This window comes from Pleurodeles waltl, chromosome 11, assembly GCF_031143425.1.
Source record: "Pleurodeles waltl isolate 20211129_DDA chromosome 11, aPleWal1.hap1.20221129, whole genome shotgun sequence".
In the NCBI taxonomy this organism is placed as follows: domain Eukaryota; kingdom Metazoa; phylum Chordata; class Amphibia; order Caudata; family Salamandridae; genus Pleurodeles; species Pleurodeles waltl.
In genome coordinates this window covers 879,078,799-879,150,887 of record NC_090450.1, presented here as the reverse complement: position 1 = coordinate 879,150,887, position 72,089 = coordinate 879,078,799, and the positions used below count along the sequence as shown (strand labels likewise).

General features: G+C 43.5%; 1 protein-coding gene across 1 annotated transcript; it reads right to left on the bottom strand.

Moving 5' to 3' along the window:
* Window positions 1-13,259: 13,259 nt before the first annotated feature.
* Window positions 13,260-65,589, bottom strand: FOXN4 (forkhead box N4). Its single transcript, XM_069214754.1, has 10 exons — window positions 64,379-65,589; window positions 63,506-63,594; window positions 36,652-36,815; window positions 36,009-36,115; window positions 35,776-35,886; window positions 27,162-27,289; window positions 22,310-22,406; window positions 21,313-21,520; window positions 16,654-17,037; window positions 13,260-15,071 (listed from the first exon to the last, which is right to left on the bottom strand). The coding sequence occupies exons 2-10, from the start codon at window positions 63,589-63,591 to the stop codon at window positions 14,821-14,823; spliced, it is 1,536 nt and encodes a 511-aa protein (XP_069070855.1). The 5' UTR covers window positions 63,592-63,594; window positions 64,379-65,589; the 3' UTR covers window positions 13,260-14,820.
* Window positions 65,590-72,089: the final 6,500 nt, after the last annotated feature.

The window sequence follows — 72,089 nt, the reverse complement described above, 5'->3', positions numbered from 1 at the left end:
GGGTGTCTTTGAGGTGCCATGATGTGGTGTGAGTGATATGTGTGTGGTGATGTGTTGGAATGTATACTGTGAGTGATACTGCGTGGATGGTGTATGGGTGATGGTGTTGTGTGCCTCTGAGTGAGTGTGTGCTCTTTGCTTGTCTCTCTGTGCTTGGTCTTTTTTATTTTGATTGTAAGGGTTTGTGGGTATTGTGGGTGGGTGTTTTATAGTGTTGTGGGTGTGGTGTGTGTATTTGTATCAGGTGTGTGTATTTTGAATTGTCCAATGTGGTTGTGTTTTGTAAGTGTGTGTGTATTTTGAGCGCGACGGTGTGTACCGCCAATGGTTTACCGCGGTTGAAAGACTGCCGCATTGATTCATGGATCGTGATACTGTGGGCGTATTCCTGTTGGTGTGACGGTGTGGGTTTTGCTATCGCCAGTTTATCACTGACCTTTGGTGTGGCGGACTTGTGTGGGTGTCTGTACTGTGGCGGTATTCTTAGTGTGGGTCATAATACCCATGGCAGATTACCGCCGCAGTCACGGTATGTTGCCGCCCGTCAGCACAGCAGTAGGCGCCATTTACCGCCAGGGTTGTAATGAGGGCCTTTGTCTCCTGGTTCGTAGGATGTCCACCAGAAAGGCAGATTTTAAACCATGCATGTAGTTTTAAATTTCACTCACAAATTCATCACATCAAGGAAAGAAACCAGCTCTGCTGTAATCAGGCATCGTAGCACACCTAAGATGCACTTGCATCTTAAGTGGGAACCCAAAGATGAAGCATGCCACCAACTAGGTTGGTGGGTGAGGGTTCTTTTTAACCGGTTCTGTGCTCTGGACGAGGTGACCTCGTCCAGGGCTACAGTTCCCGTGTGCCTTGGACGAGGTCACCTCGTCCAAGGCACACGGGAACTTGGGGGAGCGCTAGCGCACCCCCCCCCCCTGTGCACCACCCTTCCCCCCAAGGCGGGGATGGAAGGGGAAGATCCCCACCCCCCCTGTGACGTCAGCGCGCGAGCGCGCCCTGATTAGTCACAGGGGCCTCCCCCATCGCGCTGGAAGCTCTGCTTCCAGCGCGATTGAAAGAGAAATGTAAAGCATTTCTCTTTCAATCACTGGGGGAGGCCCGGAGGGGCTTCAAAGGGAAGGAAATGTGTTTCCTTCCCTTTGAAGTCTCTCCCAGGGTTTCAAAAGCCGGATTGCTTGCCATCTGGCTTTTGTAACCCCACTAGACACCAGGGATTTTTTTTTTTCTTTTAGAAAGTGACATAAGGGAGCGACCCCTTGGGCAAGGGTCGCTCCCGAGGGGGGGCATTTTTCAGGAAGGCCTTTTCTGCCCCCCCAGGGGGGGCAGAAACCTCTAGGCGCCAGGGCAAAAAAGAATTGTGGTTTTTTTTTCTTTGTTTTTTTTTTTAGAGATGGGGAGCGACCCATCAGGCAAGGGTCGCTCCCCTGGGGGGCAAATTGTATTTAGACCATTTCTGCCCCCCTTGGGGGCAGATTGGTCGATTATAGGTCAATCTGCCCCAAGGGGGCAGAAACCACTAGGCACCGGGGATTTGTTTTTTGGTGCCAATGTCACGCAGGGGGAGCGACCCTGTAGGCATGGGTCGCTCCCGGGGGGGGGAGGGGAGTTGGGGGGGCAAATATATTTTAGGCCATTTCTGCCCCCCCTGGGGGCAGAAACCTCTAGGCGCCAGGGCAAATTTTTTTTTTGTGTTTTTTTGTTTTTTTAGAGATTGGGAGCGACCCATCAGGCAAGGGTAGCTCCCCTGGGGGGCAAATTGTATTTGGACCATTTCTGCCCCCCTTGGGGCAGATTGGTCGATTTTATTTATTTATTTTAGGGCATTTCTGACCCCCCCCTGGGGCCGGCTGAGCTAGAGGCCAAAATCCCCAGGTAGGCACTTTGCAAAAAACACCTCTGTTTTCTGTGACAAAATATGTTGTGTCCACGTTGTGTTTTAGGCCATTTCTTTTCGTGGGCGCTAGGCCTACCCACAGAAGTGAGGTACCATTTTTCTCGAGAGACTTAGGGGAACGTTGGGTGGAAGGAAATTTGTGGCTCCTCTCAGATTCCAGAACTTTCTGTCACCGAAATGAGAGGAAAAAGTGTTTTTTTGGCCAAATGTTGATGTTTGAAAAGGATTCTGGGTAACATAACCTGGTCAGAGCCCCGCAAGTCACCCCATCTTGGATTCCCCTGGGTTTCTAGTTTTCAAAAATGCGCTGGTTTGCTAGGTTTCCCCAGGTGCTGGCTGAGCTACAGGCCAAAATCCACAGGTAGGCACTGTTTTCTATGAAAAAATTTGATGTGTCCACGTTGTGTTTTGGGTCATTTCCTTTCGTGGGCGCTAGTCTGACCCACACAAGTGAGGTATCATTTTTATCGGGAGACTTGGGGGAACGCTGGGTGGAAGAAAATTTGTGGCTCCTCTCAGATTCCAGAACTTTCTGCCACAGAAATGTGAGGAACATGTGTTTTTTTAGCCAAATTTAGAGGTTTGCAAATGATTCTGGGTAACAGAACCTGGTCCGAGCCCCACAAGTCACCCCATCTTGGATTCCCCTAGGTCTCTAGTTTTCAGAAATGCACAGGTTTGGTAGGTTTCCCTAGGTGCCGGCTGAGCTAGAGGCCAAAATCTACAGGTAGGCACTTTGCAAAAAACACCTCTGTTTTCTTTAAAAAAATTGGATGTGTCCACGTTGTGCTTTGGGGCATTTCCTGTCGCGGGCGCTAGGCCTACCCACACAAGTGAGGTATCATTTTTATCGGGAGACTTGGGGGAACGCTGGGTGGAAGGAAATTTGTGGCTCCTCTCAGATTCCAGAACTTTCTACCACAGAAATTTGAGGAACATGTGTTTTTTTAGCCAAATTTTGAGGTTTGCAAAGGATTCTGGGTAACAGAACCTGTTCCGAGCCCCACAAGTCACCCCATCTTGGATTCCCCTTGGTCTCTAGTTTTCAGAAATGCACAGGTTTGGTAGGTTTCCCTAGGTGCCGGCTGAGCTAGAGGCCAAAATCTACAGGTAGGCATTTTGCAAAAAACACCTCTGTTTTCTTTCAAAAAATTGGATGTGTCCATGTTGCGCTTTGGGGCATTTCCTGTCGCGGGCGCTAGGCTTACCCACACAAGTGAGGTATCATTTTTATCGGGAGACTTGGTGGAACGCTGGGTGGAAGGAAATTTGTGGCTCCTCTCAGATTCCAGAACTTTCTGCCACAGAAATGTGAGGAACATGTGTTTTTTTAGCCAAATTTTGAGGTTTGCAAAGGTTTCTGGGTTACAGAACCTGTTCCGAGCCCCACAAGTCATCCCATCTTGGATTCCCATAGGTCTCTAGTTTTCAAAAATGCACAGGTTTGGTAGGTTTCCCTAGGTGCCGGCTGAGCTAGAGGCCAAAATCTACAGGTAGGCACTTTGCAAAAAACACCTCTGTTTTCTTTAAAAAAATTGGATGTGTCCACGTTGCGCTTTGGGGCATTTCCTGTTGTGGGCGCTAGGCCTACCCACACAAGTGAGGTATCATTTTTATCGGGAGACTTGGGGGAACGCTGGGTGGAAGGGAATTTGTGGCTCCTCTCAGATTCCAGAACTTTCTGCCACAGAAATGTGAGGAACATGTGTTTTTTTAGCCAAATTTTGAGGTTTGCAAAGGATTCTGGGTAACAGAACCTGGTCAGAGCCCCACAAGTCACCCCATCTTGGATTCCCCTAGGTCTCTAGTTTTAAAAAATGCACAGGTTTGGTAGGTTTCCCTAGGTGCCGGCTGAGCTAGAGGCCAAAACCTACAGGTAGGCACTTTGCAAAAAACACCTCTGTTTTCTTTAAAATAAATGGGATGTGTCCACGTTGCGTTTTGGGGCGTTTCCTGTCGCGGGCGCTAGGCCTACCCACACAAGTGAGGTATCATTTTTATCGGGAGACTTGGGGGAACATAGATTAGCAAAACAAGTGTTATTGCCCCTTGTCTTTCCCTACATTTTTTCCTTCCAAATATAGGAGAGTGTGTAAAAAAGACATCTATTTGAGAAATAACCTGTAATTCACATGCTAGTATGGTCACCCCGGAATTCAGAGATGTGCAAATAACCACTGCTTCTCAACACCTTATCTTGTGCCCTTTTTGAAAATACAAAGGTTTTCTTGATAGCTATTTTTTACTCTTTATATTTCAGCAAATGAATTGCTGTATACCCGGTATAGAATGAAAACGCACTGCAGGGTGCTGCTCATTTATTGGCTCTGGGTACCTAGGGTTCTTGATGAACCTACAAGCCCTATATATCCCCGCAACCAGAGGAGTCCAGCAGACGTAACGGTATATTGCTTTCGATAATCTGACATTACAGGGAAAAGTTACAGAGTAAAACGTAGAGTGAATTGATGTTTTTTTTTCACCTCAATTTCAATATTTTTCTTTTTCAGTTGTTATTTTCTGTAGGAAACCCTTGTAGGATCTACACAAATGACCCCTTGCTGAATTCAGAATTTTGTCTACTTTTCAGAAATGTTTAGGTTTCTGGAATCCAGCATTGGTTTCATGCCCATTTCTGTCACTGACTGGAAGGAGGCTGGAAGCACAAAAAATTGCAAAATTGGGGTATGTCCCAGTAAAATGCCAAAATTGTGTTGAAAAATTGGGTTTTCTGATTCAAGTCTGCCTGTTCCTGAAAGCTGGGAAGCTGCTGAGTTTATCACCGCAAACCCTTTGTTGATGCCATTTTCAGGGGAAAAACCACAAGCCTTCTTCTGCAGCCACTTTTTCCCATTTTTTTGAAAAAAACGAAATTGTCACTGTATTTTGGCTAATTTCTTGGCCTCCTTCAGGGGAACCCACAAAGTCTGGGTACCTCTAGAATCCCTAGGATGTTGGAAAAAAAGGACGCAAATTTGGCTTGGTTAGCTTATGTGGACAAAAAGTTATGAGGGCCTAAGCGCGAACTGCCCCAAATAGGCAAAAAAAAGGCCTGGCACAGGAGGGGGAAAAGGCCTGGCAGCGAAGGGGTTAAAAAAAATGTAATGGTTTCTTGTTGTAGAAGATCTAGTGGGTCTTCCCTGAGATGGCAGCTAACTGACATAAGTGACATTTGAATGGCATGATAGCAAGTCTGTTCTTTTTGTTGAATGTAGGAAGTAAGGGAAGCGGAACGGGCTTTCCTTTTTCTTCTAACTCTCTCTTTTGTTCAGAGTATCAAACAGAAGAACCTGAGGACACCTGGAATGAGGATCTGGAAGAGCCCAGTTGCCTGCACACTTCCCCAGAAACTGACCTGGTCTCTCTTCTTACAGTGGCTATAGTTTGCTATGGTGTTGCGGAGAGCGGCTGAGGTCCTGGACCTTACACTACTCTCAGTGGCAAAGACAGAGGTACTTCAGCCAGGAGTTGCCTCACAGAACCATTACTCCCATTTAACGAAGCCTTTACAGAGATCCTTCTCAGGGCATGGTCCAAAGCCTGCACAGGGGTTCCTGTGTATAGAACAATTGCCCACCACCATCGCCCAGCTTCAGGGGACCTGTTTCCTCATACAGTAGCCCACCACGAGAGGTTGGTGGTCCAAGCCTCCACGTCCAAAATGAACCCTGTTGCATTCCCTACCACCCCACTGGATAGGGAATCCAAAAGGCTGGATAACTTCGGGAAGAAGATGTTTTCTTCTGGCAGCCTCAGATTTGGATTGGTGAACACCGCATTCCTTTTGGGCTGATACTCCCATACGATCTGGAGCTCTGTTGCGCAGGTGCTGATCATGGTCTTGAAAGAGGCCCGAGCCATTCTGTCTAAGTCAATTGCAGATGGGAGAGATACAGCCACGTTCGCCATAAGAGGTGGGCTGAATACGACTGGCTCGCTCAGCAGTATAATTTCCTCTTCAGTGGTCTTTAGGTGCCACAACTGGCTGAGAACCACTGGCTTTTCTGGAGATGCCTAAGCTTCATTCATGTACAATCCCCTGATGGCTCCTGTCTGTTCTATTCAGTGAGAAGGCGTAACCAGCACTGGAGCGCTTCAAGGACAGCAGGGCTATGGCCAGGTCTTTAGGCCGTTCTGTGGCCCCGCGCCAACACCAGTCCACTTTCTGCCCTTTCTGTGGCGAGGAAGGGGCTTCCAACTGTGTCTTTACAGTCCCAGACACCAAGGCCAGCAAGGTTTGAATCCTTTTGTGTCTGAGGATGTAGTTCCCACAGACCATTTGGCCCATGCAGCCAGAATTTGAGCCAGTCCACCACCCCTGCGGCAACCAAAGCATCCAACCCCCTTTAGTTGGCCCTCCAACTATCATAGGCATCCAGTAAGGGGCAGGATATGCTAATCCCTTGTTGAAGGGTGGGTCAGAAATAAGACTTAGGTCATGGTTGAATTTTGGTGTTTATTGCAAGTACATACGTGTTCACTGCAACAATAACAGTGCTTCTCTTGTTTTTTTTCTTCCTTAGGGAGTGTCCTGTGTGTGTGGCTCAACTATGGCCAGGGAGTGATGGCTTTCTCTTGTTCTCTTTCCTTCTCTAAGAATTCTTGCAGATCTCCCTCCATCATCCTCGGGGAAAGAAGAGACACTGCTGTAAGTTTTTATCTTTTATAGCATGCACCACCACTGATACACCAATGTGTGGTCACTCATCTGGGGAACAGAGTGTTAGGATTATGCCCATAGGAGGGGTGGATAAGCTCTCAAACACTGGGGAATCGTATAGTATGGAACACTTCCCTCACCCCGATCTGCGTGGCATAGAGAAGAAAGAAAGAAGTGGTCTCATACGCAAACCAGAGAAAATAATAAAAACACAGAAGAAAATAAAAAAAACTCACGCCAGAACAGAAATAAGAAAAACTGAAAGTATGCCACAAAACAAACCCTCCTCGCAATATTCACTGCCGGCCTCTGTTCACTCACCGCGAGGACCACAACTCTCCCTGAGTTGTGGTTGGTCAGCGCATAGTCAGGGGGCGATGGACACCACCATTCTTCAGTCGGGGTCTTGTCCTCCTCCTCCTCTCTTTGATCGGTGTCTTCCCCGTTGGCTTCCTCCATCGGGTTGTGATGCGTCTGGTTTGAAGCCATAGGGGTTTCACAGCCCGTATTCGACACACCTCTCTTGTTGTTCTTGCTTCTCGATATTTCCGCTTTTTTCTTTGTTCCTTTTTCCCTTCACGTTCTCTATGATCCTTCCTCTCCCCAAGCTCTATTTTCTCCTACCCTTTTACTTCTGTGTTCTGCCCTCTTTTCGGTTCTTCTCTTGGGTGCATCCAATGGAATTCGTTGGTTGAGGAGTCAGTTCCTGCAAGCAAAAGTCCTTTGTCACTGTTGTTGTTTTCGTATTCCTGCCCTCCTGACATGTTTTTCTTCACTTCTTGTTACAGGAGCTGTGTGGATTGAGTGGAGGGGAAGCGATCCATCTCCGGACCTAGTGACATGAGAGGTAAGGAGGGGTTTGGGGCAGGAGCACCTTCACACCCCTGCATCACTGGAAGTCAATACCATCAGACCATCGGAATTTGCAGCTTGTCCTAAGGGACTACTCCCTCCCCTTTGTTACTACCCCTCCCCTGATGCCATCCACTTACGACATGCTGATGGACAACCTCTCCTTGCTCTGTCAGGAAGTGTTACTCTGTTGTCCGAGGGGGCTATACAGAATGTGCCCACATCAGAAGTAGGTTTTGGTTGCTATTCCTGCTACTTTCTGATGCCCGAGAGGGACGTATGCCATTGTCCTATTGTAAACCTGAGCGTTCTCATTCCCTTCCTGAAAAAGGGAGAAGTTCAGGATGCTCATGCTCGCACAAGTCCTGTCTGCCCTAGATCCAAGAGACTGGATGATAGCATTGGACTTGCAGGACGCCTATTTCCACAGACGTTACCTCTGGTTCATGGGTAGCCAAGAGCACTTGCAGTTTGCCATATTCCCTTTGGCCTTATCAGAGCCCCTCAGGTATTCACAAAAGTGACGGCTGTGTTTGCAGCTCACCTGCGCATGTCAGGGATTGCAGTATTTCCGTATCTCGACGATTGGCTGTTGAAAGCGGTCTCACCCCAGACAGTTATCTCCCACCTCCAGGCACATGCTGGAGTTCACTATCAACATGCTAAGTCACACCTGACTCACTCGCAGGTGCTTCCTTTCCTCTGAGCTGTTCTGGACACAATGCAGTTTTGTACTTATCCTCCCAAGCAGCGAGTCCAGGATATTCAGGCAATTATACCAATGTTTCAACCTGTATAACAGGTGATAATGACTCTGAGTTCGTTGGGCGTCATGGCCTCAATCCTGCTTGTAACTCATGCCTGCTGACATATATGTTCTCTACCCAAAGAACCAGTGGACACAGCATCAGGGGAATCTCTCAGGTATGATCCAGATCTCAGAGGGAACTAGAAAGGATCTGCAGTGGTGGCTAATGAACCGTGATTAGTTCAGTGGCAAACCCCTCTCCTCTCCCCAACCAGAGGGCCACCTGCTGGTAACTCCTGCACCGGTAGTTGGTTTCTCTTGGGCCTGGGGGCTGCGGGTGCAGTGATTCTTCCAGGCATCCGGTTTTTGTTACCGGTCAGGGGGAGCATCTGGATTCTCTCTGCAGGCATCGCTGTGAGGGTTCAGGGAGGTCGTCTCAGGGTGTCTACGTAATTGGAGTCACCTGGGGGTCCCCTCTGCAGTGTTGGTTCTTCTGGACACAAGCTGGGGGCGTCGGGTGCAGAGTGTTGGGGACTCACACTTCCGGAATGAGGCTGGAGTCCCTTTAAAGTTGGTTGTTTCTTTGTTTCTTGGACAGAGCCGCTGTCCACAGGAGTTTCTTGGTAGTTTAGGTGCAGGGCAGTCCTCTGAGTCGGCAGAGGTCACTGGTTCCGCTGGATGCGTTGCTGTGCAGGTTCTTTGAGACAGGTCAGTAAGCCTGGGGCCAAGTCAGTTGTCATCTCTGTGGGGCTTTCAGGTCAGCAGTCATTCTTCTTGTTGCAGGTCATCAGAAATCTGGTTTCCTGGGTTCAGGGTCGCCCCTAAATACTCAATTTAGGGGGGTGTTTAGGTCTGGGGGGGCATTAGCCAATGGCTACTATCCTTGAGGGTGGCTGCACTCTCTTTGTGCCTCCTCCCTGTGGGGAGGGGGGCACATCCCTAATCCTATTGGGGGGAATCCTCCAAAGCAAGATGGAGGATTTCCTAAGGCAGGGGTCACCTCAGCTCAGGACACCTTAGGGGCTGTCCTGGCTGAAGTGTGATTCCTCCTTGTTTTTCTCATTATCTCCTCCAGGCTTTCCGCCAAAAGTGGGGCTGTGTCCGGTGAGCAGGCATCTTCACTAGCTGGAGTGCCCTGGGCGCTGTAACATCAGACTTGTGCCTTTGAGGCTCATCGCCAGGTGTTACAGTTCCTGCAGGAGGAGGTGTGAAGCACCTCCACCCATTACAGGCTTTGTTTCTGGCCACAGAGAGCACAAAGGCACTCACCCCATGTGGCCAGAAACCCGTTTGGATGTGGCGGGCTGGCAGAAACTGGTCAGCCTAGCACTAGTAGTTGGACTAGTCTCTAAGATGCCCTCTGTGTGCATTTCTCAATAAATACCACACTGCATCAGTGTGGATTTATTGTGCTGAGAAGTTTGATACCAAACGTCCCAGTATTCAGTGCAGCCATTATGGAACTGTGGAGTTTGTGTTTGACAAACTCCCAGACCATATACTCTTTATGGCTACCCTGCACTTACAATGTCTAAGAATTGGCTTAGACACTGTAGGGGCATAGTGCTCATGCAGCTGTGCCCTCACCTGTGGCATAGTGCACCCTGCCTTAGGGCTGTAAAGCTTGCTAGATGGGTGACTTACCTATGCCACAGGCTGTGGGTTGTGGGCATGGCACTCTGAGGGGAGTGCCATGTCGACTTAGTATTTTTCTCCCCACCAGCACACACAAGCTGTGAGGCAGTGTGCATGTGCTGAGTGAGGGGTGCCCAGGGTGGCATAATACATGGTGCAGCCCTTAGAGACCTTTCCTGGCCACAGAGACCTTGGTACCAGGGATACCATTTACAAGGGACTTATCTGTGTGCCAGGGCTGTGCCAATTGTGGAGACAAAGGTACAGTTTAGGGAAAGAACACTAGTGCTGTGGCCTGGTTAGCAGGGTCCTGGCACACTTTCAATCATAACTAGCATCAACAAAAGGCAAAAAGTTAGGGGGTAACCATGCCAACAGTGGCATTTTCCTACACCTTTTGTCATGAGGCCTTGTGCCTCTGGACATGACTGGAACACCTGGGCATTTCCCTAATGGTTCAACACCTGGTGGGGTCTCTGAACGCCAGAGCAGACAAACTCAGCTGTTGGTGCCTAGCAGATCTCAAATGATGTCTCCACCAAGGGCTGACGCAATGTCGCTTTCAAGAGTGGGGAGAACCTTGGTTGGATTTCTTTGCCTCTGCTGAGAACATGCAATGTCAGCAGTTTTGCACGCTGGAGTTTCCAAGGCTGGTCTCGCTCTGAGATGTTTTTCATTTCAAGTGGAGCTCCGGCCTCCTGTGTGCCTTTTCACAATACAACTCCTGCCCAGAGTTCTCAAGAAGGTCAGGAATGACCAGGCCGAAGTAATTCTTGTAGCCTCACATTGGGCACGGAGAGTCTGGTATCCAGAGGGGTTGAGCATGAGCACTGGTCCACTGATCAGGCTGCCTCTTGGGGAGGATCTTTTGTCATAGCAACAGGGTAGGGTCCTGCCCCCAAACCTGAAAACACTTTGGGCCTCATTATGACATTGGAGGCAAATGCCGCCTACTGCCACAGCGACGGCCGCCAACATACCGTTGCCGTGTCTACCGACCATCCATCGTATTATGACCGTAGCCGGAATTCCGCCAGAAGGCTGCGGTCATGGCGGTGGACGGCGGTAAGGTGGCACTGTTTCCAGCAGCAGCGCCACACCAGCAGAACGCCGGCTACTGTATCCTGTTCCATGATACGGCCTGGCAGTGTTTTGCTGGTGGACGTTGCTGCTGGCAGCAGCGCCGCGTCCCGTCTTCTGCCGGAGGACCCTCTGCAAGCAGGTAAGTTGGGTACTCCGACAGGAGAGGGGTGTGGTGGGTGTTGTGTGCGTGTGTGGGGGGTGTGACTGTGTTTGAATGCGTGCATGCATGTGTAATGCGTGTGTGCATGGTTGGGTGTGTGTGTACGTGCATGTTGTGTTGTGTGATTGCATGTGTGCCTGGATGTATGTTCGTGAGTGTTGCTGTGAGTGTGTATGAATGTATGCATGCATGGGTGAATGTATGCATGCGTGGGTGAATGTGTGTATGCGTGTGTGTATGGGTGTGTATGTATGTGCGTGTATGTGTGTATATGTGGGGGGGTTGGAGGGGAAGGGCAGGGGAGGACTCTGAGGAGGCGGAGGGGATTGGGGGAGACCCCTATCAGTGCCAGGGAATTAGTTCCCTGGCACTGATAGTGCCTACCGCCATGGTTTCGGTGGCGGTATAGAAACCACGGAAACCATGATGGTCGGTGGGGTCAAAATGCTATGGGTGGCCGTCACTGTAGTCTCCAGCCCGGCGTCGTTACCGCCATGACGGTCGGTGTGTTAACTTGGCGGTTTGGTTTTGGCCAAGCCGCCAATGTCATAAGAGTGGAGGTATGTACAGCCAGCCTGTTGACTGTACTACCTCCACTATTGCACCGACCACCGGGGTCATAATGACTCCCTTTGTCTTAATGGGAGGAGACCGAGCGGAGACAGCTTTTGACATTCTACCCAAAGTCTGCAATGTTGTCCTGGCAGCGAGACCCCTCCCTCCACCAAGACGGTATACGCCTGCCACTGGTGTAAGTTCATGGCATAGTGTGCAGAAAAGCATGTTGACCCTCTATCCACACTCCTTTCTCAGGTTCTCTTATTTATTCTGTCCTTGGCCAAGAAGAACTCTGCTCTGTGTCCCTTAAAAGGTTACCTTTTTTTGCAATTTCTGGTTTTCTGCTGTTTCCAGCTCAGACGTCCCTTTTCAAATCTCCAATCGTACATAGGTTCTTAAAAGGCCTACCACCAGCACCCTTTATTATGTGTCAGTGGGACCTAAATCTGGCTCTTACTTTTTTAATGTGCGCTCCCTTTGAGCCACCTCACCACTGCCCACTGAGACTTCTTATTGTCAAAGGGCCTTCCTAGTGGCAATAATATCTCACAGGGGCTACAGGAGCTCTCTGTGCATCCTCCATACCTCACTTTCTTCCCTGACAACCTGGTTCTGCAAACTAGTGCATCTTGTTATCGACAGTGGTTACCCCTTTTCATGCAAACCAATCCATCACTGCCTATCTTTTACGCTCCACCTCACCCCTCTAAAGAGGAGAGCATTGTCCTTCTGCCTTGATCGCATTTGTGAGTTCCAGGTGGACAGTCAACTCTTCACTGGGTATGTTGGAGCCAAGAAAGAGAAGGTGGTGCTGAAGCAGACTACCTCCTGGTGGATAGTTCTCTGCATTACAATCTGCTTCACACTGGCAAAAAACAACCACCAGAGGGTTTGTGTGCTCATACTTCCCGAGCCAAAGCTGTGACCACTGTGTTAGTTTGCGGAGTTGCTGTCCTGGCTATCTGTCAGGCAGTAATGTGGACTTTTTTACACACGTTTACGAAGCACTACTGCCTGGACAGTCAGATCTGACAAGACGGTAATTTTACCAGTTTGGTCCTACAGGACTTCTTAGTAAATCTGTATTGCAGCCCCACCTCCAGGGAAGTATTGCTTGGGTATCCATTATAAGGAATTTGCAGCTAGAAGTTTCCATCAAGTTACTTACCTTTGGTAACGCCTTATCTGGTAGAAACTCTATCTAGCTGCAGTTTTCTTATCGATCCACCCATCCTCCGCTTTCTGTGACTGGATTACAGGGTTGAGGATCAATCCCTATAAGGGACCTAGATTTGCAAACCAATAGCCAATGTTCCTCGTGGCTCTGCCCTTCTGAAAAGTCGCTAAAGAAACTGACGTTAGCAAGCTGGGGTAGTGCCTATATAGACACTGCACACATCACTTCTGGTGTGGACAACACCCCAAAGAGCAAACAGTGCCATCTAACAGCGCACAGGGGTACTGCTTATCAAACGTTTCCGGATCTAGCCTGATGTCTGGAGAATATTCTAAGGTAAGGAATCTGCTGCTAGATAGAGTCTCTACCACAGATGTCATTACCAAAGGTAAGTAACTTGTTCAACAAAGTACTCAGGTTCGAAAACATATATATTAGTAATACATATTTCTTAATAATCACTCAAACAAATGTGGTGTCTGCACTGATTTTCAAGTTTATTTCTGTACAATGCTAGAAAACAGTGTCATTTATGACAAAAATAATTGAGAAATGTGGCCTACGCTTCTTACATATGCGCTAACAACATCACAGAAACACTGAAACTGAAAGTTTAGAAAGTTCTTTAGAGATTTGTTCTAGTAAAATCAGGAAGCAAGACAGTTCTGGATTCTGTACAGTTAGCAAATATTTGGTCTCTGACGCTAAAAGCTAGGTGTTTCACAGTATCAAAAGTGCTCATTCAAATTAATTATGTATGAAGCGTCCTAAATATACAAATATATAAAATTACATTGTTGGCACCAACGTAGAAGAGACATGTCTCGCAATTAATCGATCCTTCATTTAATTTCTTTCTTTCGAAGCCCAAAAGCCATAAACTTTAAATCAGAGACACGTTTATTATTTAACAAAAACACATGATATGTGCAGAACAGCAATGCTGCCAAAAATTAAATCAGTGCGAAAAACGTACCTTCTTTTGTTTGTAGCTTGAAACTGGCGATCTACTTACGGCCAATCGTTAGATAGGACTACAGTACGGAAAAAGTGAAGCCTGTGCTGTATTTTTTTGTTCTACCACAATTACTCTTTTATTATTGTCTATAAGGCCCTATCCAGAAGTTGTGTTTTACAAAGGCCAGAGAAAACAGTCAATTTGGCTGCTACGTGTAAAAAATGCGTCCTGTATTTTTAAAACAACACTGTAAACAGTACTCGGTTTACATAATTTCTTCCTTTTCTCAATAATAAATATAAATACATTTACAAGTAGTAATACTGCCTAGCACAATAATCCATAAAGCACAATACATAATAATTCGTCTAAAATGCTACCCACAGAGAGAGGAAATATAATTTCTACAGTCTATACACAGAAATAGATTCAAAACACTTCAAATTTATCAGGCCTCATAGTTGCAGGTCTCTGATTCAAGTTTGCTTCAAGTGGCTCGACATGATTTTGTGCTCATAAATAAATACACCTAGTAATTTAAACAAAATATGTTAGTGTTCCACATAAAAGTTCTCTTCATCTCCAGGGCATTTATGTTCTTTTTCACTTGATCGTAAGTCATTTAGCTCCTTCACAGCGAGAAGTTCAGAATACCAAAATGACAAACTGACCGTAATTCTGATTCTGTTTATAGAGGTGCAGTAAAATAAAGTGATGACCACGAAGCCTTGGGCAATGATGTATCAGCACCTTTCTCCAATGTGGAGAAGCATAACTCTGCGTAAACTTGTTTTGCAATTAGAAGCCTGAAAGCATCAATGTCTGGGTTCTCGTGAGTGATGCAATCCGGCAAAATTTCGCAGCTTCGTTTGGCAACACGGGTGTTTTAGGAGTCGTGGACTTTGTACATTTAACTTGAACGTAATGAACATAAGGGGAATATGAGCATAGTCAGCTGTTCACCCTGAGTGTGGTACTTTTCAAACTGTGCTTGTTTGAAGCCAAAATGGACAGGACAACATCTCGATGCCCTTTCTCAGTAAAGGTGTTGTATGCGCGCCCTTAGGCCAGTTGCAACCTTTAAAGAAGGGCAATGGGCTTGTTGCCCTGAGCATTCAGGTACTGGGGTGAAGACACCGCGTCCAGTGTGGTATAGGTTGTATAAAGGCCCGTGACCTGGAAGTCTGAAAAGGATTGTTCACTGCCACTTGACACAGGGGTGAGCCCTGTCGTCCCGAGGTCACAGTCAGAAAGGTGGAGAGGAGAATTGCTGAAGGCACCAAGGCTGTCGAGGTTAAAGCTGTCATCCTTCATTTCTTCCCAAATGTTTCCTAAAAGAGATAAGCACATTTATGTTATTACTTTTCTTTGTATACAGTTTTATATGTTGGCACAACACATTGACTTAAAAACTGCAAACTTGTTCCCCTAGACACAATAAATTATGTTCCTTTCTGGGCAGTCGAAAAATATTTTGCTTTATATAGCACTGACTTCAACCTCGATGCAAGGTATGCCCTATAAAAATACACAAAATAAAATATGAAATTACAAATAGCACAACATATTCCATTCTTCCCCTCCTCTTTCTTGCTAGTTGCATACTACAACGCCCCCTAAGAATTACATACAGAATAATTGTGCTTTCTCAACCGTAATTTGCTTCCGCCTCTGGCTTTGGACAAGTGGTCCTTCTACCGTCTACTTAGCAAAGGAAGAAAGCAAAAACTTGGCCTGCTGGCTGTAAATCGGCCAGGTTTTGAGGTTGAGATGGGAAACAACATAGTCTCTAGTTTGGGTAAACGAATAAAAAGGCTTTTAATCACTTTCAAGCTGGCCTTCTGCTTCACAATATAAAAGACACCAACGATCCGTTCATGGAGCAGGTGCATACTACCTAATTTTATCAGTAAGTTATTCATCTCCTCATCTGCTTTGTCTTTATGCTATGGACACAGGGACAAATTTAGGAGCCCCCATTGCGTCACTTGTGTGCCACAAAACATTCTTTTGTGTGGTGCAAGAGTGATGAAAGCCCTAAATGAGATTTATGACATTTATGTTCCCACGCAACTCCTATGGATGTTGACGCATTCCGAGATTTACAAGACCTGCACACATAGATAGAGGAATATGCCCTTAAGGATTGTTTTTGTGCAGGAAGGTGTCCCTCACTGCACAAAAACAACTCTGCAAGCAACACAGGCATCCTTTCACCATATCTCAAGGGTGTCTGCGTTGAAGCTAAGCTGTCCATTGTATGCCAGACCAGGTGGAAAGGACAGGAATAAGCTATATGTCATAGATGCATCACATTCCTGCCTTTTCCCAGTGATGTAATGCAGCGCAACAAGGCGACTTGCTATGCTGTGCTGCACCACTTTCTTGTAAATCTGCCCCATAGTCTTTAAACATGCAACATCGCAAGGAAAATACAAGACTCTGAGCACTGACAAAATACAGTTTTTAACACCTATCTCAGGATCCATCTGTATTGCCCCATTTTGGGTTTCAATTTAGGATATTTTCACAAATATTTTAGTTAGTCTGAAGTGTGCCAATATGCCATAATATATAAATAAATGGACATTCCAGGAAATAATGGAGCATTTATACTAGTTTTTACATATCCTGTCCTCATTAGCTCACAAATAAGTGCTATGGCTCTCTCAGTGAACTGAGACTGTGGAATCTGACATCTGTACCTTCTGAATATCTGACCCAGCAGATTAGGCTGTTGATCCTAATGTAATCATGATAGCAACCAGTTATTTAGAAAACAGTTAAGTTAATCTAATGTGGACTGGAAATGAAGAAGCAATCATATCCAAAGTACTAAGTACATCCATCTGACTTTACTGCAGCAACTGAGAATCGTAGTTCAAGAGTTATTATTCTGGGAGGCACAGTTACCTTGTAGTGCAAAGTCCATAATGCTTGGGTCTAGAGCATCCACCTCTGTGTTCATGTCTGTTGTCACATTCAGAAAATCTACAGCTCCTTTGTTTATTACTTGCTGGTGAAGAGGACTATGGTTGATATCGTGAATGGTGTGAAGTGGGGGCGTCTGTGCGGGGGCTGGAGAGGCTGCAGTCATGCGGGACTGAGTCTGAATCTGGTGATGGAGAGGTATTGACTGTAAAGACAATGTCATGACTGGATGAGGCTCTAGCTGGGGAACATGAAGCCTTCCGTGGTTTGAAGCCATGTGTGTCATTGTTGATCCATCACTATCATGATGTTTCTTAGCCGGCCTGCAGTGTTCTGGTCTGTCAGTGATCAGTTTGTCCAATTCATCTGTTAAAAAGAAAATACAAATTAAACTCTATGAGAGGGTTCGATAATGTCGCCAGATGTTTCCTTAACCACCATAGCTAGCTAGTTAGACATTTTTGAGTCCATGCTACCTCAATTTTCAATAGTGCTTAATTGGTTATGATTTATAATGGACTGAACAGAATATTTTTATGGGCCAAATGTGCTATCCACCAATGCATCAAACACATCTAGACAGCAAAGCAAAGCCTAAAACGGCCATTCGCAAAAAATAATTTAAAAAAAGTCAGAAATCTAGACATCACAGGGTTCCTTCTACAATTTGTGTACATTATGTAATTTTAGAGGATTCACAGACTTACCCAACAGCATACTTCTAAATCAAACGCAAACTGTAGAATTCTCCAACTTCACTACACTTACTTCTGAGCAATGCCCTACGGCAGCCAATCTGTAGGGGTGTTGCAGAACTATGCTATCCATTTAACCTTTCCTTTTTACAACAAGCTGGAAAATATTTTTCCAGGTTGAAACTCCTTCTGATGTTTTTTGGTGTTTTTCAGACTTTGTTTACTCATTTGCATATTGTCCACAGATGTAAATGTGATTGACATCTGTTCATTGATGAGTTTCATCGACATGTGCTAACGTACACTGTTGGAAATTGGGTTACTGGTTGAGGGGTGGAATACCCATAACAAGCAGGAACCACAATCTCTGTCAAGGTGAAACACAAGCAAACCCCAAATTAAGCTGTGCTTAACTCTCTGGTAGCTTCGCCCAAAGCAGTCAGGCTTAACTTCAGGCAATGTGCAAAGTATTCAAAGTGAAAACACAAACAAAATCCCACACCAATTTAGAAAAATAGAGTACATTTTAGTAAATTGACACTAAAACAACAAAGATCCAATGAGTAGAGCCGGAAATATACAATTTTTAAGATTTAAGTGAAAATAGTGCATATAAGCACAAAGTGGCAAGAGTTCAGGTGGACCGCAATAGAGCGCGGGCCACATGGAGGGACCAAGTTAGGCCCGCTGAACAAGAGTAGCTTAAATGCTGGTTGAAGGGCATTGCAAGATCCCGAGTCGAGGATGTGTTGAGCAGCGGTGGTTCAGATGAGCTGCGAGGCTGTGATGCAAGGTCTTGCACTGCCAAGTATACCATCGACGAGAGGCTTGTGATGCGAAATCTGCACCAAAGGTGCGTCGGCCACTAACTAGTTCCAAAGAAGTTGGGCTTGTGATGCGGACTCCTGAGTCGACATCAAGGATGCTGTATATGAGGGGATTGCATTGCACAGGCCTGCATTGCACAGCAGCGGTTCCATAAGAGACTGCAGGCTGCAATATGAAGTCCTGCTTCAGGAATGTGTCATGCACCAGTGGTTTTGCCCACAGGGCCACAGCTGGGTTGGCAAAGCACCTTCAGGTCCACTTCCAAGGGTCCAGGACTGGGATGGAGGGGCACAACTTGGAGGGATATGGGACTCACAACTGGCAGAGTCCAAGTGCTAGGTTCAAGGTTGCTGAAGGCTGTTCTGTCCCTAGGGCTCTGATCAGGAGGCCAACCAACTGGCCCTTGTAGTCACTCTGGTTGCCCTTGGTTCAAGATGCTTTTCTAGTCCTTCACTCAGGCAGCAGGACAGCATAGCAACGTAATAGCAGTCCTTTTTGCAGAGCAGTACAGCAGTCCTTCTGAGTCTTCCACAACCCCAGAGGGTTAGTGAAGACTTGGGTCTCGGGTTCTAATATTTATACCTAGTGACAGCTTTGAAGTAGGAGAGGGTTCTGGAGGTTTCCACCCCCAGAGGGGTTTAGAATTTCCTGTCTGCCTGCCTTGGACCCAGCTTGTCAGGTATCATAAAAAACAATGTCAAACCATTTGTGAGTGTGCCCAGGCAGAGTCTTTGTGATGTGGAAGTGTGGTATGTGACAGCTCCTCCTACGCATACTGCCAAAACCCTTTGTTTGGGAGCAATACAGAAAGACCAACTGCCAGCTATACTTGAGTCATGTGACCCAGGATACAGGCTACAGATCCCAAATAGTTGGGACAAGCAAAGCCATGTTTCTAAAAATTGTATTTTCATAATTGTGACTTAAGATCTAACTTTACCATTAAGGAGGGCTTTAAATAACAATTCTCTAGACATCAAACGCGATAGTCCTATCTGCTCCGAATTGAAAGTTATCACTTATTAAATGTAATAAACTAACTCAATGTTATCCTATGGAAGAAGCAGGCCTCTAGTAGTGAAAAACAAATTTGAGAGTTTTTCACTACGATGTAAAAGTTAAAAGTACATCCCTATTTTTTAAATACATTGCACCCTGCTCCATGGGCTGTTTAGGGCCTACCCCAGGTGAGACTTCTACATATTAACAGGGAAGGTTTGGGTCAGGCAAAGAGGTTATCTTGCCAGATTGAAATGGCACTGGCCAACTGCACACACAGGCTGCAATAGCAGGCCTGAGACATGTCTAAAGGTTACGTTGGTGGGTAGCACAATAAGTGCTGTAGGATCACTAGTAATATTTCATTTACAGACCCTGGGTACATGTAGTACTCATTTACTAGGGACCTTCAAATAAATTAAATATGCTAATTGGGTGTAAGCCAATTTTACCATGTTTAGAATAGAAAGCACACACACTTTATCACTGGTTTGTAGCTATAACGTGCACAGAGCCCTAAGGTCAACAAAAATGACATCAGCAAAGAAATGGAGGAGTAGGGCAAAGAATTTGAGGGAAGACCACCCTAAGGCTGAAAGGTCTAACATACACAGATTCTGTAAACCAGGATCTGCTGTATATGTACATACATGGTACTTTCCGCTCACCTGAGTTGAACCGAAAGTATGGTGAATTGGGAGCATAGCATCAATGTTATTTGTTAACGCACATAGTAATGTGCAAAGGGCTTGGCCTACTTTAATGCCCCAGAACCAAGGATCACTTTAGAAGAGACTTTGATTTAACCATATTTAGAAAAGGTAATTGGCCTGTTTTTCAACTACTTTTTGTTGCACGTCCATTAAAAAAACCATACAAATCTTCCAACACTTTTTATTTGCTAACCCTACGAGAAATGGGCATGTGCTAAGAGTTTTAGAGTAAATCGGTCCTTCCAGTCAACCTGTGTTCTAAGCATGGGAAATTATGGCAACAAGATCTCCAATGTATTATTCAAATTGAGGGAAGAGAGATTTAAAATAGTACCTCTGTGTCATACTGTTTAAAGCTGACCAGTTTCTACCAGATAGTATATATCTGAGTAGTCCTTTTTAAAGCACCCTTATGTTGTATGTGCCCAAGACTTCCTGTGATGACAAAGTCAATTCATCACACAAGGTTTACTTGCATACATCAATAGTTATTCATCTTAACTGTATTTATTTTCTGAAACTATCCATAGCAAATATTTTGTTTTAATATATAAGAAAAAGCACCTTAGCTAAACAGGCTTGTAGGTTGGGAATATCCAGATTCATAATTGAAAATTGTGAGAGCCTGTGCTTCAATCAATCAATGGATTTCTAAAGCGTGGCTTATACCCTGAAGGGTATCCAGGCGCTCTCGGAGGTTTGTTGTGCACTGATGGCTACTCCTCAAACAGCCATGTCTTGAGCTTTTTCCTGAAGACGAGGAGGATGTGCGATGTGCATAGTTGGGGGGAGGTTGTTCAAGAACTTTGCTGCGAGGTAGGAGAAGGTGCAACCTCCGCTGCAGCTTAGTCAAATACTCGGGACCTACGCGAGGGCGAGGGTTATATGCTTAGAAGAAAGAGCAGATGCACTTTTGCACTGGTCAGCACTGGTAAAGTGCACAGGGTACTAAAACCAGCAGAACCAGGGTCAGAAAAATGGAGGGAGGCAGGCATAGAGTTGGGGGATGACCACCCTAAGGCTGTCAGGTCTAACAATGACCATAGACCATTCTGAAAGAAAGTGTTTTCCTAACTTCGAAGCAAGCTCTTGCAGTAATATTTCAGTTATGAAATGCTAATTGAATGTTTACTATGGAGAAATGCTAAAGCAACGTCAATGCGGAATGGCCTGCTGTAACATGCTGTTTTCAGCTACATCCAATGAGAATTGATAGTGTTGGGGCAGTATTCAAAATGTCCTGCCTGAGAAAACTATCTTCAGGCTAGGTTTCATGTGAAACATCTTCCTTCAAAAAACACGTTTGGCTTTGGAGCCAAGTAAAATGAAGGAACTATTAAACCCTCAAAATTACGACATGATTATCTGCTTTACTTTACAAACATGGAAATCTTTCATGGATTTACCTGGATTAGCCATGCTTCTGCGAATTGCTGGTAAATCCTTTCGTTTCCATTTCTGCATTTCTTCTTCCATTTTATCAATTTTTGCAGGGTTGAGAGCCCAAAGGCAACCTTTTCTGGAGGATCCACTCATCTTATTCTCCACTTTCTCAAAGCATTTATTCAAGGACAAGTTGTGTCGGACAGAATTTTTCCAGCCATCAGGTGCTGTCTAAATTAGAGAGAAATAAACATGTTAAAAAGTCTTCTACATACATTAGCATAAATAGCATAATGGAGATATGCAAAATAAAAAACCAAGAAACTCCATTCTAAGGTCTTTTTGAAGTCTAGTATGATTTATTAGAAATTTCTCTTTGAAGTCTGATGCGACTTATTGTACTGTTCCAGTTACACTTTACATTTAAACAAAAATCAGACTACCGCTGCACACTCTGTTTTGTGCTCTCTACTCTTCCTCCTCCCCTTCCCCCTGCCCTTCATTCTTTCCCTCCATTTCGCTTCAAACATGTTGTCTCCTCGCTTCTTCTCTTCCAGTCCTTCATCCTTCTTTTGCTACTTGTTAATAACCCTTCTGTACAACCTCTGCATCTTATCCTGTGTACTGACCTCTTTACCGAGTATTTAGTTATGATGGAGCACATCACTGTTGGTTACACTAAGCATCAAACCGTGGTTTCCTTCCTACAAATATGTAGTCTAATAAACAAAGAGTAATTGACAACAGTGACTTAAATGTGACTTAAACATTGACCTGTTTTTGGGTAGGATAGGGGCTTGTGAGCTGAAAATAATGTATAGCACCCTTCTATGTCCTTTTTGATTTTTGCACACCTTCATCAATACTCAACTATTAGAAGTAATCTATTAAAGGAAAATTATGAAATCCATTAAAGCGTTGTAGAATTTTAATCAGAATATCTACATTGTAAACTGCGTCTCTTACGGTATATTGGTAAATATTTATTTGTTTGCCTATTAAAGTAACGTGAGTGGTTACCTTGAAGTATGGAAAGTGCTCCTTCATGAAACTATAAATTTCGCTCACAGGAAGGCTTCCGGATTTACTGTTCTTCAAAGCCATTGCGATTAGACAGCTGCAATAAAATAGTACGATATCAGAGCTCATCCTTCTTCAATTACTCAAATAGGCACATATTTCTAGATCTGAAGCCTCACTGTACCCCATAGCTGCCAGTTCATTAACATTTCTGAATATAAATACCCACAAATATTTTGAGAAGTGTACAAATAATTCATGGATAGCATGCTTGAATTCGTTTCAGCTACTGGTAATTACTTAGATTTGCATCCCAGTCCATTGTTTTTTCGCTCACAATGCCACCTTAGATTAGATCCACCCATATGCAAATCCGTCTTTACCCTGCTCCAATAGAAGCAGTCCAGCCCGAACTGCCAAGCCAGGTCCTCTCTGAACTGGAACACAAGCTACTCAAGACCGGTTCCTCGCTGGTTGGTGCTCGCCAGTTGTGTGCAGCTTGGTTCCAGTAACAAAGTGAGCACGGACTCATGCCTGGGAAAGGTGTTGCACTGATGTATACAAAAAAGTGATGGGTCGGATGCTGGAATTAATCTCAGCCACTGGTAATTACTTGGGTCTGCATGACCGTCCATTATGCAAAATGATAGACTGGAATCTGGCCCAGAGCGATTGCCAGCGGCTGAGATTAATTCAAGCATTCCATCCTTCACCTTGTTGTAGCACATGTATTCTATGTCATAAGGTACACAATGAATTACGAACGAGTGATTCTAAGCACAGATTTTCTCATGTTGTAAGGACCTGGAGAGCTGTGCTGGTGAGATATAACTTTGGTGGCCAAAATGCTCCAATTATTTTGTTTACACATTCACAATTTTGTACAGCCAAAGCCCCCTAAATTTAATATTGCATCTTTAATAGCACTATGGATCTGTGTATTCCTATGGTGCTTAATACTCTATTGACTAGTATTGCTTAGAACAACTCCACGTGAGTATGTGAAACAGACACCAGATAATACGTATATCTACCAAAACTTTGATATCTGTAGTGCCAAAGTAAGTCAATAAATGGCTTAAATCAAAATCTTCTGCAAAATAAAATTTACATTTTGGTGGGGAACTAATTGCTGGCTTTATGAATAATAGTGCATCAAGGTAGATGTGTTTGAGTATTTGAGAATAGTCGGTTTTAAAAGTTGAAAAGAACATGATTTGTTCAGACTCCTGATCACTGTTGTGTTGATGTGATGAGGCCACAAAACGTAACTGGAAATGTATTTTAAAAAATACGAAAACAAGTTTGTTTTGTGTGAAATGGTAAAAGGGAAAACCTGGAGCTTGCATTTCCTTTTTTTGGGGGGGAACCATTTTCATTGTGATTTCAATAATGCAGCACATTACAGACGGCAGAGTAACTTCGTTATTTACAGTGGCATGCATAAATCCCATTGCATATAAAGCAGGATACACAGACTTGCAGGAGCAAACGGTTTGTATCTTTAACAAACAAAGATAACGTAACAACAGATAAACCATCATGCGATGCGCCTACTGTATCTGACGTGCAGATGCAAATATGCTTTAATCTGGTCTGTGTCATAGGCTTAATCTGAGATCACGTTGCTATTTTAGCCTGAGGTATTTTGCTGGATGGGGGTGCATTCACATGCAATGGTGTTGAGTGCAGAGGGATCAAACAAGCAATAGGTGGTCCTCAGAAGCTGTCCTGAGGGGCATCAGGTGTCATTGGGTGGGTGTGCAAGTCAAGTGGTAGTGTTTCCCAGTCTGTGACTACAGAATATTTCCATATACTCCTAACCTCTTCTCAAAGCTATTGCCCCACTTAAGTTTTGTCACCCGCCAGTAGGCTGTCCTGGATAACATCTGGAATTTCCAATGCATAGCTATAAGTCTGCGGGCCGCCAGTAGTGCCAGATCAACAAATCTATTGCTGGCCTTAGCAACTAGTGACTTACGAAATAAGCCAAGTAGTGAGCCTTCCATCAAGTGCGTCCAGTTAGCATTCTATTTCGCTGAATATCTGAGCCCAATAATCTACTGCTGCCAGACAGTCCCAGAACATATGTTTTACGGACCCTATTTGTTGGCACCGTGGGCATGTCGACGCGGAGCCAAACATGCGAGAGTGGGAAGTGGGTGTAAGGTACGCTCTATGTAAGATGTTATGCTAGATATATTGAAATTTTGCATTACGTGATGCTTGTCTAGGGTATTCAATTACTTTCTCCCATTCTTTAGTGGTAAACTCTCTGCCCAGGTCTCTCTTCCATTCCATGTGGTTTGCCACTAAGGGATCTTGCTCAACATGTGCAAACACTAGGGCTAGCCAACGAATGTTTGCACCCATCATATATAGTAAGTGCATAAGTGAATGCAGTTCTGTCAGTGATGCCCCAGAGACAGAGCACCTCCGCTAAGTGCGCATGTGCTAGAAAGTGTCCTGCAGGTAGCCAGTATTCATCTTGTAGTTGCTCATATGTCAGGTGCAAACCCTCCTGAAACAGAGCACCCAAAGTGTCCACACCAGCTTCCGAGCATGTGTGCTCATACCCAGCACTCCCAGCATCCTGTGGATGGTATAAATCAATCGTAGTGGTATGTCCGGCGAATAAATCGGCATTTTTGGCATAAGTTTCAGACTACAGTGAAAACTTTCAAATGTAATCTGCAGTAATCCATTTGCCGCTGCTGGAGGACATGCTTGTGGCAAGAAAACATGTTGCAGCTCCTCTTGTGCCTGTGCAGGAAGGGGCCTAACTCCTCTGTGTATTGTCTCGCCAACCAGTATGTGGGCCACTGCAGATGTGCTGCCAAATAATAATGCTTGAAGTTAGGAGTGCCAAGGCCACCCTTTCATTATGAGGAGTTGTAATTTCCGAAGTGCTACCTGGCGTCAACCCTTATTCCAGATAAAGGACCCTAAAGTGAGTGCAAGGCATGAAAAGTGGATCGCGATATGCTGATTGACAGATTTTGGAAGAAGTACAACAGGCGGGGGAGCATAACCATTTTTGCCAGAGACACTCTACCTTGGACTGTAAGGAGTAATGTACTCCAGAAAGCAATCTTAGGTCTTAGTGATGCCACAGTCTTCATGAAATTGCCATCTAGTAAATATTTCTTGTCATGATAAATATTGATGCCCAGGTATCTAAATGTGCTGGGTTCCCACTTCAGCCGGAGCTCTTCAATAAGAAACTCTTGTGGGGGCAATGTGGGTGTGGGGGAATAAACAAGACTTTGCTCAGTGTACCTTCAGCCCAGATGCCGCATGAAAATCATGCAGAAGGATCTGAATTGGAGCACTACTGTTACTGATGTCCCAGATATAAGTCAGGACATCGTCTGCATATAGGGAGACTACATGAACGTCTCCCAACTGCGGGATACCCTACTCTCCTCACAGCTGATGTAGTTTTTGAGCCAGAGGCTCCATGGCTAGAGCAAAAAGTAGAGGGGACAGTGGGCATCCTCGCTGCATCCCTCGTTTTACTTGGAACGGAGGAGAGATGCATTGTCTTATCCGGACCCTCACCTGTGGCTCTACATACAGCAGTCGTATCAAAGTCTCCACACTATCCCAAACGCCATCAATGTAGAGAAGAGGTATTCCCATTCTACTGTATCAAATGCCTCCTCTAGATCTAGGACCAGGCAAGTGGCGAATGGCCAGCGGAATGGGGCCAGCGGAATGGGGCCAGCTCCATCACTCTGTATAGTCTGCATATGTTCAGTGTAGGGGATCTTCTGGGAATTAACCCATTCTGGTCCGGATGCACCAGTCTCTTCATGAGCCCACAGAGGCAGCCTGCTAAAATCTTACTCAGTATCTTGTAGTCAGACCCTAATATGGCCAGTGGGCAGTAGGAATGCAAGATCTTCTGGGTCCTAACCCTGTTTGGGAAGGGACACTAATAGCATCTCCTGCATTTTTTGCATCAGGCGAAGAGCTTGCATTTTCTTGTTGATGGCACTGAAGGTTACTTTTGTCCATAAACCAACCATTGCAAGTGGGAGGTCCAACTATGAAAGTGCTTTTCGAAAATATCAGTACATCAGACATTAAAATTCACTGCTGATATTTTCCCAAATCAAACACAGAAATCTTACTTCTTCATAATTTTAAGCTACACATATTTGTTTTGTGCTATTAGGGATGGTCGATTTGAGGCAGTTGAAATCCTTTAAGTTCATGTTGAAAGCATTTCTAAAATGTAAAAACTTTAGAGCTACATACAGCAGACTAAATTGTTAGATAACGTCTAATAAAGTGTGGGGTATAAAGTAACCTTGTCCACGATCTTCTACACAACATACACCTCCCCCACACTATGTGGAATGATAGAGTGGTTGGTCATCTAAAACTGAGCTTTCACAGTATTACAAATGTTTTGCACATTGAAGTCCCACTTAGGTGTGAAAATGAACAGAGTGAACAAAGTGAAGCTTCAGATTTATGGTGATAGAAACAAACATTCCGATGCTGAATGCCCTTAAAAAGCCAGTAAGGTATCCTGAACTAGAAGTGGAATGTTTAAAATGTCTCTCATGCATCGAAATGTGATCGGGAATTACATTAAATACACTTTTGCTGACTTGTGAGGATCTTCACAGTACATAGCAACATTAATTTCTGTCGGTGAATAAGGCTGCTAATTTCTGCAGCCTTTTTTTATGGGACAAATGAAGTCGTTAATATTAACTGGGTACACTTGGAAGCAGAATCATTAAAAAGGAAACACATCAGTCAGAATGAGTGTAATTTGAAAACCTATTACTGCGATGGTTTGAGGTAACCACTACTTTGATTAGCTGAACATCATTACCTGTATGAATAGATGGGCTTCGGAAAGTTTTTAGGGTGCAAATCCTGAGCATTGTGAGGAGTGAGACGTGGCTGCGAATACTGGCTCTGAGATCCATATGAAGTTGTATACATTCCCGACGGTGAACACTGAGGATAAAAGAGAAAGTTTCAAAGGTTTGAACTGCAAAAAACGTATTTTAGGTAACAAGAATGTCAAGCTATGTAAAATGGAATATGACCCTAAAAGAAAACAATGTCATTTAAAGGTAGAAGAAAGCTGAGAATATATGTGTATGTAAAACACCTGACAAAGTTGAAAGTGGGGCTATGCGGACCATTACACTCACCAGCAAAGTTAGGTGAAGTTAGGCTCACTCATTCCTTCAGCTAGATGTCCAACCCAAGATGATTGGGACTTGAGCTGCAGATTTTTTTTTCCACTGCCCTAAGTGGCAGAGAGTCAGCACAATATTTACAATTTTGCAACCATAAATCCTATTCCACTTCACCCTGACAGAAATCCGACCTTTGGGCTGCAAGGAGAAGGAATGGGATATAAACTGTTCCTTACTCACTCAGGACAAATGTTAGCAGTTGCCGTACGGCCCTGGGTGCCTGTGGGAAAATAGGAATATGTACTTTCGTGCAAAGGCACCTTTCCACTACATGTGTTTAAGCTTCGCACTTCCCGAACTAGGTCACATTATGAAGAGTTGCAAAAATGTTACTTCACACACCTATAACTGAAAGGCATTTCGTTGCTTTTATCTAATGCTCCAGAATATATGTAAAGTTTTTGTGCAGAACGGATTGGGAACCGTAGGAAATGGCTCTACATTTTTCCAGAAAATTACACTGTGCTCTTATGGCCTGGATGTTTAATACCTATCACAAACAGAACCCACTCAAGATGGCACTTGTTCCCACATCCAACCGTAGAAGCAACTTAATAGCTCAGTGTCATCAGTTTGTCCAGTTTCATACTGCACCTTCTTGCCAGTGTCCATAAAAATATAGGGTGCCTTTAAAGGCTCGACGTTCAGCGTCTAATCTGAGGAGCAAATTAATAGTTAATTGCCATCAGTCTCTCCAGCTTCATGCTGCACCATGCTGACAGAGCTAAATGCTTGATTTTCTAAATCAATAAAAACGCAGTTTCAAGAACTACGTCTCACGCAAGACTAAGAACACTGGGCATCAGTTGCTCAGGCTTGGCAAAGTGAGAATGTTCTTACGAAAAAATGCTTCAAACTAACGCCCAAGTGCTGGTCCTGTGTCATCTCTACGGTGTTTGTTCTCTACCAGCCAGCATCTTAGACATTTTGATCACTCCCTGAAGGGCTTTCTTTTGTTGGTCCAAGTGTTCAAAGGTGTCCTAAAATACAATGGGATAATCCAAAATCTAAGAGAACTCAAGAGGTTCCTCCTGGCCAGTATTAATTTTAAGGCTTGCTACCTCATACTGGGCAATTTACAATAGCACGCCATCATACAGGGTTACATAGTTTTATGGACGGGTTTGCAAGACTCACAGCAACAGTACTACAGTCCTGAAGAACGAGTTACTTACCTTCGGTAACGACTTTTCTGGTGGATACATTAGCTACCTGTGGATTCCTCACCTCATGAATACTCCCATGGCGCCAGCATTCGACGGAAATCTTCTTACTAGTCTATGCACGTCGACGAGGACGTCACTGTCTCGCACGCGACGCCGTCTGACGTCATACAGGCAATAAGAGGTCCTCGACGACGTGCAGACGTCAGTACCAATAATTTTTTACGTGCATGAGAACAACCAGGCAATGCAATGAAAGAGCAAGGCAACATCCATTATATTGTAAAAATACACCACATTGTATGAATAACTGTAAATCTTTTTATGTACATATATATATATATATATAAAACTCTCTCTTTTAAAATATATACACATACCAAGTATATACATAAAGATATATACACATATACATATATATATATATATATATAAATATATTATATATACATCTATTGCACCCTCAAAGACCAAGAGGAGCGCACTCAAGGATTACTTGGCAAGACCATAAAGGCAACGGGAGGCGGGTGGGACCGTGAGGAATCCACAGGTAGCTAATGTATCCACCAGAAAAGTCGTTACCGAAGGTAAGTAACTCGTTCTTCTGATGGATACAACTACCTGTGGATTCCTCACCTCATGAATAGAGTCCCAAAGCAGTACCACGCCCGGCGGTGGGTGCCTAAATGGTCAAACCAAGAAATCCTGCAGCACTGACCGTGCAAAATGGCCGTCCCTTCTAACCTCAGAATCTAAACAGTAATGTTTTGCAAAAGTGTGAAGGGACGACCAAGTTGCGGCCTTGCAGATGTCGACCACAGGAACACCTCTGGCTAAGGCCGAAGTGGCCGACTTAGCTCTGGTGGAATGAGCTCTAATGCCCTCAGGAGGATCCTTCTTTGCCAAAGAGTAACATATTTTAATGCAAAGAACAACCCACCTGGATAGTGTTCTCTTGTGGACTGCCTTTCCTCTCCTCTTGCCCACGTATCCAATAAACAGCTGATCCTCCAGCCTGAAATCCTTTGTTCTATCGATAAAGAAGCTCAACGCTCTCTTTGGGTCCAGACGGTGCAGTCTTTCTTCCTCTTTGGAAGGATGAGGCGGAGGATAGAACGTGGACAAAGTAATTGCCTGAGACAAATGGAAGGGTGAAACAACCTTCGGGAGGAAAGCAGCCTTGGTCCTCAACACCACCTTATCCCCATAAAAAGTTGTATAAGGGGGTTTTACTGATAAGGCATGCAACTCACTCACTCTCCTTGCTGATGTTATAGCTATCAGGAAGACTGTTTTTAAAACCAAATACCTCAAGGGGCAAGAATGCATAGGTTCAAAAGGGGACCCCATAAGGAAAGTCAGGACTAAGGACAAATCCCATTGCGGCATAACGAATGGCTTTGGAGGATATTGATTTAGAAGACCTTTCAAGAATCTGATAACAATAGGGGATTTAAATAAAGATGGTTGGTCTGGAAGACATATGAAGGCTGACAAGGCCGATAAATAACCTTTAATGGTAGCCACTGCACAACCTTTCTGCGCCAGAGATAGAGCAAAAGACAAAACGTCCGATAGATGAGCATGTAAAGGATCAATCTGCCTCTCTCCACACCACGCAACAAATTTAGACCACCTATTAGCGTAGATAGATTTAGTGGAGTGTCGCCTGGCCGCTAATATAACATCCACTACCTCAGGCGGGAGAGAGAAGGAACTCAGGTTGCCCCGTTCAATCTCCAGGCATGTAGGTGCAGACTCTGGAGGTTGGGGTGTAGAACCTGCCCCTGCGACTGTGAGAGGAGGTCTGCCCTGAAAGGGAGACGGAGCGGCGGGCACGTTGAGAGTTGGAGAAGGTCGGAGTACCACACCCTCCTTGGCCAATCCGGAGCTATTAAGATTACTAGAGCCCGGTCTTGGCGAATCTTCCTCAATACTCGAGGAATCAAGGGTATGGGAGGAAACGCGTAAAGCAACTGGCCGCACCAGGTCATTTGAAACGCGTCCCCCAACGCTTCCTGCATCGGATACTGAAGGCTGCAGAACAACGGACAATGCGCGTTCTCTCGAGTGGCGAACAGATCTACCCGAGGAAACCCCCACTTCTGGAAGATTAAACGGACTTGATCTGGATGGAGACGCCACTCGTGGTCTGCCGAGAAGTGGCGACTGAGACTGTCCGCACGCACGTTCAAAACTCCGGCCAGATGGTTTGCTATCAAGCAAATCCGATGGTCCTTTGCCCAGGACCATAGTCGAAGAGCTTCTCTGCAGAGAAGGTACGACCCCACTCCTCCCTGCTTGTTTATGTACCACATCGTGGTAGTATTGTCCGTTAGGACCTGTACCGACTGACCACGAAGGGAAGGGAGGAAGGCCTTGAGAGCCAGACGTACAGCCCGTAACTCTAACAGATTGATGTGAAAAATCTGTTCCTCTGGAGACCAAAGACCTTTGATCTCCAGATCCCCCAGATGAGCTCCCCACCCTAGAGTGGAAGCATCCGTTATGACTGTGGCCACTGGTGGCGACTGCTGGAACGGCTTTCCTTGTGAAAGATTGTTGCTTGCAATCCACCACTTCAAATCCACAGCAGCATCTCTGGAGATCTTGACAGTACCCTCTAGATCCCCTCTGTGTTGAGACCACTGCCTTCGGAGGCACCACTGAAGAGCCCTCATGTGCCAGCGAGCATGCGTGACCAACAGAATGCAGGAGGCAAAAAGACCGAGCAGACGAAGGACCTTGAGGACTGGAACTACCGCTCCATTTTGAAACATTGGAACCAAATCCTGAATATCTTGAATCCGCTGAGGCGGAGGAAAGGCCCGACCCAATGTTGTATCCAGTACTGCCCCTATGAACAGGAGGCGCTAAGAGGGCTCTAGGTGAGATTTGGGCTCGTTCACCGAAAAGCCCAGGTCGAACAACAACTGGGTTGTTGACTGCAGATGACGCAACACAAGCTCCGGGGACTTGGCTTTGATCAACCAATCGTCCAAGTAAGGGAATACTGCTATCCCCTTCCTTCTGAGCTCTGCCGCAACCACCGACATCACCTTCGTGAAGACTCGAGGTGCTGAAGTAAGACCAAACGGAAGGACCGCAAACTGGTAGTGTTGCGATCCCACCACAAACCGGAGATACTTCCTGTGTGACTTGAGTATCGGGATATGAAAGTAAGCATCCTGCAAGTCGACAGACACCATCCAGTCTTCCATGTTCAACGCCAAAAGCACCTGTGCTAGGGTCAGCATCTTGAACTTTTCCTGCTTGAGGAACCAATTCAAGATCCTCAGGTCCAGAATTGGTCTCAAACGACCATCCTTCTTGGGAATCAGGAAATACCTTGAGTAAACTCCTTGACCCCTTTCCTGCTCCGGGACCAACTCCACCGCGCCCTTTAAAAGGAGGACTTCTACCTCCTGTTCTAGCAACAGGAGGTGTTCTTGTGAACAATACGAAGGGCGGGGCGGGATGAGGGGCGGAAACTCCCGAAAGGGAAGGGTGTAGCCTTTTCCCACAACACTGAGAACCCAAGTGTCCGACGTAACAGTCTCCCATTTGGTGAGAAAATGCTGTAATCTTCCCCCTACAGGAGAGGAGTGAGTGGGAAATGGTGGAAGCCTAAGGCTGCTTCCCCTGCTGCACCCTGCCAGAGGATGAGGAAGAGGCAGAGTGCTGCTGAGAAGCTCCCCTGGTGCGGACCCTACCCCTCCCCCTAAAAGATCTATAGGGATGGGAAGAGGCAGGTTGCTGATATCTTCCCCGAAAGGAAGAGGAGGAAGAGCCACGCCCAAATCCACGAAACCTCCTGAAGAATCTGGAAGAGGCCGTGGAAGAAGGAGCTTGGAGTCCCAACGACTTAGCCGTGGCCCTGCTCTCCTTAAACCGTTCCAAGGCCGAATCAGCCTTAGCCCCAAACAGTTTGTCCCCATCAAACGGGAGATCCAACAATGTGGACTGTACATCTGCCGAAAAGCCCGAGTTACGGAGCCAGGCCTGTCTCCTTTCCACCACAGTTGTGCCCATTGCTCTGGCTACCGAGTCGGTGGTATCCAGTCCCGTCTGGATAATTTGGGTCGCAGCAGCCTGGGCATCAGAGACAAGATCCAAAAGACCCTGAGGAAGCTCTGTAAACGAAGAGGAGATGTCATCCATCAGAGCATGAATATACCTCCCCAGGATACAGGTTGCATTGGTGGCTTTTAATGCCAGACTGCAGGACGAAAAAATCTTCTTCGACTGCGCCTCCAGCTTTTTTGAATCTCTGTCCCCAGGCACCGTCGGAAAAGAACCAGGCGCTGACTTGGACGAACAGGAGGCCTGCACAACCAAGCTCTCCGGCGTAGGGTGCCTAGATAGGAAACCAGGATCAGTTGGAGCCGTCCGATACCTCCTGGCCACGGCTCTGTGAACTGCTGGGGAAGATGCCGGCTTCTTCCACACCTCTAAAACCGGATCCAGCAGAGCGTCATTAAAAGTTAATAGAGGCTCCGCCGCGGCTGAGGCCGGATGCAACACCTCTGTCAAAAGGTTTTGTTTCGCCTCCACCACCGGCAAAGGCAGGTCCAAAAAACTAGCTGCCTTCCGTACCACTGTATGAAAGGAAGCAGCTTCCTCGGTATATTCCCCCGGGGACGAAAGGTCCCACTCAGGGGAAGTGTCCAGCCCACTGGCCGACTCCAGTCCACGCAGCCCATCACCCGAGTCCTCTAGCTCTCCTTCCTCTAGGGCTCGTTGGTACTCCTGCTCTTCTAGTACCCGGAGAGCACGCCTCCTTGAATGCAGTCGTTGCTCAATCCGCGGAGTCGACAATACCTCCGCCGAAGTCGGAGATCGGCGCCGATCTTCCGAAGCCACCGACGCCGCATCCGGCGCCACAGGTAACTTCGGCGCCGACTGAAGAGCAGTTGAAACGGATGGACCCACCGGAGTCACAGGCTGAAATCTCGACGTCGACGGGATGGAAATCCCTGGGGCCAATCCCTCCGAAGCCACCGGAGCGGCCACCGGCGCCGACAGTGGCGCCGAGCCCACGTTCCCAAACGGGAGAAAGGGCATAAAGGGTGCCGGCCGAAGAGGCGCAGGATCACCCAAAGAAAAGGCCAAAGGCCCAGCCGGAGCACCCCCTGGAGCCATCTGTTGGAAGATGGCATACATCGCATTCAAGAATGCGGAACTATCGGCTCCAGGGGTGGGAAAAGCCGGATACTGGGGTGCCTGACTCGGAGGCGACCCCGACGCCGGCCTCGGCGTCTGCGCCGGAGAAAAGACTTGAGGCTCCAATACCTCAATCACCGATGCCTGTCCAGGCGAAGTTGGAGACGCCGGAGAGGGCAACGGCGTCGAAGGATGCGGCGTCACCGTGGGGCTGACCTCCCATGTCCTTCGGCGCCGATCCGGAGACCTGGAACGAGCCTCCCTTGAATGACGCCGAGATTCTCTACGGCGCCGGGAGTCTCGATGACGCCGATGTCTTGGAGAAGACTTTTTCTTGTGATGCTTCTCCTTTGACTTGGCCATAAACAGCTTCGCCTCGCGTTCTTTAAGGGCCTTCGGATTCATGTGCTGACATGAATCACAAGTCGAGACGTCGTGGTCGGAGCTCAAACACCAAAGGCAATCGGAATGAGGATCCGTCACCGACATCTTGCCTCCACACTCACGACAAGGCTTAAATCCAGACTTTCTCTGCGACATTATTTCCACAGAGAAAGAGTACGCAGCAAGATATACACTGTAACCGCAAGAGTAACAGTTGCTCCCTCGAAGATAACCGTTTCGAATGCACGGAAAAAAGGGAACTGACGTATGCACGTCGTCGAGGACCTCTTATTGCCTGTATGACGTCAGACGGCGTCGCGTGCGAGACAGTGACGTCCTCGTCGACGTGCAGAGACTAGTAAGAAGATTTCCGTCGAATGCTGGCGCCATGGGAGTATTCATGAGGTGAGGAATCCACAGGTAGTTGTATCCATCAGAAATAAAGAACCAGATGTCAACCCTTATGTTATGCTTCTAGGTTATGTAACTCTGTGCCACTAGAGATATGTAATGTGCTATCCCTTCTCTGTGACAGAAAAAAACCCAGAAGCAGAACCACCTTGTTAAAAGGTCACTGGACGCATCTGAAGAGAACACCCTCCATAATTCCCCCTGATACTTATTCTCCTCACCCATCCCCACGCACATGGCTCACTCCACACCACCGCCTGACTCACAACCTTCACGTTTCTACCTCGCTCTATGGTATAACTCTTGCCACACCAACCTTTCACTTGCCTTTCCCTTTATAAAGTGCTTCGTTCCTTTTGTTTGTCATGTAATGTGTAGCAACACCGTGTCCTAGCAGGAAATGCAATTCAACACTTGAGAAATATATGCCTTCAAGGCAATAGGGATGCAGCACATTAGGAACAGGCAAAACAGAGCATGCTTTGTGTTTGGCAAGGGAGTGAAATGAAAAAGGGAATTACATTTACACTTGTTTTTCTTTGTCTCATACTTTGACCCTAGGGATCCTCGTTGTGTTTGCTGAGAGTCAAGTCGTTCAGATAGGCTTACACCCTTACATTTATGATGGAGTGCATCTTACATCCAACGCAGTGTAGGTGTTTGCCTTTAGGTGAAGTTACAGTGCTAAGTGCTACTCTGCCAGGGTAATGCCTGGAACTCTAAGGAAGGGCACCTCTCTGGTCAAGGAAACTAAGAAAAAAGACTAGTGTGTGAATGTTTACTTCTGCAGACTGATACTGAACGTACATGGTCTAGCCTCTCCTACTTGTCCTGAGTGCCCTCAGGCCTGGGACTTGAGGCAGGGATTTTGGATGCCTAGCAATGCGAGAAGACATTGAAGGGCTCATATATCCTATACAATTCATGAAGACTTAACAATTCACCCCTATATGGTCTTTTTCGATCAGAGCATCTTGAATGATGACTCCCTTGTTTATATGGCCAAGGACAGAACATGCCATCTCACTAGAACATTAACCAACTGTGTTGACATTCCACCATCAAATGCACTGCATGAAGGAGATCCTGTAATATAGCCACACATTCTGCGGTGTACCTGTTGTGTACTCTGTGAAATGGTATACAGTTGCTGCGAATGAGGATGGTACATGTGCTGCTGAGATTGTAGACTGGTTGAGTGTTGTCCACTGATGGTGTACTGGTTCATCTGCAGTAATGATATGGAAAAGAGAGGTAAATGTTAATTCAAACCTGAGGCAGGCTACTGTGCAATCTTCCACTTGCAAAACAAAGTCAGTTTCCACAAAAGAAAGGCAGTTGCATACTTACGTTTCCCTCATGTGATGTGACAGTATTCAGCCCTAAAATCCCCTGTGGCATGCTGGTGTGCACATGGATCATTGTGCCAGTTGGGTGCATGCTATTTGTCATCGACCCTACAACAATATGTAGAGGAACATTTGTAAGACAGAAAACATTTCCAACAGTCAGTCTAAATTGCGTGCAAGTACGCTGACTCCTAAAGCTGCACTGCATTTCAATAGGTGGAGGACACCGACAGTCGCACACTCTAAGGCAGCCGCAAAGTTGCATTGTAAAATGCTACCATTTAGTAAAAACGTTTTAACATGCTATTAAAAACGTTGTTTCACCGTGAGTGATTCAAAACGGAAGTTTGAACTGTAAGCTTTAACAAATTCCTGAATCTGGAAATCGGAGAGGCGCTTTCATTCTTTAGCTGTTGAAAGTATCATAATCCCAAGTTTTAAAAAAATCACTTTTGAGTAATTTCTAATGTTGATCATCTATTGTTTTGGTGAAAGGTGACAAAGAAACTGACAGCTGCTTTAAAAGCAACATATACCATTATAACACAAACACACTCGTATAGGGGGACCAGGCAGAACCTGATAAGGCAATGTCACTGCAATATTGATGTGCAGAGGGAAGATGTGACTGACGTGCAAATTACCTGTCTGCTGAAGCACTGAATTCTGGGAGTTGGTGTTGAACTCCATCCTTCCACTAGCCATCTGCTGTAGCCGTGGCACGTCAACAGATGTCAGCCACGACAGTGACTGCAAGTCACTAGGGAGGTCGTCCTCGCTTAACGGTGAGGGGTCAGAAGTCAGGAGTCTGCGGAAAAGAGCACAACAGACCCAATCAGGGCAGACACGAGCTGGTCGCACGGTGGTGTTAAGACTAAGGAGGATGCAGGGAACAGCGGATAGTACAGCACCATTCTTTGGTCTTCGGGCCTATTTCATGAAAAAGAACAAGACCTTCTAGATGGGTTCAGTGTGTTATAGAGCAAGGCAATGTCTCCTCTCGGCCACTTCACAGTAACATTAACATTCTACATAATGATTAAAGTGGTATTCCTTATCCTCTTTTGCATTTCAAACTCTATGCATTTGAGAATGCAAAATTATGATGTGGAATTGTAAAGTGAAATCGTTGTATGGTGGTTGGATTTCTGGTACATTTCTACTTAAAGGTGGAAAAGAAACATTCACTCGCCGATATACTGACAGTTGGGCTTTGAGAAAATATTTCAGAAACATGCACACAGATAGTTACTTATGATGTTGGTGAGTAAGTACACGTTGGCTAAGGGTGGTAAATCAGTTTGCAACAGTGACTGCGTGTGTGGTCAATGGGTGCAAGAGAGTTGACCTGACTGGTTATTGTGGTCGTTGTATCATCTTTGTGCTTCGAGGTACAGAAGCCACCAAGGCAGAAGAGCCTCATCTTTGCAAGAATACATTTGTCTTTGAAGCCTCCTTTGAACAAAACACAGGATTCAGTGAAGAGCTTATAGGTGCACAATATTGCAAACTGGCTATATCCCAGACTGGGTTACATGGTGTGCTAGATCAAGTCATGTTTGCTTTGGTGCTCTAGCAGGTTGTGACAGGTTTTGGTACAATACAACCTCTCTGTCGTTCTAAAGGAATCCTGGTAGGAACTGTGTGTGTGTAAAGCAAGCCTTTATGCACTGAATATTAATCTTTTACCTTACTAGCTTGCAGAAGTCTACCATTGGGGTGGCATAATGAAGACCTATGAATGCGTCAATGATTACTACATATTAGAAGAGGACACCGTTATTAGAACGAAACATCATGAGATGATACTGATGGGTATTTCAAGTAAGGATGGCAAAAGCAGGAGTGCTGATCCCAAACAATGTGTGATTTTAAGAAGCCTGTGCCTGAAACAGGAGTGGAAGTAAACCTAGGGACAAAGATAGGGTATGTGGTGTAAGAAAAAAGGCAGATGTGGCAGCACAGTCAGGAGTGTTTTCTGCAATAATGGACGGTCAAGACTTTTGTGTTTCCTCACGATATAACAATACCTCATAAAGAAGACAATTAAGCTAAGAAACTAAGGAAACTTGTGTTCTGCCAGCAGACCTTGTACAGAAGTTCCATTACAGCCACATAATTGCTTTCTGTCAGGTTTTTAAATGAAGGGATGTGAAGTGAATGCTCAATGTGGTCTATTAAGCTACCTCCAAACATTTTAACAATAAACTGTAACATACAGAAGTCCCCTATTAGGTGGCTCGTCAACGTATTATGATTAATTCAGTCTGATGCCTGGGATATTCAAAAGGCCAGGAATCTGCAGCAGGAGTATCCATCAGAAAGATCATTACCGAAGGTAAATAAGTTTATTTAATCTATGCTATGCAGCAGCACTATATCGATTGTGTGTGATATATTCTTTATTGTGAAGTAGAGTATAGTTTTGGATTATGTTGATTATATACCTGAAAGTAATACCACCATCCTTTCCCGGCCAAGCACAGTTCAGTTTTAATGGGCCAGAGGGAGCCAGACCTCTCTAGGTAATCATAAAAGTACAGTCACTGTTTTTTTAAAATAAAATAATACAACTATATCTACAGGGCCACATTTACGAGGTTTTGGTGCAGGGCAGCGCCACAAGGATTCTTGCTTCGCTGCTCTGCATCAAAAGGAAAGGGCAGGAATTCATTGTGTTTATGAGATATGGCACATTCCTGTCCTATTCTCCTACTCTGGCGCACAATGGTTTCCCTTGTGCCAATGCAGTCACCCTGTCTCCGTTGCAGGGATAGTTGTTTTTTGTGCAGTAAGGGACACCTTCCTGCACAAAAATAATCGCAAGAGGTGTTTTCCACTTTCTATGTGTGCTGCAGAATGATTTTGACACATTCCCAGGTTTACTAAATCTCGTAAATCTAGGAATGTGTCAAGTGCCAACGGTGGCACGTTAGAACACCCACCGTAACGCCCATGGCACGCCTCTCTGTCGCAGGGTGAGGCAATGAAGAGACTTGATCTGCGTTGCCTCAGTCCAATCTACAAGGCCATCAAAAGCCATGCAGGGTGGCTTTATGTGACTTTGTAGATATGGCCCTGTTCTGTGCGCCACCGGAACGTCAATCAAAGTGACGTTATGGCGACTCACAGGGGCCTGTAAATAAGCCCCACAGCTTTTTTCTACAGCACAGCTTTTCAACGTGAGTAAAAATATCGCTTACAAAAGTCTGACCTGTTAGTTCCAGGTGCTGCACTTCAGCTGCTGAAAAGCAGAAACAATACTGTGTAACGTTATGTCAATATTTTATGTGGAATTTTAATGAAAAAGAAAGGCCTATTTCAAATAACAGAACCGAGAGGATGGGTCGCGGGTCTAAACTGATGGCCTTAGAACTAGGAAAGCTAGGGTGAATGCCCGACTTCATCACTTGACCAACAAACAATGGTATACATTACTGTTAAACAAACTGTTATAATCAGAAACGAGTTATCGCATTTTAAAAAAAAATGAACAGTACTTAACTGTAATGTTTAAATAAGTCTAGACATATTTAAACATTGCCATCTGAATAAAATAATTGTGAATAATTCTGATGGAGGGCCCGATGATTTTTATTTTTCAACTGGACGGGCGCGACATTAAAATTTGAAAACACTCCTCTATACTGTACTATGTACAACATCTCATGCTCGAGACGCTCCTGCTGCTGCAAAAAAATGTTATTTGTAAAGCGCTGTGCTCTGTCCACTGAAGCTAGTTCTGCACTATGTAAAATACCCCAAACGCATTTTTAGTGACTTGGCCCAGTTCACGAACCTCTAGCTAACAACGGAATCAGAAAGCTTACTGCATCCACACAGCGGGCAGCAAAACAGGTGAGGCGCTCCCAGAAACAGTTATAAATCATTATTTTGAAATTGAGCTGTACGCATATTGGATGAGGTCACTCAACGACTCCTCTTTGGTCATGAATCAATAATTACTGTTCTCATGATGCTCATTGCTGTTCAGACACTTGCATGGACCACAGACACCACGTGACCGCTTCTTTTACTCAACCATTGGCGCAACCAAAAGTAAGCACGAGCCGCCAGCAGTTTGAAAACAGGGCAGGCCTCGACGATTTCCAACAGTTGGCCCCTCTGCTGTAAGCCGATGATGGCCCATTGTGTTTCCAACGACTGTTGCTCAGCGGCACGTGGCCCCATTGTCTTTTTCGGGCCCTTCCTTAATTGTTTTTCTGTGCTTTTAACAAACCTCACATTAATCTGGCTGAATGACAGCCGACACACAACACACAAAAAGATGCCATCTGGCGCCCTGGTGCCTGCCAGCCCTCCCAGACAAGTCAGCCCCCTCCAACAAATGAGGGGGTCAGCGGGGCGGTGGGGTCAAAACCCGCTGCACACGCCTCCTGTCAGGAAATGAATCTTCCACAAGCACAGCATGGGCTGCTCATCGAACTGTAGGCCCAATCAGATATATTTACATATAATTCTCTCATTATGGCAAGCTTTTTAAAACATCTTCAAAACCAGGAGAGTTGGGGTCAGAATCCTCACATTTCTGAAGTGATGATCAGATCCGAGTAAATTACTCTACTTTTTCCATTCTGAAAGGGTCTCCTAATGGATTTTGCGCTGCTGCTGGGAGGACTAAAATGATTAATAATCCACTTCAGTTTGATATATAATTAGATGTCTCCATTGCAAACAACGGCCTGAATGGGCACTGCACAGATCCCAACCCTTCTACATCTTTGTAAAGCTGAGGGCTGTATTTTTTTATTCAGAAGGCTTTGACCCAAACTACGAGGTCAAGTTCTTCTTTACTGTCAGCCACGGGTGAGCTGAAAAAACTCAGCAGAAACATTGAAATAGACTGTTTTCCTTGCTTATAAGGGGTTTATTCCAAGGGGTTGGGTGGGAGGGGGTTGGGAGGGTGGTGGTGGGGGTGGCGCGTCTACTACTGAGCTTGACCGGCACAACTTATTTTTCGTCTGTTTTTCACTTTTTATATTTATGAATTAACTCCACCAGGCAAAAATACAGTGGATACAGTGGGATAGTTTCTGATTTAACATTGTTCACAGGCCTCAATGATGCAAATTCAGTATATAAACTCAACAGGCACAATCTAGCATGGCATTATACACCCCTTAACAATTATGAACCCAAAGCCTCAGGTAGACCTTTGGCCTTTAAGACACAATGGAAAATACACCGAGCTACTTTAAAGAAAGGATTAAAATGCATTTTTGACTGACACAAAGGTGTGAAAAAATTGCGTTAAAGGAGAATACACATTTCTATTTAGAATCCAGAAACGACTCTGCGCATATTGCCTTTGTGGCACTTAAAACTGCATTGTAATCCTTTGTTTAAAGTAGCTCAGTGTATCACACTTACCCGATTAATCTTAAATTCCATTTAACTTGAGTATAAGGTGCTTTGCAGTTTGAGAACTACAGCCTACCTCTCTCAACATGGAGTAGACAAAGGCCCTCAAAATGTGCACCGAGGAAATTCCGGTTAGGCCAGGGGAAACCGTCAGAATAGAATGTGCTTGCAGAAAAATGCCTGAAGTCTTGAAACACAAGGGGAAATTGGTGCATAAGCACTGATTTCAGCTGTAACATCGTATTACTGAGTGGAACAATTGGAATAATATAGTAATTTGCCATCTGAGTATTACCAAACTTCCACAGTATCAGTAATTCTGGATTTGAAACTACCTAAGCACTGTTCCCACATTAGTTACAAGGAGGCCGCAGTGTTTCTAGACGTTTTATAAGCAACTTTTCGATGCGTTATGTGATCATGTTGCTTCAGCAAGGACCTTTGGATCAGACCCACTCTATCAAGGAGATCACAAATATCACTTCTGTTGCTTGTAGGCGATTGCCACATCCCATTTCCTGCATTTGAATTCCTCAGCGAGTGTTAATCTGCTCATTGACATCTATCAGAACACTGTTGAACCATTGGTCTGATGGAAACAATAAAATACAAAAGAATTTGCACTAGTCAAAGTAGGCTCTGCCTGCCAGGGAAGAAAACTTGCTCAAATTATTTCCCCCTGAATATCACTCACAGCTCTTCCTCTCTTATGTAAATAGAAATGTGGGCCTCTTCAATAGGTAGGAGTCTGGTGAAGAAAGTGTCTTGAGGGGCACAGAATCTGAACAAGTTGTTGAAAAGCAATTGGTATACACAACTAAGGATCCGTGAGTGACTGAGGTGAGTTTAATGTTGAAGCTTCTGCCATGGAAGGTCAGTGTACAATGGAAAGGCTCAATGAATCTCTTTCCTTCATTCTGGCTGGACACACTTTTTTGTTGGAAGCACCATTACCTGTGGGAATGATCACAACTTGTCTCACATTATTATGTCGAAAGAATCACTCTTGTAGCCAAATATATCTTGAAATTCACTGTTGCTTGCCTAACTTGCATACCGTTAATATTTTGAAAGAATCACTGTAACTTTTTCTGCCTGCATAACCTGAACAAATCACTCTGATTTGGCTGAAATTATAATCTGTGAGAACTGCAGTAACTGCGGTGTCTTTGTTACCTTTCAGAATCAAAGTAGCTGGGCCACCGTTAACGAGTGTCTGTCTCACCTATGATCTTGGTCATGATGTGAGTTTTGATCCTTCCGGATTTTCTTTCATTTATTTTTATTGATTTGCACGGTATTAAGTACCACCGTTTTTCCACCTTAGTTTTAATGAGACACTTGTGAGTAACTGACGTTAAGCTTTAGACACTATGCTGTATTCCCAATTGGGAACATTTTAAATAGACAATGTAGAGAATGGAGGAACATAAATGGAAGTTGATGGTCCAGCCCCTCAAGACATGGACTTTCTCTGACACCACAGCAAATTAGCGAATTCACAAAACAGCTATTACTGCTATGCCATTAAATACTAGATGTTATTTTACAAAGTGCCCATTTGTTTTAAAGAGGACTCTAGATACATAAAGTTGGTAGAGAAATAAGGGAAATAATCCTCAGGTCTGAAGGCAAATGCAAGATAATGCCCGTTTTCCTGTATGAAAGCATGTTTAAAGAGATTTATGGTCTTCTCCAACCTCAAATGATCGACTGAAATACCACAAAGAAACACAAAGAGAAGAAATTCTCAAGATTGGCACAGGTCTTTGACTGCACCTTGTTTTCATAAGCTCCTTCAATTAGTGAGGCCAGCAGGTTACAGCCATAGAAAGGGGACATTTTCACAGGAATATCAGCGCCAATAGGTCTCTTTCACGGTCAATGTCTTGTAACAAAACTGCCTATAACAGCAACTGAAAATGGCTGAAGAGCTGACTGGGTTTGTTGGATAAGCAAGGTGCTTTTTAACTATTCTTTCCACTAATATAGCCTTATAGCCTGCTGTAGCAGGCTCTACTGGCCATTAAAGGCCTGCTCCAGCCTTAAACACTGGAGCAGGACTTTAATTGCAGGTATAGCCCAGCTAGGGAGGGCTATACGGCTATTAGAACATTCTGCCACTAAAGGGAAGAATGTTCTAATAAATAAAACAAAGTCCTTGCGGAACCCAAGGGGATTAAAATCCCCCCAGGATCCGTGAGACCTTTGTTCACAGCTGTTGTTGTGAACAAACAACATTGGAATGTTGATGCTCTGGCCATTTACTACCCAGTAAAAGCCCAGAGCACTCCATTGGCTGCAGTGGAGCTCCCAACATTCCAATGTTCTAAAGGCAACTAGAATATTGGAATTGTGGGAGCTTCACTGAAGACAATGAAGTGGCTCACGGATAATAATCACTGGTATAAGCTTTTTGCTACAACAATCCAATGTTTGAATTCTATTTCTCCCTTGTTAATTTAGAACACCCTATCCTCGGTGAGTGGCATGTTTTAATAGCCCGATATCCCTTCTGCCTCAGGCTATACCAGTTGTTAAATACTCTTTCTCTTTTTATAAGCCAGAGCTGCAGTTCAGGGTCTTTAACACCCTGTATAGCCCTTGCCAGAGGGATGTAAGGCTATATTATAACATTTGAATGTTTGGTGGGTCACCGAAGACAATGGCATAGCAGAGTGATAATATTAGCTGTTTTTGGTTTTCTGCTCCAACATTCCAATACTTGTTTTTCTATTTTTTTTGTTTGTTTAATGTAGAACATTCTAACCGTAGTGGGTGGAATGGCCCGAAAGCATTACAGACATCTTTCATTGGGGTATGAGTGTTGGAAAAGTCCTTCTTGTTCGTTATGACCCAGTAAAGAGATGTTTGACATCTGGTATAGCCCTCAGAAGTGGGCTCTACATAGAAAGAGTTTCTCCTATCATACATTATAAGGATACTGCAATTTACAGAGGAGTTCTGTGACCATATAGTGGAATGAAGCCCAAGGCTGAGTTCCTTTAAAAGGTCATGGAACTCTGAGGTGTCTTTCAATATCCGTATGTCAGAGGGTATTTTGGCCAGATGTATAAAGATACTGGTTGCAAAAAAGTGGTTGAAATTGGTGACCTGACTTTTTGCAGTCAGTATCTAATTTTGCAAACCAATTTATTTTATAATAGGTTGTTTTGCAAAAAAAAAAACAAGTCAGAGGGAGTCACCAAATAACTTGCCTAAATAATATTAATTAGGCAGATCACAAATGTGACTCCATCTGATTGACTACTTTTAAACGTTAGCGAGACCGCCTAGTTCCCCTAAGGCTGCCGCTATGATTCCCAAATGATAACTAGCCCAAAGGAAGATAACCGTAATTCCAGTCGCAAATCGTTGATACATATGGTACTAAATTGCAATTTGGTCCAAAACACCCCTTCTAAATTGCGAATCAGTAATCATTTCCAAAGCCATTTTATAAGATGGCAAAATATTTTTACCAGTTGCAAACCTTCTGATTTAGTGAATCGGCGAGTTTCCAGTTGGTAAACAGCTTTGTACACCTGGCCCATAATTCCTTATTAATACAAAGTGATAACATCAGCTTTGCCACGAAATGCTTAAAGCCTTTGTGCCTTCCTATTCCATATGAGTAAGACAGTATGTTTGCAGAGATGAAGAATACAAGTAAAATTGGTAAAGTAAAATTAAACACACCAAAAAGCTGTTAAGAATTAGTTGCAAAATGTTTTAGTAATTTAAAAATAAATCAGATTTTTTTAAAATGCAGGAGCTCCATATATGTATAAACATGCATATCTTTCCTGTGGTTAAATAAAAAAAAAAACAGATAAAAAAAAGTAAAAGTAATTTCGAATTTTTCCTTGTTTAAATGTTTTTATACCACTAAATTACATCCACTCCAACTAATAACTACTACAATAAAGTTACAACAGCTCATTTACCACAACAACACATCACATTCATAATGCATTTACGAGTTTAAGGTGGGCGTGATGTGGTGCACAGGAATAGTGAGCAGTTTTTAGTGCCCAGGGATTGGTGGTGTATAGGGGTAGTAAGGGTTGTTTACTGTTCAGAGGTGGGCAGAGTATAGGGGTATTAAGTATTTTTGGGGCTCAGGGATGTGTAGTGTATAGAGTTAGTAAGAGTAATTAACGACTAGTGAACAGGGATAGTAAGCAGTTTTTATAGTTCTGAGATAAGTAGTAAGGTTTTTTTTTTAGGGTAAAGGGATAGGTAGTGTATAGAAGAATTAAGGGTTAAAGGATAAGTAGTATATAAGGAAATAAGGAGCCTTTCCCGTACATCAATGGGTAGTGTACAGGGATAGTAAGAGTGATTAAATAATGAGTTTTTATAAAGGGATTGCATGATACCATGTATTTTAATGCTATATAAAACGTTAGGGTACAATAGTATTGGAGTTCTTGGTTCACTGAAAATAGTAAAGGAGAGACAAAGTCTGACAGTACAGCAGGGGAAGTCTGTTGGGAGCTTCCAACTACGTGAGTCCTCTAGAGGTCTGTCTATCTGCTTACTGGTTTTCAAATACCACTTAAAGAAGATGTGCCAACATCTTTATAATTTGATTGTCCTCTCAGCTCTACATTTCTTCACTTCGGTTTCAACCTACTAACTAGACTCCAACAAATCTTTGTTGAGACATTTGAAGTCTTCAGTGAACCCGAACGTAAGGTAAATATTCTGACCTCTTTAGGCCATTTACGCCAAAATGTATCGGATGCAACATCGTTTGCATCAATACCTCACTTTTATATTTTTCTACTAATTTGTAAGACAACAGAGCCCTCCCTATATGCGCCCATTTTCAGGTATCTGAACTCATGTGCCTGTATATGGCCGTACTTCATAGTAGGAGTCATTTCTTGCATCACATAACTGTAATACACCATTATTCCTAACTACATTTTAGTTATTTATGGAGCTGGTTGCTGCATTCAAGCATGCCCGCAAAGTACTGATAAAAACGTATGTACGGTTTGCATAAGAATACAATATGTTAAAAACTCCTTACAAATGAAACCTAAAATCCTCAACGTTTTAAGAGCAGCAGAAATTATATTTTGGATTCTGATTAGATTATAAGCGATGAGCAGTAGTCCCCATGTCCCACATGACTTTTGCCTTTGACTCTAAGCCCTTTCTCCTCCACTTTTTTTGAACTCCTGGACACTGACAACACACTGGACTACAGTGCTCTACATTGTATTCGCAACTCACAATAATAACAGTTCCTATGTTCCGAACATAGAGTAAAATACCGGTGATGTTCAAACTAAAAGGAGGCGTTAATGTTTCTCTCCTCAGAGTTACTAATTTTATCAAGCTCAGAGGATGAACAGTTTGGATCCTAGATGTGCCCTCCAAGGTACAAATGCACCTGTCTACATTAGATGCATTAAGTCACCAAGCAATTTACCTAACATTACATGGGACAGGCTGCATATCCACACGGTATGGCAAATGGCAAGAGTTGCATTGCATCAGACCTCCTTCATACTGTACGGGTATCGGAAAACACGGTACAGTGTATAGTAGGAAAACTAAAAATACATTCGTACTGTTTGTCGGTGGACACTAGGCAAGGCACCTTAAGACTGTGTATTACAAAGGGTACCACAAAAGCCTTTTTGTATATTGCCTGGGCACGAGATACTAGACTATGCTTATTCTATGCTTATTCTAGAGATTATTTTATGAGAAGTGGGTAATAGAACATGCATTTCCTACACTGTTTAGTTAGTGGTCACAGAATGGTTACTCAGCCTGTCTGGCAATGGACACTAGACATTACAGCTTCCGTATTCTAGGACACTGAACATTGGACGAGTCATCTTATGTACAGGACGGCAGCAGATAATAGGTCATGATTCTTCCACATTGCATACGTTACGAACACTAAATTAAACCTGCATCGCCTGCTGTATGCACTAAATATCAAATCATGTCACCTCTACGCTGTATGCCACGTTCTGAGGCACGTTTGACACTAGACCACACTTTTTCCACACTCTGTGGGGAAACGGGATCTAGGTGGCCCCAACCTGTTTCCCTTTCTACACGGAGTAAACTCATTGTCCTCAGTTACTTAAAGTCAAGGCTAGGTTTGGTGGTATTTGGACAACATATCCGGAAAAAAATATCACGTGGACAAAATATTGTGCATACCTTCTCAATATTTTGGTCCTCTATATTTTTGACACTATATTCTGCCCACACGATGTTTTTGGTTCCAATATTCTGCCAGTGATCTATGTTTGGCAGTATTTTAAAATGTCCTCATCATTATATTAATGCGAGGCTTACACTATTTAATGTAAACAATATCACTAGAAAGATAATGATGTACATAAGAATGTATATTTTAAAATTTTGGTACGTGTGCCGATTTGCAAATAGTATAACAGAACATAATTTCATGTTTCTACAAATGACAATAAAAAATAAAAAACAATCAGGAGGAACAAATCTCTGTAAATGACAACTGAAACCTCAATTAAAAAACACACAAAAACTTGGTGATGTAGTAATAATGTGATAGTTGCCACAAACAGCTGATATTTTGATAGAAACTGTGGAGAGAGAGACAAATACACACATACATTTTTACCGAAAAAACAAAGGTTACAAGGTTACATGGACGTTATAGTTAGGTTTATGTTTTACTTACACAACACCATAGAAATTCAGCAGTTATGTTAAGAAAGTATAACTCGTGGTCTAAAGTAACTTTCTGGCACAAGTTTTAGTTTCTTCATGACCACCAACTAAAAGGGTAGCCGGATCACTAATCCAATTTTACTTAATGGCCACTACTTTTAAAGCAAGGGTCTGAAGTGTTGCTGCAACACTAATACTGAAATCTCTGTCTCTTTCTCAGAAAATATAATTAGGTGCTCATACCCCAGTCAAATTAATATCCAAATCAAAGGTGATAGGTAACATGGATGTAACAGAACTGGATAAGATTGCACTAAAAAACAGCACTAGCAAAGCCAACATGTTTTGCATTGTTACAGTGGTGAGATGGTTGCATTTTACCAAATTTTCATTTTATTGCAAACATATATCACAATAAAAGAAAAAACAAAGATAACATACCACTGTCTAAATGTAGCAGCCACATGCTTTGAATAAAAAATGCAAAGTAAAAAAGAAAATAACCATTGGATATCATTTTAATAGAACAGTACAGATCCTTTGTATAAGGCAAGTATACTTAGCACTGGTATAGATATCCTTTTTTTTTAAATAAAAAAACCAGAAATGATGATTTCAGGTTCAGAAAGTTGACAAATTGGAAGAGAAACTGTTTGCACTAATTGAACAGTACACCAGAATATTATAGTAGGAAATGTTGTTTGACATAAATAATGTAACCAAATATTGTTTGCAAAAATATTGTACTGGCGGGTGCAGACTTATGAAACAAAGATGTAGAAGTAGTCGAACCTGAAGGTTCTCAGCATGTAATAAAAGCACACTTTTTTTTCAAATAAATGATACAGACCTGCCAACCTCACGAAAAAATTCACAGTGTGAGGAGGGGGTAGGGCCTTGGAGGGGGCATGGCCTTGTGCCAAGAAGCACCTAAGAGGCACTTTTGCCCCACCCTGTCCCCAAACCCCCTTCTCTAAAAAAAAAAATAGCAAAAACAAAAGCTTCCCGAGGCTGCTGCTGATGTCCTGAGGTGTTGTCACACCCATTAATGGATATCAGCAGTTAAAAGCATGTGAAATCGAGTTGAAAACCACTGATCATTTTCCCTGCCACCGTGTGATACTGGCTCCTCACCAGGTGTCCGTGTGAGGGGAGACAATAGTGTGTGTCACATAATGGCACCCTGATGATATGTGATGTATTTAGGGTCTGCTGTCCTTTTTAGGTCGAGCCTAGACAGCGCCTGTTGGAATGAGTAAAGTACTATGCTCTTGTTTGCCTCTGCCAGCCGCTTACGATAGGTTGAAGGCAGTCTGGCTCTTGTTTTGCTGCTTCCTAACTGGTTTGGCAGCCGATACGTCACTTCAACTGTACTTGGCTGAGGCGCACCGGCCAAGTACAGTTTAATTATGCCCGCATTGTTTTTCTGTTGTTTGGACAGACTATTTTTTATTTCCTGCCTCTTGTGTTACTCAATAAGCTCTCAAGTCCACGCGTGCTGTTGGTTTTCCGCATTTGCCCTTCATTTGGTCCTTACTTTATATAATGAGTAAAAACATGTAGTTGCGTCTTGTATGTGTGTTTGTACATTTTTTGTGGCTTTATAAAGCATGAAATCGACCCAGGTATTGAATCCTCAACAGCAGCTCTCCCTGCACAACGGGAGAGCCGATATTACAAAATTCTCTGCACTCTGGGAAACTCACCCCAAAATGCTTTGCAGGCATTTCTTTTACAACACACTTTTGGCCCTAACTCAGCCTGTGGTGGCCCAAGGGCAATGGGATTACCACCAAAACATTCAGAACAATGTGCTTTTTCTGTCCAGGCTATCTTGTGGGTCACACTAGGTTAGAAGGGGCCCAAACAATCATAGCCTCTTCCACCATTTAATGCATATTTAAACTCTCGTATAACTGGAACTTTTGTTTTTACAGCTGAGAGGAGTTTGTGTTATAAGGGCCTTGTTTTTATTAGTCTGACAGCCTTGTTCTGCCTGCAAATGTGTCTATCTCTCGCTAATGCAAGATCTATTGCATTGCAAATGCTTGTTTTGTAATAGCACTCCAGCTGCTTTCACCAAGTGGCTCTGAGGCTCCACTAGGTCAAAAGCTAATCATAAATATTATACTCGCCAATTATAATCCTTGGGCTCTCATATCATGGACTTCTGTAATTCGTACCCCATCGGAATTACAAAAATTGTGGCAACTCTGCAGATCTGGTATCTGCCACCTGCAGACTCCGCCTACTAACATTAAATACCCAGCAATTCCCTTTTTAGGGTTGAGCCTGCGAGTTCATGAGCTAGCGCATGTGTCTCGCATGCGAGACACTGTTGAATTCAGTAAAGGGCTTGGAGCATGCCTGTAGCTCACCTTTGCTGGTTTGCATGCCACTCTTCTTTACAGCCTCGTAATTTGTCAAGGCACATCTGGCATCATTCCTGTTCTTCTGTGTGGAGTAGGGATGAAGAACTAATTGATTTCAACTCAATTAGTGCCTGTCCGCTGCTCCCAACGTAATCGTAGTACTATTTGTTTTTTAACTTTTAGTGCCCTCCAAACAGAACGCTTGTGACTGGCAAAAACGTGTCCAGCAGGACAAGCAAAATTACAGAGTTTTGTTTTTTAAATGAACTCTCTTTTGTTTTGTTAAGCCGTCTTTTCTCAGTTTCTACTCAATTTTTCTTTTGTTTTTGCTCATGGGCGCCGTTGTCTAAAGATGACAATTGTTCGAAATATGTGAGACCTATAGCATTGAAAATGCTTGTTTGTTATGACTGACAGTCATACACGAGGGTCAGTCTGAACCTTGCACTCCTCCGCCCCCCCCACCCGGTTTTCTTTATCGGAGTTGAATTCAAGTGTAAAAATCCTGAAATAAACCCCATGCAACGAAAAGCCAGCTGACTGGCTGGCAGTTTTCCGTCATCCTCTTCTGTAAAGCAGTTGACCCTTTCCTTAGGTCGGTCTATAAATCTCTAAATAAGTAAGTAAATACTTTCGAACTGTTCTCTCGGTGATACAATCCAAGAGCTGACACAGGGCAAACTAATGAACCTTGCAATGTTTACACAGGGATGTGTTTGTCTAAAAGCTTGCCAACCTCCCATTTTACTGTTATTGTGTAAACTTCCAAACCCACTGGAGATATATGTGAATGAGGTTAGGCTAAGTTTCAATCCGGCCATGTAAAGTCTTTCATTTAAAGATTTTATGTTCTTACACAGGAAGCACTATGACTTTGCCCTCAATGGCTGACACATCACTTTGATCATCCAGCATCCCGTAAATCTACTGGTATTTTTTCTAGTTGTTCCTCTACCTCTTTGCCACATAGGTCAAGGGCTGAAAGTAATGAAACGGGCATCTCCTACCATTTGATGGGGACTTCAGATCTCTGTTAACAACTGACAAAGCACTTGAGGTAGGTATGTTCCCCAGGGCCATGTTATATGGATAGCCTACACTTTGATTCACTTATTTTTATAATTTCCTATTGCAGATAAGTAAGCGCACTACCTTGAAATAATGAAATCAAGGTAATTCATATGATTAGCCACCATCACCACCTGACTGTGGGATTCCACAAATAGTAGGATCTTGACGGTATGCACGTTCGCCATTATTCCTAGGTGTAGCCAATAAATGAAAAATAAAAATTGTATGCAAAGCAACATATAACAAAATAACCTTATTTGATTACTTATTTCTGTTTTTTTCACCGCCAAAAAATACCACGTGTTTGTCTAAATATAACACATATGAATTTGTAATTGTTGGGACAGTAGCTCCTCATGGATAGTTCACTAAAGTTACACGTCTATTTAATACGTTGTGACTAGCTAGAAGCATCGACTTTCGAGTCAAATGTGCTATGCTCCAGAAGTGTTAGACTCATCTGGATTGGGAATGCACCCACAACTTTACTCCACCAACGGTAAAATGGGACAACTGCCCACATCAGGCTATGGTGCAACAGGTGGTGACAAATGACTAACAGGCAGCGGCACAAGCCCGTTTATCAATATGTCATGCATGTGTGTGGCATACAAGGAGGCTGTAAGGTACGAATGGCAAACTCTTCAAGGGTACATTGCATCCAGCTCAAAGTAACAGTTCCCCAACAGGGCTAAAGCCATATCCTACACCCACTCAGGCTGTCTGAGTTATGTGAAGTCCATCCAGCTCTGTCACAGCAATGCCCTGGAAGATGCGCTTGCGCTGGGCTAATGGGACACATCTTTTCATTGGCCCTGGCATCCTATCTTCGTATTTTAGTTATATTTTTGTTGTAAATAAAGACCTACATTATTTACTAGATATAACCCTGATAGAAATGGTACATTTATTGAGTGCTATTGCTCGTGCCAGGCAGTATCAGTTCAAATGTTCCTCGCTTCGGACAACAAAGCCTTGACAGCTCAGCCACACTAGGCACTAGAGCATCAAGGCCCAAATAGGTGGCAAAAAATAGTGCAGTGGTATCAAAGGCCAGGTTGTTCAATTGGTAAGTGACAGCTACTAACCAGATGAATTCCCAGTAACCAATGAGAAAAAACTTGGCGGTAATGCACCGCCTTTCTTACTTTAGTCCTCAATAATAAATAATTGCTTCTGATCCATTACTTTAGTTAGTAAACGATATCCAGACATAATAGATTGCCAGTGCCTAAACCTAAGCTGTGCATTCCCACAAAACTAGTGAACAGTATCAATCCTAGGGGTGGCTTCTGGTCTTAAGGAATAGGTGGAAACTCACCAATGTTGTGCCCATATATGTTGCCTAGCCTCTGTGCATGACCAACTCACAGTGGTTCTATGAATATGCAAATTGTGGCGTTATCCACTAATTCTGCCCAAAAATCCCATCACGCAAATAAATTGCCTGCTCTATACCTGTAGTAATGGGGTGGTTCAACCTGCGGATTCTTACAGTAGTCAAATATTATGCTAATCTAACAGAAGGCTACCCCCAAAGTATTAGGAAGACATTTAAATTCAATATAAAACTAGTGAAGTAAAAAAACATTGACATGTAGTATTTGCATATTCATATACCATGAAGCAAGATTGGGTTAAAAAATTGTCTTAGTTTGAAGTCAATTTCCAGTGTTTGCAGGGAAATATTTAATTCAAAGATTCACAAACCACACACATTCCCAAGAAAACTGTGTTTTCGGTTAAACTTGTGTGGTCTTTAAACACCGTTGGTGGAATTAGGGGAAGTATAGTTCGTGCTTCCTTTCTAATTCGCATCTTGTTTGAGTGTCAGGAGTATATACCACACTCATAACTGGTCATCCATCATGTTGCAAGTGCAAATAATTAATTGGTTTACTCATGACGCAATTGATGTACTACTCTGCGATGACACTTAAAGAAAAGCTTAGGCTCATGTACGAATAATATAAGCAATTAATTAATATGATTAGGGTGCCTCGTGTTTATGAGAGTCTCCGAATTTACTAGCGCATTCGGGTATTCGATTAGCTTGCGAGGCACAGGAATATAGACCGCATCAATGAATTTCAAGGACAAATTCTGCCATTAATGGTTCCCTTTACCATGTAGGAGTGTGCCCTGTCCTTACCATTTGCTCCTGGAAAGGCTGTGCTTTATTTGCCCCTTGTTTTTCCTCCACGGAATTGCCAGTTTAGTTTACAGCTCTCCTGGGAGGTGGTACACTCCGTTGCCACCAGATTGTAAGGCAGTTTTAATGGGCTTCCCTGTCGGCCGGTATGAAAAACGTGCTTTGTAATGAAACATAAAACCGTGGATTTCCAATGCAGGTTTATCAAAACTGCCCATTCCCTAATCTTGACTAGGATTACCAGATGCTGCTGGGACACAATGTTCCACTATGTTGTGTTCAAAATAGCGACCCAAGACTAAACCATCCAGAATGCATTAGGCTGTTAAATGAAATTCCAGGACTAGAAACTCCATACATTTAATATATATGCCTGTTGTAATTCTCCTGCCAAATAAAGGGCCATTAAAAGTCGTGAAACAAACACATTTCTATAGAGTTGAGAGGAGAAAATAGGACGCACTCCCTATTACAATGCTTGCAGAAAACTCCACTCCCTTTTTTATACAATACTGCCCCTTTGACGCAGTCCGAGGCTAATGATATCTAATTAGAACATATAAGAATTAAAAAAGTTACAGTGAGGATATATCATATCAAAAGCAGAATACATATGAAGGGCTTCTCGCCTATAGGCGTTTGTGGAAATAGACTGTGAATTGTGTGTTTCTTAAGTGTGCATGGTTAAAAGCAATAAAAACTGTTATCTTCCACAATGAAGCATGCCTCCTAACGTAACCTGCCAGTGTATATGCAGACTTCTTAGGTGTCTGAGAATGTAGCCCATACTTCATCCATCTATATGAAAACCTTATTTCTGCTTAGCATTGTCGCCGACCAACGTCACAGACTTCACTCAATGCCTGCCACCCCATGAATTCCACTTAAATTTAACTGCAGGTTCTTTTTGCTTCTTCTGCATAGTGCCATCTTTGATATGTAAACTGCTGGTGAAGGTCTATGAAGTGGTTCGAGAAAAATACTGACTGCTGATCTGAGATACTGGATAGCATGGTCAAGGCCCAAATCCGGTGAGCTGCCACACTGTACCCATGGACTAAACTCCACACTAAACTTAGGTTCCCCTTCCCACCCATAGGTGATGCCAACCCAGGTATTTAGGAGATGATGAGCAGCTACTACCAAAGGCCTGAAATGCAGATGGAGAGGAACTGGTTACAGGCTTCTGCTTCTAAGGGTGAAGTTTGTGAGACCCTCTTTCCATTCATCTGTTCCATTTCAGACGTAGGGATTTCTCTAACCACTTACTCGGATCTCCATTCTGCACCACCTATGTAATGTGTCGTGACTAGACACAGAGGGGTCTATTAAAATGTAGACAAGGTTTAGATTCAGAAAAAGGCACCCATTTCAGATAGGCGCTATGAATGAGAAATGCTTTTTTTCTCCTTTATTTTCGGACTTTGCATGTTTGCTGCACTGTACAGCACACACACAAAGTGGGGAATTGTTTAAAGTTAATCTAAAAGTAGGTTTTGTACTGGAAGGGTATCATTCCAGTACAAAACCTATGCTAGACTCATGGAGACACCCTTGCACTATGGTGAAAATGTGTCTGTGGCGCACAACTGCACATTTCTGCGCCATCGTTAGGAAGAGGGGGGGAGAGTGACAACTTTCTGTATGCTGTCTCATTCTCACACAGTGTAGTTGAGCATTTGTAGCTGCTGCACTGTGCTGCACAACAAACTGGTAAATCTGGCCCAGAATATGCTGATGAGGGGCTGCAAGGAGGGTGGTGTGGGGCCCACTAGAAACTAATTCTAATCATGGGTGGAACGGGTGAGATGATAATATAATTTGGACAACTGCTATGAGCCCACTGACTTAATGCCACACTTAACTGTGGTTCTTCTATGCTCATACCTATACAACCCATTGTGTTCTTTTGACAGTGTACATTTCCTAGCACTTTGACGTTATTTTATTTTTTTCAAACGTTTTCTCAAAATGCAACTCTTATTGCTATGCAGTACATTTACATTCAATACTTACGCAAGGCATTTATTCACAGTACCTAATTATCCTCATCTATCACATGTCCTTTTAAGAATTTCTCATACCGTTAACGTTTGGCTGATTTAAATCTCACCAAGATTCAAATTTGTCTACATTGTTTCAATATGTTTTTCAATTGCTCAGATTAATTTTATATAGCTCACATGCGATCAAACGGCCTAATTCATAAACTGTATTTTGTAGTACGTTAGGTATCACTACTCACAAACTAAAAAATGTAATTTATAAACCTACAAAGTTCTTAAATTGATTAAGTGAAATCCTTTTTTACCATTTACTGAATATAAAGGAAAAACAAAAATGTTAGTGATGGTGAGTATTTTCTTAATTATTGTTTAAAATATATATAATCTTAATATATTGAAATTATTTTATTACACATTAATTTTAGGAGTGAATGTGTTTTACATTAGTATTTCATTATTTCCATATTGATAATACTATTTTAAATTAATATACATCTATATTCTACATTAAAATGTTTGCATTTGTTGTTAATAAACTTCATTGAATGTAGCTATATGTTCCAATAGGGAGCTTTTCATCCTCCTAATGGAGATCTTCGCCCCAGTGGCGGGTATGTCTACCAAACAGGCCAAATGTAAAATACAGTCATAAAGTTACTTAAGTTGTAAATACAATTGTATGATGCTCCACCCACTCACTGGAGGAGGTCATGATGCACAAGTCTACGCAGAGGTGTAACCCTCCACTTAGAATGGTGAATAACAAAAAAGATGAGAGTTAGTTACACCTAGGTGTAGTAGTAAATGTGCAAGGGTATATAGTACATTTGTGAACTGGGTCCAATATGCATTTTACTTCCTTTTTTTACACCGCTTCTTTTTCCATTTTCGTCTGGAGTTGCCATTAGCTAAAGCTGTCTCTAAAAAATTATTTTACTAAAGGACTTTTTGATCTGTATCCTGCTCTGTGATGACACGCTTTTTGGCTGCCTCAGTGCTTAATGTAATGTATTGTTCAGACGCAATGCAATACAAGTTCTAGTATTGCAGTCTGACAAGCTATGGACAGTGACAGTTATACATATGCCCTTTTGAGGAGCGAACACAAGTTAAAAAAGATTGACCTAGTTTGCAGTGAGCATTTGTTTGACCATTAGTCGCAACTAAGGAATTGTACAGAATTGGTAGAAAACTGAAATTGGCACAGAGTTACCTAAGAACGTCATGTGAAAAAGTATATTTTTAAATAATGATTTAGCAAAAGAAAAGATTGTGAAAAGATCTACATCCATAACTGATCTAGCACAGTTGAGCTGTTCTAGAAGAAACTAGTAAAAATACGAAAGGCCCCTGCCCCACTAAGCATAATCGTAATGATACATCTAGAAAAGGTAAGGAATGTACTAATGATGACAAGAAACAAATCATCTTTAAATCCAAGGTATCTCTGTTTTAAATGTTGCATTTATAACATATTTTGAGTGCAAAGAACGTTTGAAAGAAGTAAAGGAAGACACTGACAACTAAGATAGAGAAAGTGCACACCCTAGATGACAATGAAATGGACATTCCCAAAAGCATCACAGCAATATTGTACTAAGAAGTATTCTACCTAGTCATAGAAAAAGTGTAAATTTAATAATGTTGTCATAAACTTCAGGATACATAGACATTAAGGTGCCAAGCAATGTAAAATCGGTGTGTTAATTGAAATCCCCACCTGAAACAATGAATGACATCATGCAAGAAGTCAATAATCATAGTAGAATGAACATTGGGAACCATAACACAAAAACAACGGTTATGATAACACAACTCACCATCAAGTATACTGAACACTTATTCATTTCTATGTTCACAACAAATACCTTATAAGCACAGTCACCAAGAGTACACACACGGGTAAATCGGAATGTATGACCAATAAACCTTGAGGCACTATGACCGAGAGTACTACCTCCCACTAACCATTCTCCCACTATCTATTCTGCCTCTGCCCTTCAGATATTTCCAATCAAATGTTGACAGCAAAATACACTAAATATATGATCACTTTCAGTCACTGGGGTAGTAGACTCTTTGGATACTTGAGCTATGTAATGCTCCAAGAGCCACTGATAGGTTTCCAGTTATACAGCATGTCTTTGAGTGTTCCTATATCCATTTTACTGTCATGTAAGATATTACCTACATTACGACATATACACCCACCATTGGGCTAGGGGAGCACAGTCATCCAACAGAACGGTTGCTGTTTAATCTGAGCTATATCAGGAGTGTCCCTTAGGGGGCTTTTTTATATATTGTATGTTTATGATGTCATACATGAGGTCATGATCTTTGAAAGCTTACATGCTCTTGATTAAATTTTGATCTCTTGCTCCATTGTCTGGATAATTCAGTGGTGGCATGGAAAAAACATATGAGGAACCAAGATGTAGCAAGACGTAATAAGGTCTAGTAAACGAAGTTTTAACACAAGAGGTTTAAATGTTGATTTGGGTGGAGCAATAAGGTGTTCTGCATTGAGATAGTGGAATCAATTACGAGTGTTTTCTTAAATTGAGAGCACCTGTTTGAGCCTGGGCCGCAATTGCACGGGGTACAATAAACTTCACACCCTCTGAATGTTTCACCCTTTAAATTTCAGCAGATCACACCTGTAGAGATTTAACGGGGAGAAAGACCTGGTAACTACTGAGATATGCTGATTTTGGTGCAGAAAGCACCATAATCCACACATTATGCACAATTTTCAGGGACAAACTCGATTTTTTTGCTATTTACCCCACCTGGTGAATTTGGAGCTGTGGGGTATCGGATTGCACAGGTTGTGATAAAACCCAAATTCTCCAGGGCACTCATAATTTAGGCCACAGACTTTAAATGTAATCTGTTGAAGTTTTAGGGGAAAAACTCCTTCCTAAACTTCATTTGAATGATGTGGGAACATGAAGTTTTAGATGCACTCATTTCTACAGGTTTATCTTTCATATTTTTCATTTTAATTCATTTTGTGCTTTGAATCATGTTTTATCTATTTTTAGGAGGAGCTATTTTTATTGTTTAGTGTTAAAGACATATTGTACTTATTGTTTAGTGTTAAAGACATGCTGTCCGAAAGCTAGGAACATCTAATCTACTATTGACTGGGTAGGATTATTTCTAGTTTTCTTTTGACAACCTATGCAAATACAACAAACTTTTAATGCCCTAAAGGTAAAATCTTGGAAAATAATAGTTTACATTGTTATTGGTCTTTAATGTTCCTCCCCATGGTGTTCTTTTAAGATTTCTTTTTTTTTAACTTTCTTTTATTGTTTGTTTTTGCCATTAAAACATATTATATTCCCAACAGACCTGACAATTCAGGACTCTGTTGGGAACCGACAATTGAAACTAAACATATCTCAGTCTGGATGTTCTCAGTGTACTATTACTTTGGAGCTAAGTCAATGTATATAATTATTAAATATAAAAAGAATTGTCATGACACACAATATAATTCTACACAGTAATTAAAGAAAAGGGGATAATACGTCATACAGTTAATGGAACGGATACGAAGGTAAACTTTGTATAGTTTAGACAAATATGATTTATTACTTTTGGAATTTTTAAACATTGCCACACATACAAATCTTACTGTTGCACATTTCCATATAACTGTAAAGACTACTGTTGTCATGAAAGGGCGGGAAGGAGATTTTAGCTATATAGCCTTACCAATGCAAGGTTTTGTATTGACCTGATATATGTTCATTTAACATCTGTATATCATAATTATAAGGTTTGGATAGGTGTACTGTTTTGAAAAAATCTTAAAACAGCTCCAAGTTTTGCTGTGTAAGTCTTAGTTGCTAAGTTTTTAATTGTTGATGTTTTCCATAAATATGTTTGTCTTTTATTTTGTCTTTAATTTCTTCATATATGTAGATTTTGCATCAGTATTTTTATCTCGTACATTTGCCACAGTCCCATAGTGGTTTAAAGCAATGGAAGCATTGATTCAACCCTGCCTTCCTGCATTTGTCTACAAACAGCACTGAAGAGCATAGTCCAACTTCACTAAATATGCTCTGAATGAAGGCATGGCTGGCTTGCTTCATGCATTTTTCATAAGAAGGGACCACCTTTCTTCCATTCCAAATGGCCAAGCCAGCTTAGTGGAATGACCTATTGGAATGAACAGAGGCCTAGGAAATGGCTCACATGAAATAGATGTGATTGTTAGGGGCGGGAAGGATATAGGATAATTTGATTTTTTAAAGAAATGGTACTCCTAGAGCAGAGGTCTTCAAACTAGGGGGTGCCCTGGGGGCCCTCCAGTGATCCTGGGAGGGGGGGGGCACCAGGCTCTGGCTAAAGGAAACATTTTACAGATAACAGGGCTTTGTTTTAAGCAGAAGCATGTTATTGCATTGTTAAAGAGGTAACAGTACTTAACTGCAATGTTTAAAAAGGTCTAGACATATTTAAGCATTGCAATCTTTATAAAATAATTGTGAAGAAATTTGAGGGGGGGGCAATGGTTTTTATTTTTCAACTGGGAGGCGCAGCATTAAAACGTTTGGAGACCACTGACCTAGAATATGTTTCTATGATGGTGCACATATACTCCAGTACAAACAGTCATTTGATTTCAGTGTAGCAGTTCTGCTTATTTACTTTGTTAAACAATGGTTTAATGGACGACACAAGGCATTTCTCAACCCATCCACTTTGTCATTTGTCTATAACGCCTGGTTCTTTTAAAATAAAATGTCATGCTCTGATGCCTCATTCCCTTTTATCCCCATTCTGATGTCTCCTCTCTTGTTATTCTTGTATCTCCAGATGTCTTTGATCCAAATACTCTTCACAAAATGTCTCTTGAAGTCCACCCTATTTCGTGGCTTTCTATATCCTCCTTCCTCTCATCCCTAGATGTTCGACTTTCTCTTTCCCCTTGTTTGCATTGGCATATCCCTGCCAATAACAGTTTATCACACTAGTGTCATCGCTACAAGACCTCCCATTTACTGCACAGCGCCATCTTGGACGTTCAGGCTCCAGTTTCACCTTAGCAACTCTAAAATATCCTGTTGCAACCAACTTCAATTTCTTAAGTAGCTTCCCAATTTTTCCTAGTGGACTCCATCTCGCCTAGAGGCCTCAAAACTTCAGGGTCCTATGGTATCAGTTCACTTGCATAGAATTTGGATGTGCAGCAAATTGACCACTTTCTAAGTAAATATTGTATGTTTTGCCAATCTTAAGAACTACACTAATTGCAATTTAAAATGCACATGTTTAGAAAAACATTTAATGTTATTTACTATCCTTCTGAGAAGCTGGGGAAAATCTGACTCATCTGAAACTTGTTTTATATGCATTCCAATGGCTGGAGGGGCTTTCTTTCTTCTCTTGACATTGTAAAAAGGGTAAGGTAGTCTATATTGTCAAGGGCAGGCTTCGGACTGCTCGGCTGTTTTTTGAAAACCAGAAAGCATTTCACTATCTGAAAAAGGATGTGTCAATCAGTGTTAGGGTGATTTTGTGACTTGCACGCTGGGATCAAGGTATCTTTCCACTTATGTACATAAGCATGCCCTTTAATCAAAAATGAATCCCAGAGCACAGAAGATGCTCTCAAATGGCACCAAACAGAGGATGCTCTTTTGACCCTGCTAATGTATTTGGAGTGGTGTAAAAAAGACACTCAAATGGTCTACTTTAGAAATAAACATGTTGGGCCACGTCAATAAAATACTCTCGCGAGGTGAACACTTTTTTCCATTCCATCATGCGTATTAACAATTTAACTGGTACAGTCGTGATCTAAGATTAATAGGGATGTTGTTATATCAACAATCGTTTTTAACAATCTTGTCAAATGACTATGGTGAACAATCTAATTGACACAGTGGCTTCATCAAGCTTCAATACAATCATGACTCATGACAAAGACTTCTAGTGCACGTGTTAGGCATACAGGGACATAAAATGACAATAAGCCAGGGGCTTGTGACTGGAAATGCCTCGACAGAGCATTAATAGGTATTAGTTAAAACTCTGTAAAAGTAATGCGGCACAAGTCACCGAATTGTGCATAAAGATACACAACGGCCTCAACATGGCAACCCGTTGATAATCACTGAGAACGATCTGGCCAACATTACAACATGAGTGAACACCACCAGCTTACAATCATTTCATCAGAAAAAAAGTAACTTGTTTTAAAAAAAAATCGACATCATTGGAGACAGGCAATGCTGAAATAATAAATCAACAAACATAAGTGAATATATTTGTTTAAATGTGATTCTAGAAGCAATAGTATCTTACTATTCGTGAACATAATTCTTGCAATCTGCATTTGCTGCTGTGGCCAGAGCGTTTTATTCGTGTCTCAGTATAATACGAAACTCCCCTTTGTCTATGCCCCCTTTATATTCATGAAGGAACCTAGTTTATCCGGCAGAGTACAACTGTACCATTGAAAGATTCTGACAGAGAAGGAAGAGTTTCTCAGAAATAGGCAGCCTCCTTCCCACTAATTGGAGATCACTTCCCGTTATGTAGGGTCTAAGGCCCTCCCTCCCTACTTGCCCCCCATGGAGAGCTCCGGACAGCGAGTTCCAGCCTAGGACTGTGGTGACAGCAGGCCGAGTAAACAGAGCTGATACAAGTGGACAGGTCTATTCTTTCTTTAAAATTATGCAATCCTACAAATTTCTTTGACATAATCCAAAGTGTTTTTTCATGAAGAGGTACACATTCTTCGTTGTTTCTTCGCGACTCTAAAGTACGGATATATATATATATATATATATATATATATATATATACACGCAGAGAGAATATTTATGCACTGAGTACACACTGCACTCTGTTAAACGAAGACGGAACTTCATAGAAACATGATTTACTCACGATTCATTAATCGCCGATGCAAAGTTTATAAGTAGTGATCAATATATTCAAACAAAGAAACTCAGTTAGAGAAACATGTAGCAAACATTTTGGTAGCAATTTAAGTAAAACGTCAATGCTTCGCCAAACATCTCCTTTTCACCAAATGTAAATGTACACACAGTTCCATGTGCACACTGTATTTGTAAGGGAACCAATCATCTGTTAACACTTAATCGTTCTGTTTATGAAAAGTGGCAGTGACAGCCTGTATGGCATTATGGTACAGCACTTTCATGAATGACAAACGTTGGCAGTCTGTGAAAGATCACATTATCCAAAGCCATTATTACTGAGGCGTCACGGTGACGCATTCTACAGTGCAGAATTTAAGCAACTGTCGGAGTCCTCACGTGACCAATTACAATTGAATGTAACAATTCACATTAAGTCTGACGTTTGTGCAGTTTGGGCATTTTTCTCTGGGCATATGCAGACTGCATGGGCAGGGCCGATTCTGTAAAAATTTAGGCTGGCAGGAATTTGTTAGGTGCGCTTACTCGCGCCCCTTATTTTTTTTGTAATTTGCTCTAATATTTGATAATACATTTTGCATCACATAAGATTTTTTGCTCAACAGCGGAAGGATAACATTTTGTATAAGCTATTGCTACTCTACAACAGCATATCACTTTAAAGTGGAACTTAAAAACACGATCATTAGATTGGACCATAGAGCCAACCAAATGTACTGAAACCAGCATATCCATCCCATGACAGTCACCCAGAAAGAATTACAATATCTGGCGGGCACATTTTAAGAGAGTTGGGCATCTCAATCCCACAGATAAACAAAATAACTCCTGAAATCTCAAAAAATGACATTCAGCTAGCTGCCACGCACAGTCAACATGAAACAAACACTTGTTCTCACCTGTATTCCTGCGCGGAGGGGTGGTGATTTTGTCCTGAATGTCTAATAATTCCTGACATTATGGACGTGATGTCGTTTTCTATCATCTCCTTTAGGGGGAAAAACAGGGAGTGTGAGAAGTAATTTTCCTCCCAAAAGGGTAGCTATCCAGCGTTTCAGAACAGATTGTATCATACATAAGACTGGAAGCGAACACTATATCACTGGGTTTCTAAAAGTTACCCTTAACCCTGGTATCACAAACAGACAACATATCATTGTGCTCTAACGTTTGCAATCCCTCACTTGTAGAAAATTGGCAATTAAAACGTAAAATAACTGAATAATCGATGGAAAGTCAAAAAACAATATTCCAATTTCGTATTTAAAAACATTCATGCCTTTAGCAAAAAGATGTAGTTTATTAGCCTTCTTATGAGAAGTAGCTATCTTTGATGCCGGGCTCAATTCAAATGCACAAAATGCATTTCATGTCGACATTTAAAATCAAAACAAATTATTACACAAGGCAGTTTCCGCATCATCATTTACCTAAGAACGATGTCCCCCTTCTCCATTCTACAAATGTTCCCAGGCACGAACAAAGCAAATTCCTGTTTGCTTTTTTTGCCCTACTAAACACTTCCTTTTACAAAAAAATGAAAAACAAAGGCTGCACAAAAGAAATGACCTACGGGGGCTTCGTGAAAGAGAACCGATTCTGACAGCACTTGAAAGGACTAGCTTACCAGAAAAGAAAGCCCACATGTGCCCATCTAACCAGTGCTTTTTCACAAAAATAATTACATTAAAATAGGAGCAAAGGGGATGATGCGATCGTTTCATTGCTGATGAAATGACTGAGCTCCAGCACAGTGCTGGTGAGAGTTTTACCTGTAGTGGTTGTGCTGCTGTCTGCTGTGTATGAGGGTCTCTCGCTCTCTCTTTGTAACTTGACTGCAGACTCTTGTCTCCGAACCGTTTTTAAATTTCCCTCTCCGGAGCTGTCCAGCCCGGCGCATGCGCAGTATCTGCACAGACTCTCGCAGGGTCAGTTATGGGGCACAGTCAATGGGATACGGAAATTTCCCATCCCAGTCAGTGTTTCTTTTTTTCTGCCTCCTCAGCCTGCTCCTTTGTTCCCCTCAAACGATATTTTTACTACGAGCCTCTTGTTTCGTCACAGGGTGTGGTATTTTAATCTGGCCTCCATACTTTTTCAACGTGGGAAAGAAAGCAGGCGCAAATTCCCAGAAGGGGCTTATATTGTCGTCAGAAAACTTTCACGGCTGGGACAAATACCAAGGTAGGGAGAAAAAGGTTATGGGGTTTTTCTGCGTAGCCAAATACAATTTATGAACACAGGCTTTCTTCAAACATCCTTATGAAAAAATAAACCTGCTGTTTCGCGTCACTAGTTTTGGCTGGAATTTGGGTGTGCTAAAACTAATCAGGTTAATTTAGAAGCAGATTAAATAAAAACAACTAAATTAAGTTGTAGCAGAACCACCTGTTGTGGGTTACTGTTTCTTTAAGAAAGTTGTGTGTCATCTAAACCCTCTCTATATTCTCAGCGATTTCTAAGGCCTGACGGACTTCCCCATCTCAGGGGCCAAGAGAACAGGACTCCAAAACTCTCGTTCAGGGAGATGACAGGCGTTCCTGAAGAAAGAAAGTACTTGCTGCAACGACCACCCCTCTTGTGAGTGGACCCGCTCCGGATCCGGTCCTTCGGGGGAAATAAATAAAAACGTTGGGATAGTCCAAATCCGAAACGTAGGGGAGAGCAGGCCGAAGCAGTGGCGTGTTGTTGCCCGTGAATGATTCCTGAGTTCGTGCTTGAAGTTTGCTGTGGCTCCTTGGTGTGCGCTGGTGCTGCTGCTTCTAGGACGTCCTCTGCAGTCGTCTTCCCCAGAATACAGTACCTCTCCCGCCGGCTGCTACCGCCACTGTGGCTCTCTGCGCCGGGCAGCTACGTGTACTCGGGGCTCGACCTCTGAAGTGAAACCGTTTGGCACAAGTGGCTGATCCGCCTTAGCTCGCTCCCTCTGTCCCGCCGCTGGGCCCGCGGTTCAGCCCGGGCTTGCAGAGCTGCACTCGCGGGAAAGGCGGCCGAGGTGGCGCGGGCATTTAGGGGGAGGGGACATTTCTGCCTTCCCTGAGGTGAAGACGAAAGAGATTGAAAGGGCGGAGGGTATGCTTCATTGTCTCTCAGGAGAAAAACAACTGCCCATAAAGACCCAATTACATGCTCCTGCTTCGGGGATTCGCTTTTACTGGCAATTAGCCACAAATGAATAGAAAAAGCCCTGCGAAGACCTGGTCTTTCCCACTCCCTTCTTTTTCTGATGGTTCCGGGTTTCGTTAAATCTCAAGGTGACACCAGTTTTATAGCTGAGACATTTCTTCTAAAGCATACCTGGTTTTATTGCTGCGGTCATTATATATATATATATATATATATATATATATATATATATATATATAAAAATTACCTGTAACCTTTAAGACCAGTACGTACAAGCAGTAGAAATTCATGCTTTGCTTTGTATAAACATTTTTTTTATCATTTATTTTAGTTGTAGAGTGTCTAAAACGCCACTTTGCAGCTACACCTAAGTGATTTGTTGCAAATAAAATTGGTATCCTCCTTAACTTTAATATATTTAACGTAATAAAGGAAGTATATTTACAAGTACTGGTGATTATCACAATCGTGTTGATTTGGAAAGGTCCGGCTTCGTATTTTTTACTGAATTTTGCTGGTGCTACACTGTTGCAACGCACAATTGAAGCCAATTCATTTTTAAGTGAGATCATCTCACGCGTACACCTTTATCAGTAAATTGTGCCTGAACAGTAGTTACATTTCTTGGGCGAGGGTTGAAGAGAGCAAAATATTTTTCTAAACCCCTAAAGTACTTTTTCCTCACTCACAATTCTTTTGCCTTTCAACATCGTTCAGTCTCAATCCTTAGAAGCGCTTCTCAATCTCCTAGGGTTCACACTATGTTCTCATACAGTATTGTATTGTAATAACCATTACTCAAACCCGTATCCTTTATGACCATACATTTCTGGTCTACCCATGCTCTCAACAGACGGTTCTTTCATTTTTTTTTTCTCCAAAATCTTGCCCTGGTTACTGATGCCTCCTTTTTAGTGCTCTGCTTCTTCTCTGCTCACCTGTAACAAGGGGATTGTTACTTGTTCTCTACAAGTTTGCCAGACTTGCTCTTCTGTACTGGTGTTCCATCCCTGCCAGGGCAGGCAAGAGGAGGAGGGTTTCAAGGACTGGTACAGAGATAACACTATATTGTAGTGGAGATTACGATGCTTATTCAGGACTTTACCTCCTCATCACATCTTCCCAGTCAAAGTGCTGTCTTCTCAGGATATACATAAGCATTCTAGTAGCTCAACAGTTGTAACGTTCTAGTAAAGAAACAAATGAGAAGCAAGTAACTATGCCATATACCACTTCAGTTCTTTCCTCAGACCCCTTTGTATGATGACCTGAAAAAAGTTAATTCCTGTTTATCAGGAACTGACTCATAAATCCTTCAACTGATAGCAGATTTAATGCCTACATAAATCTATTCTGACCCTTTCCACCTTATATTTTCAATGTCTGGGGACCCTCAGATGGTACATCATGCTCAGGAATTATAATAGGCAAGACTGATTTATTAGTTTTTTCCTAGTTACCCTTGGACGATAGAGAAATTAAGAATACATTGAACCACTTGTAATCTTATGAGTGACCCCACCCATTTATTTCTGATGGATACATCTACCTGTGGATTCCTCACCTTTTGAATGCACCAGCATTCAACTGAATTTTTTTCTGTTAGCTCTCCACTTAGATGAGGACGTCACAGTGGAACGGCTTCGCTCGCGACTCAGTCTGACGTCATCAGAGCCATAAGAAGTCCTCGCCGGCGTGCTGACGTCAGTTCCCTTTATTCCGCACCTTTGGCGCATAGCGTTTTTTTTCCAAACTCTCCATGTGGTTACGCTGTTTTAAGGGAATTTCATTGTTTGTGTTTAGTTGCATGACAATGTCCCCGCCTAAGAAATCAGACTTCAAACCTTGTCAATAGTGTGGAGGTCACATGTTGGTAACGGATCCGCACGACAATTGCCTTTGGTGCCTTAGTTCGGATCACAAACTTTGGTGCCTTAGTTCGGATCACAACGTCAGGGGATTTCCCTCATATCAGAGCATGAATCCAAAGGCTCCGAAGGAAAGGAAGACAAAAATATTTTTGGCAAAAGTTACAAAGGGCAAGCAAGGGCGTCATAGATCCTGGCCTCGAGTGGAGTCGTCGTCGCACCGATCTTCGAAGTTGCACAAGAAGAGACAACGCCATAGTTCATGGCATCGTTCATCCCAGGAAGTCAGCCCTCAGCCTCGGTCTCCAGTGTCGAAGTCCGGGCGCTGTTCGACTTGGAAAGTGAGTCCCACTTTGTTTCCTCTACTGCCGAAGTCAGTTAAGGCATCACCAGTGCCGTTTTTGGTGGTTATTCTGGGACTCCGGTAGCGCAGTTCTCTCCTGTAACCCCACCAGATCAGGAGACTGAAGAGCAGGCAGCAGGTCATGTTCAGCCTCCCCAGCAGGAGCAGCAATATCCGACCTTTCCATTCCCAGGGACAGATCCTACCAATTTTTTGAATGATATGTATAGCATTTTTAATAGGGCAATGGCCCCCTCTGGTGTGCCTGCTGGACCCACAGGCCCATTGTCTTTTTCTCTGGGAGGTTTCCTGTTGCCTAATAGCAGGCTCCTTTCCTGCTTTTTATGCCTATGGCTCTGTATCCCTGGGCAGTAATGGCACAGAGGACGACACTGTCGCCTCCTAATGCTCAAGATTCTTCAGCACCACTGGCGCCGATACTGATGTCAGAGAGATCTCGTCTGGTGTCGAGTCACTCTACCCCTGATCGGCACGTTTTGTGAGCCTAAGGTCCTGTCATGGACACCGGCTTTGCCAGCACTGCAACAGGCATCCTTGACGCCGGTACATTCTCTTTCGACACTGCTGCTTAACTCGAGATTAAGATCAAGGAGGAAAGTCTTGAGGCTCTTGGAAGAGCAGCAATATTTAGAGGACCAGCAAGAACCGGAGCTAGAAGAGGGGGAAATTTCAGTGCCATCTCAGAAGTTTAAAGGCATTGATGTGGCGAGTGGGAGTTATTATCCCCTGGGCGCATACCTCCTCCAGAGGGTACTTCATATCATGGGGTAATTAGGAAGGCAGCGGAACTGCTGGACTCACCTCTGCCCACTACTGAGCTGAAATCTGATATTCTGACAGAGGTTCTTCACTCTTCCTCTTCTGCTTCAGAGCCTCTGTTGCCATTCTGTGAGGCTCTGACGCATCCGGTACTGGATGTGTGGCTGAAGCCAGTTTCCACACCAGCGATATCAAGATCTATTGCCAGGAGGTATAGGGCATCGCCAGGAAATCCTCAGTTTTTGAGTCCGCATCCAATGCCAGAAAGCCTGGTGGTACAGGCTTCTTGCTATTCAACATCAGCACCAAGTTCTTTTCCAACGACTCCTGACAGGGAGTCGGAGCAGATGGAACAATCTGCAAAAAATAATTTTTCTTCAGGGAGCATGGCATTGAAGTCTGTGAACGTCACTTCTTTGTTGGGCAGATACATCCATTCGTTGATGGATTCAGCAAGGGAAGTCATCCCCAAGCTGCCACAGGATGTGCATAGCCATTTCGCAGAACTCTGACGGGACAGTCAGGAGGCAGCAAAGCAAGTAATTCAATCAAGCCTTGATACAACGGGTTCTGTTGCCAGGGTCATGGGGACTTCAGTCGCTAGTAGGTGTCACTCGTGGTTGAGAGGATCAGGATTCTCCCCGGATGTGCAGTCCACACTAATGGATCTTCCCTTTGATGGATCCAGGTTGTTTGGGGCCAAAGCAGATTTGGTCTTAGAAAGATATAAAGAGAGCAAGGCCACAGATAAATCCTCAGGTCTTCAGTCACTCTCTACGACCTGCAGACCACTGCGTAGGTTTAGGGTGTTTGGCGGGAGCTCCTCCTTTCGAGGGAGGCAGCACTTCCAACAATAACAAACAGCCAAATCCCTCTATAATCTTACAGAGGTCGTGGGAGAACTAAACAGTGCAGCCCACCAGCCGCCTTCTTCCTCTACTTCCTCCTTCTCTACTAACCTTTCAGGTAAGCAGCCCTAGTTCCCCCATCCTACAGGAGCATTCTTTACCTGTGGGGAGGAGGTTGATTCATTTCCTACAGGAGTGGAAGTCGATAACAGCAGACAGTTGGATGTTAGGCATTGTAGAAAACGGATATGCCCTTCCCTTCCAGGAGTTTCCCCCTCCTTTCCCTCCTCAGCAAAGTTTTTGTTCAAAATATTAATTACTGTTTCTACAGCAGGAGGTGCACAATCTGCTTTTAAAGGGCACAGTAGAGTTGGTTCCAGAGTAGGAAACGGTCAGGAATGTTATTCCAGATATTTCCTGAACCCCAAAAAGGATGGTCATTTACGGCCAATCCTAGACCTGAGGATTTTGAATTGGTTCCTCAAACAGGAAAAATTAAAAATGCTGGCCCTAGCACAGGTGCTTCTTGCACTCAACAAAGAAGACTGGATGGTTTCCATAGATTTCCAGGGTGCGTATTTTCATATTCCCATCTTTCAGTCGCACAGGAAGTGTAGGAAAGTGCCCCTTTTAGCACAGTTACCCCCCACCTTTTACCTGATTGTGATGCTGACTTGACAGAGTGTGTTGAGATCCTACTAACCAGGCCCTGGCACCAGTGTTCTTTCCCAAAATCTGTACCATTGTTTCCCCAATTGGAATACCCCTGGCATACGGCTAAGTCCCTTGTAAAAGGTACCCATGGTACCATGGGCTTTGTGGCCAGGAAAGGTCCCTAAGGGCTGCAGCATCAGTGCTTAATTTGTGCTTGTTGTTTCTGGTGCTGAGCACCTGCACTTATTTTTGAGGGCCGGCACTTATTCTTCTGCCTCAAGCATTTGCTCCGAGCAAAAGACATACATGGGAAAGACAGAGGAAGAGAAAAACGAAAAAGCGTCACAAAGGGAGAAGGCAGAAAGCTGCAAGAGTGAGCTGAAGGGGCAGGGAGTTGCTGTAAATAGATTGAAGAGGCCCAAGATGGCTTCAGGATTACTGCCTCAGTATTCTGTGATCGCACATTTAGTTGCAGCAGCCGCGTCTTTAAGAGGAGGGCTTTGGGCACTGGCACATTATTTTTTTACAAATTAAGCACTGTGCAGCACGAATAATGCCACCCTTCGGGACATCTCACCAAGCACATGCGCACTGCCGTTGCAACTTGTGTGTGTTGGTAGAGAGAAAGACAAAGTTGACATGGCACCCCTCTCGGTGCCATGCCCACAAACCACTGTCTGTGGCATAGGTAAGTCACCCCTCCAGCAGGTCTTACAATGCTAAGGAAAGGTGCACATGCTGCACTGACCACCTGGTCGGTGTCTGCTGCACTCCCCAGCTCCTCTGGCTGCTGCTGCCTCTTGCCTGGGACGAACTGAGAGTCTCCTGACTCTCAGTTCGAGGCCCTCCTCCACTCGCAGGCTCGTCCCTTCACCTCATCCCTGGTGGTCTAGTGGCCATCACAAAAGTATCACTTATGCATTTTTTGCCTTTTTCTTCTATCATCCCTCATTTTTCCCTAGTGCTTTTCCCTTTCTCCACTCTTCTTTTGCCCCTCCTCCCCCGTGAAGCACCTTTCCCGCGCTCCCAGCTGACTGCTCCACCCTCCCCTTCTTATTGATGGGCATGGCCGTGCCTCTGGCGTGCCAAAGGCAAGCCCGTCTGCGCTTGGACCATGCCCAGCACCAGGAACCCTGTTGGCTTTCAGTTGAGGTCCCGCTCCTGAACTCCCCGTGCCTTGCGACCCTCACAGGTAAGTAGCCGCACTTTATAAGCATTGATTGATTGATTGATTGATTGAGGGTGCACTATACCACAGGTGACGGCAAGGCTGAATGAGCAATATATATGCCCCATATGGTGTCTAAGTCCATCCTTAGATATTGTAAGTGCAGTGTGGCCATATAAAGTACATGGGCTGGGAGTTTGTCATTATGAACTCCACAGCTCCAGAATGGCTCCACTGAAGTCTGGAAAGTTTGGTATCAAATGTCTCAGCACAATAAACCCACACTGATACCAGTGTTGGATTTATTGAACAATGCACCCAGAGGACATCTTAGAGATGCCCTCTGTATTTTAGCCCAACTTCTAGTGCAGGAGTGACCAGTCTGTGCCAGCCTGCCACTTCCAGATGAGTTTCGGACCACTTGGGGTGAGAGCCTTTGTGCTCTCTCTGGCCAGAAACAAAGCCTGCACTCGGTGGAGGTACTTCACACCTCACCCCTGCAGGAACTGTAACACCTGGTGGCGAGCCTCAAAGTCTCAGACCTCTTGTTACAGTGCCGCAGAGCACTCCAGCTAGTGAAGAGGCCCACCCCCCGGACTAAGCCCCACTTTTGGCAGCAAGTCCGGAGGGTTGACCACTTTAGCTAGGACCACCCATAAGGCGTCCTGAGCTGAAGTGACCCCCTCCTTGCAAAAT

What these genes read in the sequence shown, in the direction of transcription:
- FOXN4 (XM_069214754.1), bottom strand. Translation starts at nt 63,591, where the DNA reads ATGATAGAAAACGACATCACGTCCATAATGTCAGGAATTATTAGACAT. An exon ending in TCACATCACATGAGGGAAAC is followed by an intron (nt 35,887 to 36,008) that starts GTAAGTATGCAA and finishes TCATTACTGCAG; the next exon opens with ATGAACCAGTACACCATCAG. An exon ending in CAGAAGCATGGCTAATCCAG is followed by an intron (nt 17,038 to 21,312) that starts GTAAATCCATGA and finishes TCTTTTTAACAG; the next exon opens with ATGAATTGGACAAACTGATC.